Source organism: Tuber melanosporum (genome assembly GCF_000151645.1).
Source record: "Tuber melanosporum whole genome shotgun sequence assembly, scaffold_81, strain Mel28".
NCBI classification, from domain to species: Eukaryota; Fungi; Ascomycota; class Pezizomycetes; order Pezizales; family Tuberaceae; genus Tuber; species Tuber melanosporum.
In genome coordinates, this window is record NW_003299130.1 from 397,341 (window position 1) to 465,699 (window position 68,359).

The 68,359-nt window shown below is 45.1% G+C and overlaps 14 protein-coding genes; 7 read left to right on the top strand and 7 right to left on the bottom strand.

Moving 5' to 3' along the window:
- Positions 1-15,521: 15,521 nt before the first annotated feature.
- On the bottom strand, positions 15,522-20,609 carry GSTUM_00011283001 (uncharacterized protein; the record flags this gene model as incomplete). The annotated part of the gene is made up of 2 exons (XM_002841823.1): positions 15,522-20,282; positions 20,358-20,609. The coding sequence occupies 2 exons, from the start codon at positions 20,607-20,609 to the stop codon at positions 15,522-15,524; spliced, it is 5,013 nt and encodes a 1,670-aa protein (XP_002841869.1).
- Positions 20,610-21,253: 644 nt separating this feature from the next.
- GSTUM_00011284001 (uncharacterized protein) lies at positions 21,254-22,848 on the bottom strand. XM_002841824.2 has 4 exons: positions 22,783-22,848; positions 22,616-22,729; positions 21,854-22,568; positions 21,254-21,802 (listed from the first exon to the last, which is right to left on the bottom strand). The coding sequence occupies exons 1-4, from the start codon at positions 22,789-22,791 to the stop codon at positions 21,375-21,377; spliced, it is 1,266 nt and encodes a 421-aa protein (XP_002841870.1). The 5' UTR covers positions 22,792-22,848; the 3' UTR covers positions 21,254-21,374.
- Positions 22,849-23,039: 191 nt separating this feature from the next.
- Positions 23,040-24,002, top strand: GSTUM_00011285001 (40S ribosomal protein S11). XM_002841825.2 has 3 exons: positions 23,040-23,340; positions 23,459-23,697; positions 23,762-24,002. Exons 1-3 carry the CDS (start codon positions 23,163-23,165, stop codon positions 23,828-23,830), a joined length of 486 nt encoding a protein of 161 aa, XP_002841871.1. The 5' UTR covers positions 23,040-23,162; the 3' UTR covers positions 23,831-24,002.
- Positions 24,003-26,258: 2,256 nt separating this feature from the next.
- Positions 26,259-26,784, bottom strand: GSTUM_00011287001 (uncharacterized protein; the record flags this gene model as incomplete). XM_002841826.2 has 1 exon in its annotated part: positions 26,259-26,784. One exon carries the CDS (start codon positions 26,782-26,784, stop codon positions 26,530-26,532), a length of 255 nt encoding a protein of 84 aa, XP_002841872.1. The 3' UTR covers positions 26,259-26,529.
- Positions 26,785-26,786: 2 nt separating this feature from the next.
- Positions 26,787-28,353, bottom strand: GSTUM_00011288001 (uncharacterized protein; the record flags this gene model as incomplete). XM_002841827.2 has 4 exons in its annotated part: positions 26,787-27,209; positions 27,281-27,436; positions 27,500-27,915; positions 27,987-28,353. 4 exons carry the CDS (start codon positions 28,351-28,353, stop codon positions 27,180-27,182), a joined length of 969 nt encoding a protein of 322 aa, XP_002841873.1. The 3' UTR covers positions 26,787-27,179.
- A 48-nt stretch (positions 28,354-28,401) lies between these two features.
- Positions 28,402-30,492, bottom strand: GSTUM_00011290001 (uncharacterized protein). XM_002841828.2 has 3 exons: positions 30,263-30,492; positions 28,616-29,583; positions 28,402-28,587 (listed from the first exon to the last, which is right to left on the bottom strand). Exons 2-3 carry the CDS (start codon positions 29,017-29,019, stop codon positions 28,470-28,472), a joined length of 522 nt encoding a protein of 173 aa, XP_002841874.1. The 5' UTR covers positions 29,020-29,583; positions 30,263-30,492; the 3' UTR covers positions 28,402-28,469.
- A 2,930-nt stretch (positions 30,493-33,422) lies between these two features.
- On the top strand, positions 33,423-34,519 carry GSTUM_00011291001 (uncharacterized protein). XM_002841829.2 has 2 exons: positions 33,423-33,834; positions 33,968-34,519. Exons 1-2 carry the CDS (start codon positions 33,724-33,726, stop codon positions 34,214-34,216), a joined length of 360 nt encoding a protein of 119 aa, XP_002841875.1. The 5' UTR covers positions 33,423-33,723; the 3' UTR covers positions 34,217-34,519.
- Positions 34,520-35,269: 750 nt separating this feature from the next.
- GSTUM_00011292001 (uncharacterized protein) lies at positions 35,270-38,676 on the top strand. XM_002841830.2 has 6 exons: positions 35,270-35,583; positions 35,666-36,429; positions 36,616-36,649; positions 36,713-36,996; positions 37,059-37,371; positions 37,427-38,676. The coding sequence occupies exons 2-6, from the start codon at positions 36,312-36,314 to the stop codon at positions 37,887-37,889; spliced, it is 1,212 nt and encodes a 403-aa protein (XP_002841876.1). The 5' UTR covers positions 35,270-35,583; positions 35,666-36,311; the 3' UTR covers positions 37,890-38,676.
- Positions 38,676-41,400, bottom strand: GSTUM_00011293001 (uncharacterized protein; the record flags this gene model as incomplete). XM_002841831.2 has 3 exons in its annotated part: positions 40,871-41,400; positions 39,641-40,807; positions 38,676-38,710 (listed from the first exon to the last, which is right to left on the bottom strand). Exons 1-3 carry the CDS (start codon positions 41,139-41,141, stop codon positions 38,676-38,678), a joined length of 1,473 nt encoding a protein of 490 aa, XP_002841877.1. The 5' UTR covers positions 41,142-41,400.
- A 474-nt stretch (positions 41,401-41,874) lies between these two features.
- On the top strand, positions 41,875-42,589 carry GSTUM_00011294001 (uncharacterized protein; the record flags this gene model as incomplete). XM_002841832.2 has 4 exons in its annotated part: positions 41,875-42,176; positions 42,310-42,343; positions 42,413-42,537; positions 42,566-42,589. Exons 1-4 carry the CDS (start codon positions 42,045-42,047, stop codon positions 42,587-42,589), a joined length of 315 nt encoding a protein of 104 aa, XP_002841878.1. The 5' UTR covers positions 41,875-42,044.
- A 20-nt stretch (positions 42,590-42,609) lies between these two features.
- On the top strand, positions 42,610-43,638 carry GSTUM_00011295001 (uncharacterized protein; the record flags this gene model as incomplete). XM_002841833.2 has 3 exons in its annotated part: positions 42,610-42,729; positions 42,789-43,145; positions 43,208-43,638. 3 exons carry the CDS (start codon positions 42,610-42,612, stop codon positions 43,523-43,525), a joined length of 795 nt encoding a protein of 264 aa, XP_002841879.1. The 3' UTR covers positions 43,526-43,638.
- A 172-nt stretch (positions 43,639-43,810) lies between these two features.
- GSTUM_00011296001 (uncharacterized protein) lies at positions 43,811-44,531 on the bottom strand (the record flags this gene model as incomplete). XM_002841834.2 has 1 exon in its annotated part: positions 43,811-44,531. The coding sequence occupies exon 1, from the start codon at positions 44,330-44,332 to the stop codon at positions 43,811-43,813; it is 522 nt and encodes a 173-aa protein (XP_002841880.1). The 5' UTR covers positions 44,333-44,531.
- A 7,344-nt stretch (positions 44,532-51,875) lies between these two features.
- On the top strand, positions 51,876-53,659 carry GSTUM_00011297001 (uncharacterized protein). XM_002841835.2 has 3 exons: positions 51,876-52,409; positions 52,487-52,918; positions 52,990-53,659. Exons 1-3 carry the CDS (start codon positions 52,272-52,274, stop codon positions 53,380-53,382), a joined length of 963 nt encoding a protein of 320 aa, XP_002841881.1. The 5' UTR covers positions 51,876-52,271; the 3' UTR covers positions 53,383-53,659.
- Positions 53,660-55,011: 1,352 nt separating this feature from the next.
- Positions 55,012-68,359, top strand: part of GSTUM_00011298001 (uncharacterized protein) — a gene marked incomplete at its 3' end in the record, with an annotated part of 33,378 nt that continues 20,030 nt past the window's right edge. The window contains exons 1-5 of the mRNA XM_002841836.2: positions 55,012-55,627; positions 55,687-55,768; positions 55,830-55,974; positions 56,028-56,230; positions 56,288-56,573. Of these exons, the coding sequence (XP_002841882.1) occupies positions 55,435-55,627; positions 55,687-55,768; positions 55,830-55,974; positions 56,028-56,230; positions 56,288-56,573 (909 nt within the window). The 5' untranslated portion in view covers positions 55,012-55,434.

The window sequence follows — 68,359 nt, forward strand, 5'->3', positions numbered from 1 at the left end:
AGGCCTGACCCACTCCCCCAGGACAAGCCAGCTTGCTGCACATGTGTTCTTGAGAAAAATGTTCTCTGAAGCAGAATCGGCACCGAGGGGGGCGGCTACATGTTGCTTTGAAGTGGCCAGTTTCCAGGCACCTACCACATACCTTAAGGGGGCAATGCTCTTCAAAGACTCTGACATTGCAGGCACCTCCTCGTAACCAAATCTTTCCCTCTGCCAGTCTTTCCTTGATGGCCTCATCATTCTCCACCACAAAGCGGATGCCGCAACTTGCAGCATTGGCCTACCTCATGGCGTGTATGGACCCTATGATATTGGGCCGGGACACCGTAACTACACCAGTATTGGATTGCTCCAAGTCAGTGCAAAGGCCATCAAAGGCCGCGCTTCCAGTCCATCCTTCCACCCTCCAAATCAATCCTCGTCCTGTGTCAGCAAGCGGAACACCAGAAACAAAAATCTTCACCTTTTTCTAGTTCCTCTAGAATTCAAACTCCAGGAGTGACAATTCCCTAAGCAGATCGAGCCTGGCCTTGTCCAACCTGTTGCCTAGCTCTGTCACAGAGTGTGCCACCAAGGTCAGGAAGATGCATCCGATTTCCGGCCGGACATGTCCTGCGCGAATATAAGGAGCATTTCCCCGAATCTTTCCCTAATAGGAAAAGGTTGTATTTATCCGATTTCGGATTGCCTCAATATTGACACCCTCTGGCAGGGCCACCTTCTTTCGAGTGGCGAAGCGCATGGTGATGTGCCTCCCTCTAGCATCCGGGGTTGGCGACGAGTGCGGTGGTGGTGGTACCGAGTTTAGTGGATCTGGAGGTCCCATTGGTACCCGTCGGTATTCCTGTCATGTCTGAGCTACACCTACTTTAACGCTGGCTAAGGCTGCTGGTCCGGACTGAGCCGCCGAAGTAACAGGTGTATCAAACCTCCGGAGCCGATTCCTGTTTATCACCTTTCTCCTGAGCCTTGGCCGGGGTCGCTGCTTCCCTTTCATCACCAGATCCTCTGGCAGCCTTTCTTCTCCTTCTAGCAGCACCACTCAGGCATTTGCCAAGTTTCCTTCATTCTTTCTTTTTATCTTTCTCCTCCCCCTCCTCCTCTTCTCAGTGAACAGACTTGCCTTCACCTCCACATGCTACTCGCAAGACTACCCCCCCTTCACTGGAGGAGCTGCCGCTGCTGTTAGACTAGAGGGATGAGGCGGCTGATGCTGGCCGGGCAGGACGTTCTTGTGGGCCAGCGGGGGGCTTGGGCACATATGCCATCCATTTTACTACCTCCGTAAAAGAGGCTTTAGCAGTAGGAGCCCTCGCTGGCGCCTCCTTTCTCTTAGGGTTATGGGATGGTAGGGCTGGCTCCGAAGAGACAACGGGGGTGCTGTGAGGTACAGCAGTAGGGCGGCGGCGGCAGGGCGACAACTTTACTTGAAGGGCTTCAATCTCCTCCCCTTGCCTGCCAACAATGTCAGTTAGTGCTCTGACTGCCCGTTCTAAGACATGAACTCGACTCTAATAGTTTATCCCGTTCTTCGGACCTTCGTCCTCAAAGGTGGGGCCACTGTTTATCCAAGTTCATACATCCTGTACTGTGTCGTCTTTAATCGACCCGGACTCCGAGGAGAGGAGAGGCTGAGTATTGCCGTACTGGATATCCTCCAGGCCTTCCAACATGGACCCAATTATACTACCTGAGTGGGGTCCAGGAGAAGGAGTCCTCTCAGCATCCAGCATCTCACAGACGCCTGATATGATCGAGTCTGCCTGGGCCACTATTGTGTCGGCGTCCTCCAGTTGGGTTTCTGGAAGCTGAACTTCTAATAGGGTCGAGTCGCCACTGGGGGTTTCTGAGGGACCCTCTAGTTGGCCTCCGGGAGGTAACACCCATCGTCCAATAGTAGATGGAGGTGATGAGCCCATAGCTGGTGAAGGGGCGTGCAAGCTGTCACCCAAACCAGTCGCTTCCGAGTTGCGCCCATCATCCAGTTCCATAGGAGTGTCCCTGGTCAGCACCTCAGAGGTAGGTAGGACATACTCGGTCATTAGTGGGGATGGGGAATGGGGTGTGGCCTCGATTGTTGATAGGAGCACAACAGGTGGAGGGATGGCCAGGTGTCCCTGGTGAACGCCTAGGGGCAGGCCAGGAAGAGCGGGGACAATCTGTTTTTTCCGTCCCTCATCGACGTTGATAGCCCTCAAAAATTGGCGACCAAGGAGAGGTGCAGTAGATCGCTTAACAGGAGATGCCAACCGTGTCCGGCGGCGTGTTCCAGAGGCAGGAGAGTTATAGTCCTCGTCATCAGGATCGTCCAGCTTGAACTTCGGGGTTTCATAAAGAGCCCTTTCGCCTGAAGATATTCCTGCCAGAAAGGAGGGAGTCGAGGAGCCGGTCCCTGCATTGTGGGTCTGGCGGAAGAAGCTGGGCATCTTGCTTTGGACAGCCCTAGCGAGGGGAGGAGTAATGGACCAAGAGCTGGCCTCAACCATGGTGGTGGTCGAGTTGTCCTTGGTGGGGGGGATGGAGGATTCAGGAACTATAGCCTGGGAATCTCTAGGAGGGGAAGGTCCGGGAGCTGGAGAATATTCCAAGCCATGGTCTGAGTTGAACCAAACAAAGAGCCCTGTAGTAGTGTCTTTGTTCAAGCCACATGTGGCTGAACAGCCTCTCCCAATCAGGAAACCTCTCACCAAAACCTCCACTTCTTTCATCGTAGCAACGGTCGTGTCAGCGACCGTTTGCCGAACCAAATCATTAAACTGTGTGTTCACCGCATTCCAACACCCGTGACAGCGGTGAAACTGTAAGAAATTAAAGTTTCCTCTGGGTGCAACATATGACCGTGTAGTTGTGGGGATGAGGCCACGGTCAGCCTCACTAGTAGGCGCAAGAGACAAGGCCGCACGGGCTGTCTCAAGGGAGGAGGAAGGGTTGGAGCCGAACCGAACAGGGGACGACATCCTCGAAGGGGGGGGAGAATCCATGGAGGAGGAGGCTGTCGAAGACGCTATCCTCACCCAAACTATACTCAGTAATTACCGGGACCAGGCCACGGATATCTCACACTGAAGTATCTTCTAAGCGAGAACAACAACTTCTAACCGACCACCCTAAACGAAAAACACAAACAAGTAACAGCAGATGAAGTATTTATCGCGAGCGAAATAAGGTAAAGTATTGGTTATACTCACTTCCAACACGGAGTGCAAGAAGTAGGAAAAGTACTTAGAACAAAGCGTGAAGAACCTATCCTCCTCAGCCGCATCAGCCTCCTTATATTGTGTTCTTCCTGCCCGTAGTCATGTGACCCAAAGTGGTCACATGTGCAAAATCAAATCATAACAAACTAGTCATGTGACCAAGGTTGTCACATGCTCAAAACCCATGACCTCATAACGAGGTCATGTGTAAAACTCATAAACCAATCATAATGCAATAAACAAATCATATGACTCGACTGAGTCATATGCGTGAAATCCATGACCTCATAATGAGGTCATGTGCGAAACATAAATCATATGCACTGGGCCTTCCTGCAAGGCACACTAGCAAGGCATACTTACCAGGCGCACTCCCATGACTCATATATAAGCCATTTGTGAAAGCATCACAAATCCCACACATAACAAATCATATGACTCAAATGAGTCATATGTGTGAAACCATAACATACCTGTGACTCATAACCATGTGTCACGTGAAACCCTTTTCCTCGCCAAGCTATATTTGTGACACTGTTGAAGAGAAACTATACCCCTTGTCAGGAACTATCAAGAAGGAAGAGGGGAGGGTAGATGGCCCAAAATAGTTGACCGTAATATTGTCAAACTATATGAGAAAAGTATGAGTAACGAAGCGTGCTGTACAGGAAGTGCTTGTTTTTTTTTTACTATCTTATGTATTTCTCTAGTTTTACATACAGTAAGGCCGGGAGTCATATCAGCTTCCACTATGTAGACCCGTACCTCCACCATGCCTTATTCTACAGTGGCCAGAAGAAAAAACTGTGACCCTAGAAAGGCTACCACCAGCAGCCAGGTGCCCAATCCTCAGATTTCACTCCTTGAACACAGAAGGATCTCACTTAGAGCCACCAACACCCAACCAGTCCATAGTTTAAAAAGCTTCCCTACCAGTTTCCCATACCACTATCTACAAACAGTAAAAACAGAAAGTCCAAAAACCCATTCTTTAAAGTGAAGAAAATCCCCCATCTGGACAGTACACCTGTTAGGCGGAGCCAACCTGATAGACTTCCGAGTTGTCTAGGCCAACTAAGATTCACTTCTGTAGATAGAAATTGTCTAGAAAGGCTCAAACTTCACTCATTTCATTTATGACTACTAAGAGCGCAGTAAAGTAGGTAAAGTAAAACAGTATTTTGAAGACAATATTATATTGTTACGATTTCTTCTCCATTGCTTAATAATATCCAAAAGCTTGAGAGGTACTTCGATATTTATATTCCGCATTTGAGTATTTGTGGACTACATTTATCTATTATACAACTATATATCTCTTCTGATTATAACTTGCTAAGTCTGGAATTCTTCATGGTGCGAATACCGAGAGATCCTGAAAATCGCCATACTCTCTTCTGTAATTGCAATTTAGCTAACTGGGAATCATACTGTTCCCAATAGTAATTATCTGATTGTCAGAGTCTTTAGACTTATGACCTAGTTCTCAAGTCGAACTGAGTTGGCCCCAATTGTCTCTATTATTAATTCAATGATTAGTATCATCTGCAAGTTATATCTGCGATGGTAGTCATAATTGCAATGTTCCTAAATGGTATGACCTCAGACCTCCATAACTCCATATTCAACTGACAAATATCTTCTAAAAGACTTCCTACTAATTTGCAGGAAGCTATTCCACTGGATTGATAGATAATCCCTCGGTCAGCAATCTTTAGTTGCTTTAGATAATTCTATGAAGTTGTGTATGCAACCTTCTAGGTCGCCAACTTCAAAGCTCAATATCTCCTGATCCAACTAATAGATTCTTATCCAGTAACTTTCCTCATATAGAGGAGAAGCACTTCTATAGGATAGAATCATAACCCTTCCATCGAGGGTCCTCAGTTGTTATGTAGGGAGCCTTACAGTTGTAAGTAGTATTCGTAGGAAATCACTCAATACAAGAAATAACTTTGAAGACAACAGGAGTTGAACACATAATCTTCAGTGAAGAGTCATGTGATATTCCAATTGAGCTATATAACTGAGATTAATATGTATGATGATGTGCAGGCCCTATAAGGGGGTTAGAGGGAGGTGTTGGAGACCAGAGATTCCAATTCTGAGTAGAGTTACGCTACTTAGAGTGATTCCTATGTATCGGATCCCAGTATTCCTAACAACACCCCCTACTGAACAGAAGAAAACCCAAACCAAACAAACTCCAAACCAAAGGCCGAAGCTAACTCCTCTCCTACAATAACCAGATTTCCAGCTAGATCAGTTCAGATCAAGCCACATCTTGAAAAGTCACAATAGTGAATAGATGTCTAGTATAGTTGATATAATTGTATGTCTTATGTATATAGCCCACAATGGCAAGCAAGAGAAAGAATAAGGAAAAAGCACCCACTGTAAGCAGAAGGTATTGGCAAAACAAGAGCCCCAAACCGTCCATTCAGGAGAGCCAAAGGGGCTGCCCGAGGCAGCAAAAGAGGGTGAGGTAGTAGAGTATCAGCCAATAGTAATAGGGTACCAGCTAACATAACTGAAGAGAAAATGGAAGCAAGGACCTAAGTCCCAGTGCTGACCTGACTATTACCAAACCTTAGCTGTATTACCATATCTCTCATGTAATCTCTTGTTCTCCAAGAGATAGTATCAGTTAGTGGAAAGGATCCTACTAGTATTAGGGAGTCAGAAGGGTGAGGGTAGGAAGGTGACAGTAGCTTGAACTGAGCGACTAGACAGGTATGGTCGAATTTCTCAGTAAGAGAGACCCTAAATTTACTAGCCAAGATGTTCCCCAATGGGAATTGTACAAGTGGGGAGAAAGACATCCACTACTGCCAGTACTGATCAGAAACAAAGAGAGAAACTTAAAGCCAACCATGCCAAAGCTAAGCGAGTCCCCATTAGCGAGATAGGACTACTGAACAAGCTCAGATAACTCCCCAATAAAGAGGACAAGAGACAAGTAAGGCAAAGGCGAGAGAGTGTAGAAGAGTTGTCTGTACCCCCAGGCAGAAACTATCTAGGGAGCAGAAGGGAGTAAGAGAAGCCCACGATAGTTGACATGGTGTTGCCAAACTATGTGGGAGAAAAATAGGAGTGACAGAGCATATAAATAGAAGCAACAGAGGCTACACAGGATGTTCTTTTTGTTTTTGTTTTTGTTTATAATTATTTAATTATTTGTTTAAGGTCCAAGAATAATATATGTAGCATAAGCTATGACATTAAGAAAACACCTCCACCCTGGACTAAGGGAAAATCCATACCTCTAAGACCCTCTAGTATGGACCCAACCGTACACACTCTAAGAGCAATCAACTCAGGTGCCCAGTCCATAGGCCTCACAACTTGAATATAAAAGTGTCTCACCTAGAAGCCAACTAAAATGTCTAAGAAGATTTCTCGCCTGAAAGAAAACCCACCCACTAACTACATGTAGCCAACAGGAGGGAAAGCAAATAAGCTAGGCAGGAAGGCATAAGGAAAAATTCTACCCGTAAACTATAAGCTCTGTAAGGGCCATAAAATAAAATATCAACTATCCACTGTACCACCAGATTTGCCATTTTTAAAGAACCACCCCTAAAGTAGGCAGCCAGTGAAGAGCTCTAAAGATAAATGCCTCCAACCAGCTTTGCTATAGATGTAGTACAATACCATGACCTGCTAATCGAGAACAGAGGCTGTGGTGCCAGGCTGAAGTGGATAGTTGGCAGAGGAGATGCCACCTAGTAGAAGGATACCAGCCAATGATCAACAACAGGAATGCAGCAGGTCAAAACCCCAGAATACTACACGGTGGAGTGAGGAGGTAGTAGGGTACCAGCCAAATGAGGAGAGGTAGTAGGATGCGAGCCAATACAAATGAAGGAGAGAGGCGGAGGGGGGGCCCAAGACCTAAGAGCAGATCTGACTGTAGAAACCAAACTGTTGCCATATTTCCATGTCTCTTCTGTAGTCCTTTATTCTGGGAGAGATAGCATCTCTTAGTGGATCAAATCTCACAGGTGGAAAAGAATTGGAAGAATGAGAGTAGGAAGGTGAACACAACTTGGACTGAATGATTAAGTGGGTATGATCAAATCTCACCATGAGACAGACCCCAAAGTTACTAGCCTAGACGTTTCCCAACAGGTATCGTACAAGCGGAGAGAAAGACTTCCACCACTGCTAGTATCAACTAGAAATGAAGAGAGGAAGCTGACTATGCTAAAGCTAAGTGAGCCCCTAAGCAAGACAGGACTACTGGGTGAGGCCCAGATAACTCCCCCATCAAGCGAACAGAGAACAAGCAAGGTAAAAGCAGGAGAGTATCACAAATGTGGCCCAGCAAGGAAAAGGTTTTCATGTGACTCATGATCATGAGTCATGGGTATGTTATTGTTTCACGCATATGACTCATTCAAGTCATATGACTTATTATGTTATGATTTGTTTCGCACATGACTTGATTATGAGTCATGAAATGTGCACCTGGCAAATGTGCCTTGCGAGTGTGCCTTGCAGGTATGCCTTGCACATATGATTTATGTTTTACACATGACCTTGTTATGAGGTCATGGGTTTCGCACATGTGACCATTTAGGATCATATGACTTGTTTATTGCGTTATGGTTGGTTTATGAGTTTTCGCACATGACCTTGCTATGAGGTCATAGGTTTTGAGCAAGTGACCACTTTGGTCATATGACTAGTTGTTATGATTTGGTTTCACACATGTGACCACTTTGGGTCACATGACTATGGGCGGAAATAACACTATATAAGAAGGTCGATGCAGCCAAGGAAGATAGGTTCTTCACGCTTTGTTCTAAGTACTTTTCCTACCAATTACTTTAACGAATATAAAACACCTTTACGATCTTTATCTTTATTGTAACATTATCGTTACACCAAGGAAAGTTCTTCACAAAAAAGAGTTAGAGAAAGCTTATGATAGGCGTTCTCGATAGAAGACAAAGGTCTTGTACTATCTGTAATGTAGGTAGAGGCCTAGTGCTATTGTAAGACTAAGGAAAGAAACAGAAGAAGAAGAGAAGTACCTTTCCCCGTCGCCATGAACTAACTATCCAAGGAGGGATCATTACAGAGAGGCTATTGAAGAGAAACCATACCCCTAGGCAGGAACCATCAAGGGGGTAGAGGGGAGGGTGGATGGTCCACAATTGTTGACTGTGATGTTGACAAACTATATGGAAGGAAAATAGGAACGACGAAGTGTCAATACACAGGATGTCACTAGAGCTGCCTATCTATACAAACACCTTATCCAACCCTAACCCTACTGACTCATACCTTCACATTACCCAATTCTATGACTCGTAACTACAAGTTATATGAGATCCTCAGCTGACTCCTATGGGTCAACTTTGCAACATACTAAAACCAATCACAACTATTATAATAAGTTATATGCGCTAAGTACATCACATTTGTGAAACTCATGACCCATAAGTATGAGTGATATGTGAATGTCATAACATCATATGACTTACAACTGTGAGTTATAGTATAACAATAAATGCCTATGACTCATAAGTATAAGTTATATGAAAGCCTTATTTCTCCGCTACAATCTGCCTTATTACAACCCAGTTTGTAACAACTTAAAACAAAATATAAAACAAAACCAAGTATTTATTAGGTGGAGACAACCTGATAGACTTCGGAGTTGTCTAGGCCAACCAAGATTCATTTCTATAGACAGAGATTGTCTAGGAAGACTCAGATTATACTCATTTTCTTTATGACTACTAAGAGCTAAGTAAAGTAGGTAAAGTAGAATAGTATTGTAGAGATAATATTATATTGTTAAGGTCTTCTCTCTATTGCTTGATGGTGTTTAAAAGCTTATGAGATACTTTGATATTTATATTTCATGTCTGAATATTCGCAGACTACATCTATCTATTATACAACTAAGTAACTCTCTGATTATAACTCACAATGTCAGGTATTCCTCAAAGATGCAAACACCTAGAGACCTTTATAATCACCACACCCTTTTCAGTAATTATAATATTGCTAATTAGGAACCATGCTGTTTCCAATAATAATTATCGGATCATCAGAGTCTTTAGACTTATGGCGTAATTTTTAAGTCAAACTGAGTTGGCCCCAATTGTCTCTATCATTGATGAAATGATCAGTTTTATCTGTGAGATGTATCTCCAGAGGTAGTCGTAATTGCAACCTTCCTAGGTTGTATGACTTCACACCTTCATAACTCCCTATCCAACTAATAGATATCTTCTAGAAGACTTCCTACAAATTCACAGCAAGCTATTCTACTAAATTGACAGATATTCCCTTGGTCAGCAATCCTCAGTTACCCTGTACCACTCTGTGAAGTCGTATATACAACCTTCTTACATCGCACACTTAGAAGCTCAATATATCCTAATCCAACTAATAGATTTCTATATAGAAACTTCCCTTGTATAGAGGAAAAGTGATTCTATAGGATAGAATCATAATCCCTCAGTTGGAGGTTCTCAGTTGTCATGCAGAGGGCCTTGCAGTTACAAGAAGTATTAGTAGAAAATACCTCAATATCATACCAGAAATAACTTTGATGACAACAGGAGTTGAACATATAGCCTCCAGAGAGGAATCACATGATATTCTAATTGAGCTGTGTAACTGAGATTAATAAGTATGATAATGTGTGGGCCCAGTAAGGAGGGCAGAGAGGAATGTTGAAGACGAGAAATTCTGATTCCGAGTAGGATTACCCTACTTAGGATAGTTCCTAGGTATCGGATCCCGATATTCCTAACAGTATTAAGCCTTACTCTAAATAAATTAAGTATCAAAGAGATATTTAAAACAAAACATAAAACAAATCCTTAACCGAGTACTCAAACTAGTTACATACATTATTACATATATCAAAATCAGTTACATCCAGTGACTATAGTATCTGTTAGGCGGAAACAACCTGTATGGACTCAAAGTTGACTAGGCCAATTGAGATTTGTTCTGTAGATAGAGAACTGTCTTGGAAGGCTCAATGTAACTTGTTTTGTTTATAACTAAGAGTAAAGTAGTAAAGTAGAATAGAATTGTGTAATCAATATTATATTATTAAAGTTTCTTCTCCCTTGTATGACAAGGTCTAAAGGCTTGGAAGATACTTTAATATTTATATCTCATGTCTGCGTGTTCACAGATATAACGTGTTCGCAAGGTGCTAGTCATGTTATCGGTAAAGATACGATAGTTGGCAGGTGGCCTGTTCTACTAGAAAGGAGGCAAGAGCTGAGAACTAAAGGAGATTTCGATGGCATACTGAGGAACAAAAAAGTAACCATTCAATCAAGTATATTGAAATAATGTCTATCGAAGTCTGTCTTTTCTATCGTAGAAGCAGGCGGTCTTTAAATACACAAATCTGTTCATGTCTAGCATGAACGAAACTAATCAAAGGTATTAATCGATACACTTTGGTAAAACTAATTAAGTATCAAAGCAATACTTAAAATAAAACATAAAACAAAATCAAGTATCAAAGCAATACTTAAAACAAAATATAAAACAAAACCAAGTATCAAACAATACTTAAAACAAACCAAGTATCAAAGCAATACTTAAAACAAAACATAAAACAAAACCAAGTATCAAACAATACTTAAAACAAACCAAGTATCAAAGCAATACTTAAAACAAAATATAAAACAAAACCAAGTATCAAAGCGATACTTAAAACAAAACATAAAACAAAACCAATAACCAAGTACCTGTACCGGTTACAGCAGACTACATCTATTTCTCATATAAATTATATACCTCTCATATATAACTCACAATATCTGACAGTCTCCAAAAGTATAGATACCAAGAGACCCTGAAAAATATTACATTCTCTTTGGTAATTACGATTTTGTTTCATAGAAAGCTTTATAGTTTTCAATAGTAATTACTCAATTATTAGAGTTCTCAAACTTTTATTCTAGTTCTCCAGTTGAACTGAGTTGTCTCCAATTGTCTTCCCTGTTAATGAAATGCTCAGTTTTATCTTGGGGCTGAGTCTGCGAGAGTAGTCATATATGTAACCTTTCTAGGTCACCTACTTTAAACCTCTATAATTTCTAACTTAACCTGCGGATTTCTTCCAGATAACTTCCTACTGATTTGCTAGAAGTTATTCTACTGGATTGGTAAATAATCTCTTAGTTGGCAACTCTTGGCTATCCTAGATTGTAAGGCTTTGGCCATTGTAGAGTATTGGTGACAATTCCTACAATTATGATGTATCCCTCAACTTAGTTGTAACACTCTATGAAGTCTATTGGCTTCTGTATAGTATTTCCTAGGAGTTCTCAACTTTTCTAATTCTTATGAGGTAGACATGAATATATTGGCTTTTTGTATAGATTTTCTAACATTCAATATCATATCTTTGTGTGAAAATATCCTATTACCTATGGCTCATACCAAAGATAACCTATCTTTAAAGTCTTGTAACTCTCTGAGTAGTTGACAGATTTACTCTATTTCACTTCCCAGACCTTGCCAATGGTCCCCTCTCCTATGTCCTGCAAAGAGGATTCAGTTAGACAGACAGCAGCAATATATACAGTGTTATTCTGACACCTTCAATTCTGTATCATTATACCCATATGACGCAACTGAGATAGATATATGTGGTAATATGCAGGCCCCATAAGGGAGCCAGAGGAAAGTATTGAAAATCAGAGATTCTGATTCTAGGAGAGGTTAACCTACTTTAAGTGGTTCCTAAGTATCAGATCCTGGTACTCCTAACAGTATTACGGTACTGAAGGTGTTTGAATAATATTATATACATGGTCACCATCCAGTCGACCATATCCTGTTCGTAGAATATCCTGTTCGCAGAATATATAAGAGAAAGTCTTTGGCAAGATCTGAGAAGTGAAACAGGTTAAATTTGTCAACTACTCAGAAGGTTACTGTGCTTCAAAGATGGGGCATCTTTGGTATAGGCCATAAGTAACGGAATATTTTTCATACAATAATATAATATTGAATATTGAAAAATCTAATATACAGAGCTAACATATTCACATCCACTCATCAATAATTAGAAGAGTTTAGAACTCTTGGGAGATACTGCCAGAGAAATCAAAGGTTATCACAGAGGGTTACAACTATGTAGGGGATGCCTCATGGTTGCGAGAATTCTTACTAATACTAAACAATGACTAAAAGCCATGCTACCTTAAACAACCAGACATTGCTAACAGAGGGATTATCTGTCAATCTAGTAGAGTTGCTTCCTGTAAACTAGTAGGAAGTTATCTGGAGAATATCTGTCAGTTGGATCAGGAGTTATAGAAGTTTAAAATTGGCAACCTAAGAAGGTTGCATTTATGACTACTTCTGCAGACACAACTTATGAATGAAACTGATCATTTCATCAATAAGAAAAACAGTTGGAGCCAACACAGTTTGACTTGAGTGTAACGGGGGCTCCCTCTAGAAAGATGGATCCCAAGGTTGCGACCGTACTGAAATGAATTCTTCCGCAAAGTGAACAAATATAATAAATATCAAAAGTCTCAACAGTAGAGTTTGAAGAAACAAACAGTAAAACTTAATATCGTTAAGCCACAGCTTCTACTCAATTAAGTCCTGATCTCGAGAGGTAGTTGATTGCCAGAGTAGAGGAGAACTTACATATACTTAAGTAGGTTTCATATACTGTCAGTTGGCTCTCCATTACTACTCTGTATTCACGAGCACCCAACTCCCCTGGACTGCCTAGCTAACCTCCACGGGTCAGACCACAGATCTCCTATAGCGAACTAGACTACTCTTGTGGTTTTCTAACATCCACCCGATAGAAGTATTTTAGCCGCTGCATCTACAATGCAACCGCAGGAGTAAAAACTCTTCATATCACGAACATGTCAGTGGCAAGCTGTCATGCCCGAGTAGATGCGATACCAACTATAGAACTCTCTACCCATATACACTTAGTCTTCTACAAGCATCCGCAGCCTCTAAACATCTATTCGGTTCTACTCTATTCTATATCATTCCAAATGATAGCCACGTAGCGCCCCCAATAGACCCTTTCGGATGTTGACTACCAATAGGTGCTACCCACAGTCAACCCTCCTAGAAGCAGGTCTTATCATGACCTTAGACTAGTGTCTCAGAGTTCCTAACAATTCTCTAATACTATTACACTTTCATGGCAACAGACTTCGGTTACCTCGTCTACTAGCTTTTAGTAATCTCACATACTACCTTAGACTTCAAAGTAGTATTACTCCATCGGTTCTGGTCCATTTTACACAAAACCACCTGGAGACCATTCTCCAGGTTCACCTCTACGCCCTCATATATCCTGCGGACAGCTTCCAGTCAGACAGACGGTGGGAACATATACAGTGTTACAGGAGCATCTCGACCTGAAGACATTTACTAGGCTTATAGCAACTCTCCAAGCTGTAGCCCATGATGCCAGGGACTTATAGCGGGGCCGGAGGGGGGTGTTAGCCATCACACCTCCAAGTTACAGCTTGTTCAGAGCTCAACTGGTTGTGCGGGAATCATCCGCACAATCTGAGATTTGAACACCCTATGTAGTTTCACGTGACAAACAATCTAGTAACTTCCCCCAAAGTCCTGCGTAACAAGTTACTTTCAAGGTAGGGTAACTTGGCTCCATAACAGGGTAACCCATAGCCCAAGGCAGGGTAACTTTAGTCCAAAGGTAGGGTAACGGCAGGCTGAGTTATTCTATAGAGTAAGGTAACTCTACCCGGAGGTACCATTGAGTAATTCAGGGTAACTCCCAAATTGACTACTTAGGTTACCCTACTGAGTAGGGTAACTACCGCTCCTTACTAGTACCCGTATACTTCTTAGTATGGTATAGTATGTCCAACCAAGGTACTTAACCAACAGTATCTCTAGCTGGTAGACTCTAGTCTACCACCATTCCTACCACGGTAGTCTCTTGATACCGGTATGGGTATAGGTTTGGTTAACTGTAATAGTACTCCGTGGTGTCTCGTTACATTGAGAACTAGGCCATAAGTCTAAGAACTTCAATGATCAGATAATTACTGTTGGAAACAGCACAGTTCCCCAACTGGCAAAATAGTAAATTACTGAAAAAGAATGTGATGGTTTTCAGGGTCTCCTTGTATTCACACTTTTGGAGAATACCCAATATTGTGAGTAATAGTTAGAGATGTATATAATTTGTATGAGAAATAGATTTAGTTCACAAACACTCAGAAGCAGAATATAAATATCGAAATGCCTCCTAAGCTTTTAGACATTATCAAGCAACAGGGAAGAGACCTTAACAATATAATATTATTTTTACGATTATATTCTACTTTACCTTACTCTTAGTGGTCATAAATGAAATGAGTAATCCTTTGAGCCTCCCTAGACAAATCTCTATCTACGAAACAAATTTCACTTAACTTAGACAATTCTAAGTCTATACAGATCATCTCTGCCTAACACATAGTAACAGAAGTTGGAAACTCAAACCAGTTAGTAAATTGCATTACTGCCTACTTTTTTATTTCCTTCTTGTGACAAGAGTTAAAATAATTTGAAGTTCCAAAGTTCTACTACTACTTGCAAGCAATTCCTATAAAACCACATAAAATCTCATAATTATTATTGTACAAATTGTTTGGAAGGAGGACCAAGGCAATTGCATTGTGGAATGCTTTAATTGAGTATGATATAGGATAAATCTTGGTGATGGTAATAGTAATAACTGAAGTTTTACAACTTAATTGTGATATATTATTTCTTGTATCATATTTATTTAATAATTATCTACAATTTCACCTCCTTTACTCCCTTATAATTACCTTCTTCTTTTTTTCTATTCAATTCTCCTCAAAAGTTGTACTGCGTATGATAGTACATATTAGACTAGCTGAGGAGGCATTTCTCCCAGCAACATGTATTTAGCGGGAAGATACGTAGAGCAACCAACATACGATGAATGAAGCACGGGGTGCAATATTACAAGTACCCGAGTAGAATAGCCCACTATTATTTCTTTTAACCCAGGAGTTAATTGAATTAGGATGATCATACACAATCACTCGCATATGCCAAAACACAAACCTTACTCTGAAAAGTAATGGCAAAGAGCATCAACAGAATGATAAAAGTACCATACAACGAAGTGAAATAGATAAAAAGAAAGGAAAAAGATCCCAATAACACTGAACTAATAATGACGAATCCCAAAAAAAGAAAAAGAAAAAAATGCGAATCCAAACCCACCCATGATCATAATAATAAAACACTCCATTAAAACCAACTCAAACATTTTAAGAAAAACCCCTCTGCAGTGCTCTACTGCTTAGTAGGAACTCCCACACCCCCCTTCCTCCTTCCATCAAGGCACCTTCCAACAACCTCCTCAACAACTCCCCTCCAAGCGCCAGCCTTGACCCCACTCTCCACAAACCCACTAACAACGCCCTCGTTCACGCCTCCATACACAACTTTCGCCCTGCCAGAGACTTCAAGATCGCCATCCAGCAATAACACAATCCGGATCTTGGAGCGTATTTCAGGAATGAGAACACTGACCTTGACGACTAGTCCCTCATCACCGCCCTCTAGAGGAGTAATTTCTGTAGGATGCAACCGGCGGACCTGTCTGATTTGTTCCATGACAGTAAGCGCGTTCCGCCAATACTCGTCCGCAATCTTCACGGCAGCCTTTAAACTTCCCGCCCCAGACAACCTCTTTTCCAGCGCTGTGATAAAAAAGGTAGTCTCTACCTCGCCAAGTGGGATTGGATCCGAAGGCTTAGAAACAGCTGGCAGGACATACTTCACCCCCGTAACTGCACGAGCGCATGAATCCCAGAGTATGCGAAGCTGCTTCAAGAAGAGCAATTCCATAGTCCTATCTACCGCCGAGATTATACTCCATCCGTGCTTTCGCTCTAATGCCGTGACTTTTGACTTCCAGATGCTGACCTCCTCCTCCGACCAGCCTCTGTTCATCTCCTTTACGCGTTCAGCCTCTTCGATGCAGGACTGAAGCATTTGCTTGCGAAGTTCGCGCTCTGAAAGCTGAGCGTCGAGTTTTTCAAGGTCTTTCTTTCGCTGGGCAAGTTCGGCCTTTGTTTGCTCAACCTTGGACTGCACTGATTGGAGGCTCTCCCGGGCAATGGCGAGCTGCGCCTTATCGTCTGCCTCTATTCTGCGCTTCATCTCTCGCAAATAGTCTAGTTTCGACTTTGCAGCCTCAAAGCGGGAGATTATTTCTGGGAGGAGTTTCTGGCCAGCTGCGAGGGCTTCTGAGAGCAGAGTTTCGTCGCCTTTGAGGCCCTTGAGGTTTTCTTCCAGTGCTGCACGAACACCCTCGAGGAGTTTCATCCGCCACTCGTACCAGATCCCCTTTGCCAGGAATCGCGCATGAGTTTTGACATTCTTGAATTGGGTGTCCATGATAAGCTTGATGTCAGGCGGAGCCTCCATATATTCCCGGAAGAGCAGGGGGTTTTCCTCCAGTGTGTCGCCTTCGATTGTCTTGACGACCTCACGCCCCTCGCGGATGTACTTTTTTAGCTCGCGGCAAGAATGTTGGAAGAGGTCGAGCATGGGAACGGTGCAAGCGCCGGCGATAATGCAGTCTGCTAGGCAAGCTTCGGCTTCATCATCCATGCTTCCTCGACTCTTCTTAAGGCCTGGGAATCCAGTTTGACGGCGCTTGGTTGTAGTAAGGCCGTCAAGGAAAGTGATGCTGGTCATATTTAGGAATTCTTGAAGACTGATTTTTGGTTCTTCCTCTTCCTCTTCTAGCGCCTGATCTAGCATCGCTTCCTCTGGAGACTGCCCTCCCGGCTGGCCGGATGTAGGGCCAGCAGACTCGATGATAACCGGTGTTTCCGGTGCAATAACAACTAACCGTTTTCTTGGAGTCTGCCTTCGGCCAGAGCCAGGTGTAGGTAAGGTAGGGCGTTCGATTCTCGGAGTCTTCGCCTGTGGGGTTGTAGAACCATGGTTATCGCCAACAGCAATAGGCCCATCCACACTCTTCCTCCGCTTTCCACCTCCCAGAACCGCCGATGCTTCATCACTCCTCTCCCTTTTGCCCGCGCCTGCCAACAGTGCACCGTAAGCCAGACTCTTACGAGAGGCCTTCCTTGGTGTCAACATGTCGATCCTACTTCTCAGGTCAAGACTCATCCTCCTCTCTGTCTCCCTCTCTTTCTCTCTGCGCTCCTCCTCTGCATCGGCCAAATCGTCTTCTCTAGACACCTTGACCAAATCCCTGGGCACCATAATCGGAGAGAACGAGGGCATCTCCTCTCCAATAGACTTTCGCTCAGAAAGCTTCGCTGCGATACGCGGAGATCCCAAGCCGGGTTTGTCGATACCCATTCCCTTAGTAATCATGGGGGAACCGAAAGCCATTGGCGTAGCATGTTTGACTGGAGTTTTCTGCTTCATTGGCGAAGGTGAAGTCGGGAAGCCAATTCTCTTTTTAGAGCCCATCGAGTAACCCCCATTGATACAACCCGCACGCAGTGGGGTCTCAATTATTGGGGCCTTCTTGCTCGGAGTCTTTGGTTTAGTTGCCGGCACTGCTGGGGTGAGTTGCTCAGGAGGTGTGCATGGCTGAGGAGTTGATAGCTTTTTCTGAGGGGTTACAAAGATGAAGTCTTCCTTGCGCTTTTCCACTGTAAGTAGTATGGGCTCTTTAACGGGAGTAGACTTTGTAACTGAAGGAGGTCTTGTAGCCGGGGTAATCCTTGTAACGGGAGTAGAGTTCGGCACGGATTTGGGCGTGGCTTGGGGGGTGGCTTGGGGGTTTTCCTGTTTCCGTTGTGGAGTCCCCGACTGTGCAGCAATTGGTGCAGGGGCAGGAACTGGAGACTGGGGATGTGCGTTCTCCACGCTCTTGCGAGCGGCAGTGCTATTCCCCCTAGTAACCCTCTTCTCACTTCCCGTAGCTGATACAGCACTCAACCTCTTGCTAGTTCTTCTCTTTGCTGGGGTCGGGCTTCCCTGATCCGTAACAGTCCCCATCTCTCTCTGTAGCTCAGCAATCGACGGCGCAACAGGTGTTGGCACTGCTTCATTTGCAATTTGTTGATGCTCGCCCAGTTTTCCTTTTCGGGCTGACGAAGGTCTAGAATTTGGCATGATGCTTCCGATAGCGGTAGAGATATCCATAGTAACACCCTCCATGCTGAGATCCCCGTCCTCCTCCCCCGTGTCATCTGCATCCCGAGTCCCCCGCAGAGCCGGAACTTTAGGATAAAGCGAAGCAGATTCCTTTACCGCTCGCTCGTTCACCTTTGTAGTCGAAGGCAAGATTCCGCCAATTGCAACGGTCATGTCCATAGCTGACTCCCCCTCATCCTCTTCTGCAAGACTAGCAAGTCGCTCCTGATCCTTATTCCACTCAACCCCACTTAACAAACCCCCCCTTCGTGGTTCCACATTCCCATCAGTGTCGTTAGGTTTGTCGGACCCAATAATACCTCCAAGGACGCTTGTAAACTCCATGGTCATCTCCTCATTCTCTTCGGCATCAGGTGAGGTCGGGGAGGGAGGGCATGGTTGAGGAGCAGATATTATGCCGCCCAATGGCCGAGTAATATCCATCGTCTGATCCTCCAAATCGATGGCCGGTGTCTGTGCCGAAACCTTGGACAAGATTCCACCAATTGGTCGAGTAACATCCATATCCATGGTCTGGTCTTCGTCTACAAATCCAGGTGATTCGTTGACTGCAGCATTCGAAAGTATACCGCCGACAGGTCGAGTAAAATCCATATCCATGGTCTGGTTTTCGGCCTCGAAAGTAGGTGCTTCGCTGGAAGGGCAGCTAGAAAATGCGCCACCCAGTGGCCGTGTCATGTCCATATCCATATCTTCATCCTCTCCAGCTTCATTATCGTATTGGACCAAAGGTTGGGGATGTAGTCCAAGAGACCTGCGCTTTTCCCTCTCTAGGGCCTTTGCGGCATTCCCCAGAATACCACCGACGGGGCGCGTGATATCCATATCCACAGCCATATCCTCGGTGGTGGTTGCCGCAAGACTGTTGGGGGAGGCGAGAAGGCCGCCCACAGGTCTGGTTATGTCCATAGCTGTTTCGCCGTCATCGTCGTCAGGCCCTGATCGAGCAGTCACAAGCTGAGGGGCGGATGGCAAAAGCCCGCCGACTGGTCGAGTCATTTCCATAGTCATATCCTCGCTAAGGCTCTCAGCCTCATCATCCGTTTCCGAGTGGTTTGACTGCTCGCCGGTTTCTGTAGCCCCTTCAAGTTTCCATGCAGTGCGTTTACCAAACGCCTTAAAAGCTCCAGTGACTTCGTCATCCGCAATTTCCATATCTACACTCATATCCCCCACAGTAGTGTCGCCCGCCACCGAAACAAATGTCCGCCCGCCAGCAGTGTCATCGCCGAAATCATTCAAGCTATCGTCATCACTACTGGCCTCCGCTTCGGGCATTCCGGCAAAGGGACTCTGAGCACCCTCAGTTCCTGATGAGAAAGGGGAAGAAAAGTCGTCTTCGGGATTATTAAAGTTCATAGGTGGCGTTGGAGCTGAGAGATTATTTCCCTTATTGTGTACACTCGGGGGAGTTTCTGGAAGCCTTGGATCGGGGGGCGCAGCAGGGGTAGGAGTCGCCTGAACACCGCCGAAATCGCCTGTTCGGTTTGAAGATGCAGTGGCAGGTGTAGATGCTTTACTACCCCCGGTAGAGCTAGGTGTTGATGATCCATCGTCACCGCGGTAGTACTCCACGACGTCCCAAGTATGAAGAGTAGCCTCCGGAGCGAAAGAGACACGGCGGTTACCAAGAGATTGCCGACGTGCAGCTCTCGCAGCTAAAATCTCTGCCCGTTTCTGTTGCTCCTCTTCAGTGCGTACAGGAACTGTGGTCGGCACTGCATTGGAAGGAAAGGGGGGCGGTTGAAAATTGAGTAAAGTGCTTGCAGAGGATGACTGCAATGACGGTTGGGATACCGAAGATGATTGCTTATTACCCCCTCGAGACCTATGGGCGGGGATCGCCTGGATTGGCGAAAGCGGTAAGGTGGGTTTTAAGATAGACTTTACTTGAGCCTGCGGTATGATCTAAGTTCACAAAAAAGTGGTTTCTCAGTCAGTTTCGTTGAGAATACATAATAGGGGCGAGTTGTGGCTACGAACCGAAGATACTCTCCTCCCATTACCGTTCGCATCTTTCAGCCCCCGGCCATTAGATGTACCATTCAGCGCATCGAGACCACCCGGTCCCAATGATTTCGATCGAGATTTGCGAGTAGGTTTTGCTATTGTTGACTCTGTCGATGATGAGTTTTCTTTGCTTATTTGAGTTGAAGCAACAGAGCTACTCGGCATCACGGCAATCGACTTGCGAGAGCGCCGCGGTTTTGGCAGCTGCTGTTGATCTGAAGACATTGTGCAGAGTTATGTGTAAAGGGGAGAGGTGTTTGAGTGTCTTTCTCAGTGAGCAAAGGTCGTGCCCCTTATCGATGGTATAAGCGGGGGCAAGGGCAAGGGTGAAGGTGGAAATATTACTGGGTATGATAAGAAAAGTCGTGGATTGTTTTGGTTGTGGCGGTTTGTTATGATCTGCAGTTTCTTGGTTGCATCTTGCGTCGCGACTTTGTCACTGACACCCCCTTAATCATCTAATCTTGAAAGATCTCTTGGCACATACACTATATACTCGAGTAGGTACTCAAGACTGCCTCCGTATGATAGTCTACATTCAATTATTTCGGCACCAAGCTCGTCAGTACGATACAAATAGTTTACAGACGGTGTACATTAGTTACAAAACTCAAACGTACCACGACTAAACATAAAAAAATGAAAACACCCTCACGGTGGGTGTCATAAAACTCTCTATAATAATATTATGTGAAACAATCTCTTCGCTCCCCACTCTACGCTTCATCCGATCTCGGACATGCATCATAAAGCATCACTCGATTGTACACTTGAATATCCCGTTATCTACAAGCTTCCGTAAAGATGCGGTAACTTACAAAATTTAATGTCTACAAAAACTTCATGCCCAGGACTATTAGTTTTGTAAATAAACACAAAGCCCTATAATTCTCAAACCCATCTAAAATCATAAAACTCCAGAAAAGAATTTTACCACTGCCTCTCTTTAAATTCCCACCCCGCAGTACACAGTGCAAGCGAAAACCAGTGCTAATCCAAACCCCTTAGTATCTCCTGATACCTCCCTTTCCTCATCGGGTCAATCGAGACTAATTTCGCCAGCCACACCCTCCTATCTACCCGCCTCTTTTCCTCGTCATCTGCAGTCCATTCTTCTTCCTCCTCAACATCCTCCGGGTCTCTTGGATCCTCTCTGACCCGTTGTAATAGGCCTACGTACTCGACTAGAGCTTTGAGAATATACTTGCATTCTGCATGCGCTTCAAGTAGATCCTGAAGAGTATCTATCTCGGCAGCTAGCATGAGCAATTTTGTTCCGCGGGACATAAAAGGTGAGATAGCATTTGGTGTATCGCGATCCGGGGTGATAGTATTGGAGTATATTAGCCAGCGGTGATAGAACCAAAGCGACTGATCGTGGGGGTTCGTAGATATATTGCGTTTTAGTAATTCTAATTCTATGACCGTTTATTAGCGTTTTTCGGTGAGAATGAGGAGTGAAAGGAGACCATCTTCCAAAAAATCCATCCTCTCCTGCCTTCCACACTTTCTCTCAGACAGTAGCCTCGGGATAAGTTTACTTCTGTTGTGCCATGCCGAGTAATTACTCATGCCGCCAACCCCTTGAACCATCTTAGTTGTATATGCGAACTCCTGTTCCACAAGCGATGTATCCCTCGATGAAGAGTTTTCAACCTCATCGCCAGAAAGACTTTTCCGTCTCGGAAACTCGATGTTGGAAATGACAAACCGCCGATACATCCATCCATGAAAATTCCTAACATCCCTACGTAGCATGAGACCCACAAGGCCTAACTCTTCTTGCCAGAAGTTGCCTGCTTTATCGGCGGGTAGAATTTCCGTTGCACGTTGGAGGGTCCACAGACGGTGATTCCAAATCCAGTAGCATTTCGGGAATGAGGAGAGCAGTGGTAGTAAGAAAGCGAGTTCCTCCTTTAGGTGGAGGGTTGCCCTAGAAGTGTATGCCGCATGCACAGACGTGGCAACCTCTTCTGGGTCCTGGTTCGCTTCATTATCCTCGAGACAGGTTCGAGTGGAAGCTGAAGTAGGAGAAAGGGCGATCCCAGGAGGTGAGTGTTTAGCCAAAAGCGTCTGTTGAAGGATTTCGCGCCGGTAGTTCCATATGGTGTAGTACTCCGGATTAAGCCTCAGTAGACGGGTAGTTCCCTCGAGCGCCTCAAGATTGTGCTCTGTCGCTAGCCTCTATTATCCGTCAGCTTTTCCCCAGCTGCATGGGGGAGGACAAATACCTGCTCTTGAACTGTGCTGGCAAGTTGGTTGTATTCCTCAATCTTTTTAAGTTCTTTCGCCCGGCGATGCTCGTCTCGGGACTGCGTAGCGTATTCGCTTCTAGAAATACCGTGCTATGTAGAGCTTAGCTGTGGTATCTCAAAGGAATAAGGAGCAAACTCCTTACACTCGCCATCTCGGAATGCTATCGGTGTAATCACCAGTTGCATAAAACAAAGCAAAAATCAATCCCACCACCATTGACGTTGTCTCCTCAGACAAGGGCCATACCCGACATCTTGATTCCAAACGATCTAATCAATCTTGCCCATCTAATCAAATCAATCTAATCAAGGGCAGAACCCTCGCAACACCACAGTCACCCACAAAACACAATCGGGTAACCATGCAGCCCCTGTCAAACCTCGCTGCCGCCGAAAGTGAATTAAACCCACCCAACGACAAGGACAACGAAAAAAAAAAAAGCCAACACCCGGCCGTCTCCCCCACGCCCCGCCATCAACACCCCGTCAACAACAAGAACAAACTCAGCAAACTGACGACAATATGGCTACCGAATTGACAGTCCAGTCTGAGCGCGCGTTTCAGAAGCAGCCCCATATCTTCCTTGCTAGTAAGACCCGCCCAGCAAAGAGGAGAGTGGGAAAAGGTGGGAGAAGATGGTATAAGGATGTTGGATTGGGGTTCAAGACCCCCAAGACTGCTATCGAGGGAACATATATTGGTTTGTTCCCTATTCTGGAAAATTATGGAAGGAATGGATTTTTGAGATTCGGAAGATACGCAACAAGGGATGGGGAGAAAGAAAGGCTAATGGATTTGGTTAATTCAACAACAAACAGACAAGAAATGCCCCTTCACCGGCCTCGTATCCATTCGTGGTCGTATCCTTACTGGAACTGTTATCTCAACAAAGATGCACAGAACCCTCGTCATTCGCCGTGATTACCTGCACTACATCCCTAAGTACCAACGTTACGAGAAGCGCCATAAGAACATCTCGGCACACGTTTCCCCAGCTTTCCGTGTCGAGGAGGGTGATCAGGTTACCGTCGGTCAATGCAGGCCCTTGTCGAAAACTGTACCCCTCCCTGCCTTCCCCCATTATCAATTTCTACGGAGCTGACTAAAGGTTCTTGTGAAAGGTTCGCTTCAACGTCCTCCGCGTCCTCCCTCGCACTGGCAAGGGCGTGAAGGCTTTCCAGAAATTCTAAACAAACAATAAAAACGGGGCCTTTTCTTTTTTTCTTGTTATTTGCTCTTTATTTTTTTTCTGCAGGGATACGGTAATACAATGTCGGCATGCGGCTAATGATATGGGCTACCATGAAGGGTGATTGTATTTCTGTGTTACAAAAACAAAAATGTGAATGAGCTTCAAAAAAAGAGGCGCCTCGTCTTCCCCTGCTTCTCATGCGGCCTCAGTAGTGGGGTTAATTATGGCTGACTGGTGCTGGGAGCCAGGATTTGCTATGGTGACATGGGCGGTTCCTGGATGGGCAAACGAATAGCCAGCTAGAGGGACGGAAATATATATGGGCCCCACAATGGAAGGGGGGGGAGGACAACAGAAGGAGGGGGAAGACTAGGGGAATCCTGCAAAACCCAAAAAAACAAGTACTTGGGGTACAATATCCCATTAACGAGAGCACTGCTGGTGCGGCGGATCATCGGTCTCGCCCCGTAATCCACCACCGTAGACTGAATCTCCACAGCCATCTATACATCCATCTGTCCACCCACCCCCAACTTCCCAGCTACCATGCGACATAATAGCCTCAGAAATAAATAAATGCCCCCCCCAACCGCAAGCAAAATACCATACCATAGAGCTCCTCCCTCCCTTCATAATACGAGTACCGTACCGCAAAACCTGAAGCGGTTGACCGTAATCATACTCGTGCCAAGGGCATGACTGGATGTCGCAACCCCCAAATTCTAGCTTGCTCGCAACCGGGGGCGAGTGCCCCATAATTAGCTACGTTTAACTTTGCTGTTCGGCATAGCTCTATAGCCCAATGTAAGTTATGATGGCAAACTTATTGCTTAACATGACATTCAGAGACTACAAGTACTTGTACCAGTATCATACCACACATAATATTCTATGGTTCCAGATGTTTATAGTGCCAGTGTTCACCAAATAATTTACGTCAGTAGTTGTCTTTGCACAAAGTTTCCTGTGAAAAAGCCAAGTCTATGTTCACATCAGGATTACAGTCTGGCTATTACCACTATTATTATTATTATTATTATTATTATTATTTGGGTGTAGTTATGCGAAAAAGGTACAACTTTGAAAATGCAACAAATATAATTGAATTCATATAAAACTCCTCTAGCATGTAGAGTATCCTTTGATAGACCTAAAAAATATTTCACTGTAAGCCAATAAAGTCAATATTTTGAAACATCTGTTTTGTTTTTTTGTTATATATAATAATAATATTATTATTATTATTATTATTATGAATTCAATTATATTTTAGTTTTATTGAGTTCGTTTGAAGGCCAAGTTAGAATTGATTGGTGATGCGAGTAAACCGCATACCGATACTGCAATATTCTCCATCCATACTTGTATCATAATAATTAAAATAAAGTATGGGATGAATGAGAATTGAACCTAGTCGTAACGTTTTAACAGTAAACTTTTATACAAAGGTGTCTACCGATGCAAATTATTTGGTGAAGGCAGTGGACACCCAGAATCACAGGGCTCATGTATGGTATGCTAGTCTTCGAATGTCATGTTGAGCCACAAAGCTACCTGAGGTTGTCATAGAAAGTTAGGTTGAACTGCAAAGTTATGATGCGCTGAACAGTTCGGTCAGTTGAGGTGACCCAGGTTGCAAGCAAGCAAGCATTCTGGGCGCCTAACCACGCACACTCTTGGCACCCCTGGCACGCGCAATATCTCTTACGCAGTGATGCATAATAGTCTAACATCTGTACTGTACTGTACTTGCATCTCTACAACAACCACTCCCAGTCCGTTCTAATATTGTAAAAACTCTTTAAATCCACCATCTCCATTAGTCCTGTGATCTTCAGCTTCTGAGTTAAAAGTTCTTAAGAAGTATTAGTGATTTCCTGACGTGGTAAAGCCTGAGTCATTTGGCTGTGTTGGATCTCATTAACTTTCTTTCACAATTTTGTTCTGGGCTGTCGCAATTTACATGGACATTCGTCACAGGATGAAGATGGTGGATCAAGAGTTTTTACGGTACGCCTGCGGATCTACCACCTACCGTAAGAACTCGAATAACTGGTCCTTATGCTAGGATGTTGAACTTGCCTCTCCTAGTAAGGTCCGGTGTTTTTTGTTGTGTTCTTTGACTTTTTTCCAGGGGAGGAAATTTTGGACTACATAGTACTCGTACAAGGACCATTTATTCGAGTTCTTGCGGTATTAAATGATACAACGCCACAATTTAGGCCAATCATCGGGAACACCCAAATGGGCAGGCTGAAACCTTACCAAAGCACACCTCGGTATCAACCTCACTGCCCTGACCCTAACAAACCGTCCGACCCTGACCCAAACGATCGAGTGACATATTATGACTGCATACAGTAAGAGCAAGTAAGCAAGCATCACAGTCTCAAGAAACTTCGAAAAGAGGAAGAGGAAAAAAAAAGAATATTTATCACATCGTATGGTAGCTAGCCAGTTAGGTTTCTTACAAAAAAAAAAAACACTCATCCATCCAGAATGGCCGACCCATCCGCAAATAGTAAAGCAACGCAGACTAAAAGCAATTCAACGCCCCCGTCTAGTCTTCCTCCACCCGCCCGAATGAGCCAAGTCAGACAAGACGAGACAAGAGGGATGGGGAGAGAGCAAACGTAATGCAGTCCATCCCTATCCCCCAAATGAAGCAGAGAAAACTTTGGAACCGAAAGCAGAAACTTATTGTGTGGAATCAAGAACAGGCAAAGGGGAAAAAAAAACCTCCCATAAATTAAGAAATGGTGACAAGACAAGAAAGAACCAACACCAGAAGCCAGAGCCTAGATGAGAATACGAGTACGAATAGGAATGAATATGAATATAGAGGGGGAAGAGGAAAAAAGAAAAAAATACAGGAGACGAGGAAAAAGAAAAAGAAAAGAAACAAAGATGCCAACTCCTCGTGTGCCCCCTATTATCTTCAACCTGGCCCATCGTCAAAATACATATTGTACGTATTTTTGCTTATTTTCCGTATTGATACACAATGGCGTACCTTGCTTCTGCCCACCGACGATAACGCTTGAGAAAGAAAAGAAAGGAAAAGTAAAAGGAAAGTAGAAAGCAAAAAGTAAAAAGAGTTGAGAAAAAGAGAAAGAAGAAAAAAATGGAAAGACAAAATTCACCCCCACCGGTTTGCGAGCACACTTCACTTCTCTTCCAACCCACCCTCATAAACTGCCCCCTCTGCGTTTCCAGAAAATCATGTAAATTCGTCAAGGACCTCTTCTCCCGCCTCGGGAACCCAGGTGATTCATGGCATGCTACAGTCATAATCGTCCAGACACCGAACAAAAGCTAGGGAAAAATAGAAGACACGGTCGTCAAGTTTAGACGCTTTGGGCAGCCATACTTGCAGGCTGTAATTCTCCGGCGAATATAATCAGTACCTATCGCATGTGATGGATTCTGAGACTGGAGCTCAACTCACCGGACTCTGGTACATCAACGATGCTCTCTTGCCCCTGCCTTTCTTCATCTGCTGCTTCAACGCTGCAGAGTCTAGGGGCTTGAGTAACTCAAAGCTACACAAGAGTTCGCCCGAAACGGACATCACAGCCCCCCAATTATCGAATTCTCCGCAATACTTCATAAACCCGCTCTGTCAGTTCTCTAGCGACTCTAAATACTAGCTAAGAGTTCAACTTACGTTCGGCGCCGAAAAGACTGTCACTAGGGTCCTATCATTGAAGAACTCATATCCATCCTCCACAACCATATGCGCCCGGCATACTAGATCAAAGTCATGCCGCGCCAAAAATTCCAAGATAACCTTCTTGCCAAAGCAGTAACTAACCCCTCGCTCATTCTCTTCCCAATCCGTTTGCATATCAGCCGGGTCACTCCATAGGAGATCGCTGAGCAATCCGTAGTCGGGAACATCCGTTGGGCGTGCAATTTGCCGGATATCGTCCATATGTGAAAGAGATGGAGATAATCCACCGTGAACACAGAAGATCTTACCCGCAACAATTGAGGCAATTGGAAGACAGTTAAAAGTATCGATAAAGGTTTTCCAAATCTTGATGGTGCACCGACGCTTACACTCATCATAGAATCCATACACTACGGATGATCACAATCAGTAGCCCCCCGTAACATGAATATTATAATTCAACCGGGACGTGACAACATACCTCGTGTAACATTGGCACATTCATGATTCCCCCTTAGTAAAAAGAAATTCTCCGGAAACTTGAGTTTGTAACATAGAAGCAAAAGAATAGTCTCAAGACTCTGTTTGCCCCGGTCCACATAATCGCCCAGAAACAGGTAATTTGCATTGGGTGGAAACCCACACATTTCGAACATGCGAATTAAATCTGTGTATTGGCCATGCACATCCCCCACAATTTTTACTGGGGGGCTCAGCTCCACCAATGCAGATTGCGATAAGAAGACTTCTCGGGCTGCATGACAAATGGCCGTAATTTCGGCATTCTTGAGGCAGACAGCCTTCGTAACCTTTCCAGCATACCCAGCATCGAGAAGCCGCGTGATCATATCGTCGAGGTCTATGGACTTGAGTGCGGACATTTGCATATTGTCTGCTCCAGGCGAACCACCCTCTGTGGACCCATTTCCGATGGTGACAGGGTTCGGAGCGCCCGGCCGCTTTATCAAAATCGATTCCTTGGGCGCTTGCAAATGGGGAGGTTGCATGGAACCAGATCCAGCAGGCACATCAGAGACATGGTCCACCTCCTTATTCTTTCCACCCTCCACCGCAGAGTGGCCCTTTCCAACATATCCGTGAACCGGCGACGGTGGGGGAACCAGAGAGTTGGTAGAACCGTAAGGGGTATTCGTTGACGTGGAAGGTTCGGAGTTCGGTACGGACCGAGAGAGAGAGGAGGTTAAAGATGGAGGAAGATTAGGGTTAGAACTTCTGGACTCTCGTCGTGATCGTGCACTGGTCGAGGACCGAACGGAAGCTGCATCAGACTTGTCTGTAGCACTAGGAAGAGCAGCGAGAGAGGTCGAAGGACTATCCTTGTTGGTCGAGGCTGCAATCTTATTACGAATCGATCCGCGAATAGATCTTGTAGAGCCTTGAGTGTCCGACTTTGTTATCGGTAAGGTGTTTCCATCTACGCCGAGCGATGTCGTGGAGGAGCTTGCCGGCGCGCTACCCTTTTCGCCTGGTCTCTTGGAAGGCTGCTGACCCATTCTCTGTTTGTCTAGCCAAGGTATGGGTGTTTAGTAACGAAGCAGTTGTCTCTAGCAAATATAAAGCAAAGTCGGGTAGTGAGAGAGTATGGAGGTAGTATGAGGAAGGAATAGAAGATTGGTAATATGATAGAGAAATCTGGCTGATTATCCCTGGTGGCGAAGCTTGGAGGAGGGGGGTGGGCCGCAGCCAAGAATTCTCGATCAGACGAGGCTGAATGGAGGATGATGCGACGGGAAAAAGGGAGGTAGAGGAGGAGGAGAAAGGTTATGGAGGTTCAAAGAGCGAATTTAAGAAAAGGAGGAACTGGCTCTCGAGGAACGGCGTCGTCTTGAATGGCACTCCGTGGTGACCCAGAATTATGCAACAATACCGGAGAGGGGGGGTAAATGGACAATCGTGGTCCGCTTTGCCCGTTTGAGAGGCCGTGTTGGCAGGCTGCTATGAGAGCAGGAAAGCAGGGTAGCGGGGGAAGGGGGTGGGGGATTCAGAGCGTGTCTGGAATGTTTGGAGACAATTCGACCATAAAATAGCTTCGAAAGGGAGTTTGTTGTAGCTAGATACTATATGAGTTGTTAGTATCCGAAAGAGACTTTCTCGGCAGACAGGGGATTGGATATGAGCGAGGGACGGAGAGGGGTGTGGAAGGGGGTGCGTGTCGGAATACCGGTACCGGTAGTGGAAAAGGAGGGGGTTGATGGAAGGAATGAAGGATAGATGGTAAGTGTGGCGGTAACAGAGATCAAGCAGGAACAGCAGATCAAAGAGCAGAGCGGCTGCAGTTGCAGAAATGCAAGCAGTAGGATGAAGCAGGGAGAAGAGGAGCACGGCACTGTAGAGGTCCGGGAGATAACCTCCCCGGCCCCATTCCCTCTCTCTCCGACAATCTGTGACAGATACACGGGGGGTGGATATGTGAGAGTCGCTAGAGAGCCTCCTCCAATTGTATTAATGTGGGGGGAAGCAAGCAAGCATCAAGCAACTTTCTTTGAAATCCTCCCCTCTTTTTTCTTCTTCTTCCTATTCTTCCTCCACTTCCTCCCTGATCCATCCTCTGCTCACCTTGTCTGCCTAACTGCTTGATTGACTGGTGCTACTCTGTCCTACTATCGTATTCATTGACCCAATCTACCGCCCCTCTCACACATACCCAACCAAGTACCATCCAACCATACCTTTCCCGCAGGGAAAGCAAGAGGCCAGTTATCCGGATCCTCTGTCTGGGAAAGCACTCAAACTCACCTTAGGTGATGACGGGTCAAGCTTCCTTGTCCAACTTTTCCTCCACAGATTGCTCCCAAGTCCGCTGCTGGGGAAGATGAAAATCTGACGGTAAGTCTACGTTGAAGCACAAAGCTTGCGCGGAGATGGGAAGGATTTTTTTCCCGGGAAATCCCAATTGCGTGAATGGCGAAGAATGTGGGGAGGAGGAAGAAGAAAAAAAATTGGTGGGAGAGGAGTTGGTTATGAAGATGCGCGGCGGCACACAGAGTGAGAAAAAATGAAGAGGGGGGAGACAGGGTTTGTGGTTTCAGTTCAGTCCCGCTTCTTATATAATATCATACCGCTAATACCGGTAGGATGTCGAACGAGTTGCGACGGAGCTGATCGTGATTATTAAAAAATGCCCGGAGAAACTTTATCTCCAGCAACACCCGACAGAGAGGTATCATAGATGACTTTAACCGCCACAAGCAGAGGGGGGGGGTAAACAATAATAATAAAAGTTCAGCACGCGCGCTCGGGAATAGGTTACATAGAGCTTAGAAATATTCCTCGAGCTCCCCCTTTCTCTCCCTCGGTGTATGACTCTCTGAGGTGATGATATTGTAAGGGTAATCCCACTACTCGTAGATAGACCGTGATAACATCTCTCAAATAGTAGGTAGACTATCATAATCCCCAGGGCAGGTCAATCGAACCCGCTCATTCGGTCGACGGAACCAAGAGGCATCGGGATTTTATGACGAATGGTGCCCCCATAAAAAAAAAAAGAGGGAGAGAACCGAAGGTGTTCTACAGTAACTTACTCGTATTACCTTCAGCAAGCCACGGCACTGCACCATGCAATTGCCACACACCCAGCTAACCAGCCCACCCCAGCCGACAACCAGGAAGCAAGAAATTTCATCACCGACCACAATCCAGCTATGGTACCGCACTCGAGCAGAGCACTCATCCCAGGAAAGGAGTACCCAAACATTGAGGATAATTTTGCTCGCGCGCATAGATACCCACGGATGACTGGACATACTGAGTATATTTTTTATTCGGACACTTCTTGCCTGGGACGAATACCTGTGCAGCACTCACTCGTACAGTGCCGGTACGGTGCTCACAGTTTCAGTACCCGGTATCATAACAGAGTGGGATTTGAACAAGTTTTTTTTTTTTCCTGCACCCTCTTTTTTATTCTTTTCCCTTTTTTTTTTGCAGGAATTCGGATGAATCAATTCCCTTGCCCTTGTTCCCTCACACAAATCAGCTATCCTCGGGAGAAGAAGGAACCGTACGGATACCGGTTCTCTCTACGATAATCACCTCCAACAAACAACCATGCGGTATGGTATGGCAGGCAGGGTCCACAATCATAACCTCAAGAAGTTTTCTCAACCTCTGTTACACCATGCGAATGAACAACCTCTGGAAAAAAAAAAAAAAAAAAAAACCTTACATGCGGCGCCGTACAGTACATCAGGCCCCAACATCAAAAAGATCCCACCTCCAAAGAAGGGAAAAAGGAGAATGGGAAAAAAAGTGAAGAAAAAAAAGTGAGAACGAAGCAAAGGGTAGGAGGAAATTTTTCGAATAAAAACTCCACACCATACTGGTATGAGTACTGTACCGGTACTGGGCAAGCAAGATGCGCCCGGTGGGCACAACCTCCCCCTCTCTCAAATCAGCCTTGAGAAAGGGAAAAAGCATGTGTTATCACTGTCTCTAGCCAGTGCGTTCTTTAAGAAGTATCATACGGCACAGTATGAATTCTGCTTCCAAGAACCCTATTGACACCCCCCCAGACGGCGATATGCCCGTCAACCCGCCAAGCAGCCAAGAAAACCGAGGAAAAAATTAAAGTGGGTTTGGCTTGGTTTGACTTCCAGTTGAAGCTACTGCTCAGAGGTTAGACTAAAGTGCGGTACCGGTACAAGTGTAAGAACAAAGCACTGGTATTTTGTACTATCCACGTGGGATAGGTTACATCTGCATCAGTGCAAGGTACCGCACGAGTGAGGTACCATCTACGAGTACAACAAAGTACGATATTCGTTCTCGCAATTGTGTAAATCGTATCCTATCTCGGAAGGCTTCTAGAATGTGGCGATTATGGTTGGTGGAAGGGGTAAATTGAGGCATAATTTCCCTTCTATCAATCTCCTCCCCAATAGGCTGAAGTCGAGTCCGACGTCAGTCCATGGTGAGTTTCACATTATCAATTATCAATCACCACTTTGACGTTGGGATATGCACGCCGACATTACCCTTCTCGCCTCCCGGTTTACTCGAGTAGGTGAATAGCTCACGGTAGCTTTGCAAGAGCCATACGAGTAGACTACCGGTGCAGTGCTCGCATGTTGTGTGTGCGGAACTATCATCACCTGACAACCCTCAGAAGTTCTCGATTCTCCTCCCCTCCACGATTCCGCATGCTCCCGCAGTACTCGTAGGCGCGTGACGCTCTTCCCTGAACCTGTGAAATGCCCCATTTATCCACACGGGTGCCGTATCCACCACAATACCAGTAGCAGGGCCCTTTTGTCGTATCGATAACCATTTACCCTTCCGGAGGTAGAATGAAGAAACGGACGGGACATGACAGGACGGAGCAAAATGGTGGACTGAGCACCGGTAGGTCTAAAGGGTTGAATCCGGCGAATTGATTTCTTCCGTGCTCCGGGATGGATAATCATGCCGAGAGATACCGGGATTAACACGGGATTGCATTTCAACTGTGCCATGTTCCGATCACCGATGACACCAGTTTCCCCGGAATCTGCACACCGCCATTGCGTGTACAAAATATACTGTACTATACCGGTGGTATTGCACACATGCTTCTCGCAGACACATTACGGTAGCTGCGTTTCCAAGTATGATACAGGCCAGATTCTACGGCAAAAGGAAAAGGCCCCAACCTGCGGTCAGCAGAATTTGTGGTAAACAACTCTCTATCCATACGGCGCTCGTACTGTAAATTACTAGTACAAGTACAGCACTTGGTGGTGCACAATTCCACGCACAATGTTTTCACCAAGCCTGTGTGTGATTGGCGGCGACCATCCCGTCGATTATGAGGCGAAATTAACTCCCTGCTCCCGTGCCGCCCGCCCCATAAAACGCGTCGGATGAGCAATCACAAAAAAGCGAAATCCCACCAAAACATTTCGTTTCCGCCTTCTCTGTCACTTTATGGAAGAAAAGGAGGCGGACGCTAAAACCATCTTGGCAACTTGGTCCGTGCATACAGAGTCCTTCCCATGTCATTGCCATGCCCTGCTTCATCCACACACACACACCAGCGACACCTTCACCCGCACACAGCTTGATCAGTCAATTCGGGTCGAAACTACCGCACGGCGCGAAACAACCCTTTTTTCTTTTTTCTTTTTTCCCTTAACCTGGTAGGGTACCGGTACAATATCACAATGTCCCATTCACCGCCATCGATTCTAAATTTTTTCAACCTGCGCCGGAGAAAAAACATGACTACCGATACATTATCGCCGGTCCTTCAAGAGTTCATCAACAAGACGATGCGCATCACCACGACCGATACAAGGGTTTTCGTGGGCGAGCTGAAGTGCACTGATAAAGTACCCTAACCCATCCCCCTCCACCCGGCCACCGGCACCAGCGTCGTCGGCGCCGTCACTATCACGACCCAGCAAAGAGATCCATTCTTTGTTTTCAATATATCGGGGGACATTATGCTGATAGGGGGGCCAGGATAAAAACCTCATACTCGCACAAACACATGAATATCGGTATCCGACTGGGAATGGACTACGAGCGGAGGTGGAGAGTGGGGAGGGGGTTGTCGAGGAGGGGAAAGTGAAGTTAACTCTTAAGAGCCGCTACATTGGATTGGTAGTTGTGCCGGGGGAGTTCATTGTCAAAATTGAGGTTGAGGAAGGGCAGGGGACTATGGGAAGTGCTAGGGGTAGTATGACGGTCAGTGTTGATCGGGAGAGTTGATGCCGGTACAGGGCCGTAGGTAGAGAGAGATTACGGTAGTGGCCACGGGGAATGCTTTGCAATCATGGAGCGGAGGATTCGCGGAGTTTATGGTGCGGAGTTTATGCGGCAGCTTTATATCTTGCTGGTGATTTCCGTGATTTTTCCGTGTCAGCGCAAATCCTCGGAAGGGGAGTTAAGCCTGATCCGGTGTATTCATACTCGTACAAGAAGATATCGCTATTATAATTGTCTCTCGGCGCTTGGTACTTGTACTGTACGATATCATATCCGCGCACACAAGCACCGTATCACCCGATTAAACCCGATATTGCGCTAATGCCGCTTGGGTCAAAAATGGTGAAAAAGGCGGATCCGCCACCGTGTGACGCTGAAGATCAATCAATGATCGAGGCTGAGGCTGAGAATTCTTAATCTCAACTACTCGAGTCTCCCTGACCTGTTGGGCAGGGAAGCGGACCAGATAGAAATGCGCCAAAAAAAAAAAAAAAAATTAAAAAAAAAATTATCAATTGAGGCCCAACGCTGGGGGTGTAGGAGGTATTCCTAGTGCCGTAGCACATGGAGTTAGATTTGCCCTTCTTTGAGTTGGATTCGGAGATTTGGCTTTGTCAAAACTCTGCGGTGAGGATTTGAGCAAAATTCACTTACGAAGCGATTCACTTCTGCGTCTGGCCCACTTCTCTCTCCAATACACCGAATCTACAAAGTCCAAATGAGAGCCATCATGGGCAATCACTTGTCGCCTCCAGGCCTCCTATCACCACCCCACACTCTGCTCGAGTATTCACCCCCTCACCGCACCAATACTTGGCGCGATTTCGGGTCTTATCGAATTGTGCGTTGCGTTATCATTGGATACAGGTAACATATCGTGAGGGACACCTGTAGCCAGGTATTCACCCTGGCTCGGCAGTAGTATGTTAATCCACCGAGCATGGCGTTAATACTGGTTAATACCCTGACAAACATCAATTAACTGTCTCTGCCAAGGAAGTTTGCAGTACTTAACATGTCTTGGACATTCCATGGCTCACACGAAAAGTGAAACCTGCTTTTAAACTCCAAAAACCTAAGATATTTCTTATTGGAGTGGTTGCTGAAAATACTTTGGGGATTGAGGCTGGGAAATATTTCTCGGCCAAGTATTCCGGCTGCAAAAGACTCTCACCATACTCGTACTCGTACAGTAATGATGGAGCACAGTACCGTACAACACTCGTACTCGTACAGTGCGGCGCGCCACGATCGATCGGACCAGGAGTCGAATTGTCTCAGGGCTCGCTACTCGGGGGTGAAGGAAGTGGGATCCATCCAGACCCCCCCACTCAAGCCTTAAATGCCTCCAAGATTCCCAACAGGTACCGGTAAGTTGAGTAACATGTTTCTCCCTTATCCCCTCTCCCCAACATCTCTCGCCATGAACATTGATGACATAATTCCATTCAGTTGGGATTTCACAGCTAGAGCTCAATACTGCTAGTTCTCTAACCGTGCGTACTCGTACAAGCGCGATTTCCCCCACCGCCTTAGGTCCTTATGACGGGAGTGGGACGTTTGCAGGGAAAAAAGGATCGCCTGGTGCATCATTCCCACGACAGTTAGTCTCAGCACGGCTCCGTTGGTTCTCCGGTACTCATTCTTCACCCAGGCTTCGCTCACACTCACTCACTCACTTTCTGAACGAAATTTGGTGACATCATGGCAACGGTGGTCTGCGTCATTGCTGGGTGGAGGGAGAGGGAGGGAGGGAAACGAACAAACTTCCTCCTCCACATTCCAACCGCTCTTCCCCTCTCTTCACTCTGCCATTACTTCTCCAGGCAATGCATATTAGCAGCTGATTCCCTTTCATCTACTCGAGTATCAGTCCTTCTTCCTTCCTCGCTTCCTATCGTTTGATCGTACTTTGTGCGTTAATCCCTTCTCCGGTGATACCATACTGGTATCAATCCTCGTTCCCGTTGAACCAGGCCATCCTTGCACTTCTCATCCGGGCACCCCCACATCTGTTGATCAACCACCTCACCTCTTTACCATCACCCCCATCATCCTTTTATTCCTGCGAGAACGAACATCATCAATTGTAGTAGTCATGCATCGAACTTATTCAATGCGCCAGTCGCGCGCACCAACCCAATCACAGATTGAGAAACCACCTCCACCACCTAGTAGCACCAAGGTTGGCAGGTTGTTTGGTGGGGGAAATTTTGGTTGGTCTCTCATCCCCTCTCTCGCTGTATCCCATATCAATAGCCATGCGCACTTCTCGGGCTTTCTAATTGTTTCGTTTGATACTCTTTTGTTACTGCTTTGCCGATTTGTTTGACATGCGGTAGCGGGAGAGATCGCGGAATGATCCAAAGTCGCTAACATGATGCTGATTGGAGGTGCTGCAGGTCATAACCTTCGTAAATCTATGGCCGGCGCATAGTACGCTCACCTCCTCTGGTTTTGTTGTTTTATCGGGCTAACCGGTTATACCTGCCGCTCTAGTGGACCGGAATTGGCAAAAAAGCTCTCGCAACTCGTGAAGATGGAGAAGAATCTTATGAGGTCTATGGAGCTCGTTGGCCGTGAGCGCCGTGATGTTGCTCGGCAGCTTTCTATTTGGGGAGAAGAATGTGATGAGGACGTTTCAGATATCACCGACAAGTTGGGCGTGCTCATATTCGAGATCGGAGAGCTTGAGGATCAGTTCATTGATCGCTACGATCAGTATAGGGTTACCATCAAGAGTATCAGGAATATTGAAGCTAGCGTGCAGCCTAGCCGGGATCGTAAGTGCTTGCGATAAAGAGCCAGGACCCGGAAATGTGCTAATTGAACCGGCGTCTGATAGGCAAACAGAAGATCACGGATCAAATTGCCCAGTTGAAATACAAGGATCCGAATTCTCCCAAGATCGTTGTCCTTGAACAGGAATTGGTTCGTGCGGAGGCCGAGTCACTTGTTGCTGAGGCTCAGCTGTCAAATATCACCCGCGAGAAGATCAAGTCTGCGTTCACCTATCAGTTTGATGCGCTCCGCGAACACTCGGAGAAATTGGCATTGATCGCGGGGTACGGGAAACACCTATTGGAACTTATCGATGACACGGCAGTTACTCCCGGTGAAACTCGAGAAGCTTATGACGGCTACGAAGCGAGCAAAAGGTGTGTTTTATGAGTTCACATGATGGGATTGTAGGTTATGCTAATGTCTTGATAGCATCATTCAAGATTGTGAGGATGCTCTCACCAGCTGGGTCGAATCAAAAGCGGCTGTTAAACCACGTTTGTCTGTGCGTGGTTCTCGCCAACGTCGTACTCACGGTCGTGGAACTCGCAGTGGAAATATTGGTGAGCCAGTCTCTTTGACCGACCAGGATAGACCGATGCGTGGTTCAGGCGTATGGGTTCCTGCAGATGAGCATGAACGCCACCGCACCCATGGAGCTCCGGCCCTTAATCGTGCCGATGACGATGACCAGTACGAAGACATTACCGATGATGAAGTAGATCGCGGACACCATCGCGGCAGCCGGAGGCATGAGCGTGACCACGAACATGACCATGGCGCCGACAGGCGCCAATCTCCCCGCAATCGTGATGGTAAGAACGCTGATGGCCTCAACGGCGACGCCCACTCCCGTGACCGTGAGGATGAACGTGGCGCGGTCCCTCAGGATTGACAGACGTCGACTGGGGACGTCGGGAAGGAGACGACGTCCGGGGATATGAACACGGCGACGACGATAGCAACGACACAACCGGTGGTTTTTCCTACAGGATATAATAACAGCATTCATAATACTACATCTTCCATTCTTACACCAGGTAATTACCCTCCAGGAACCTATCCTACTGCACCTGCTACTAGTACCACTACCACCGCGGGCGACTGCAAGGACAACAAGCCAACTGCACCAATAACAACCCCAACTTCATCCACCCAACCCACTAGTATTATGCTCCCCCCAGCCCCAACCCCACCCCGCAACACCACCAACCCCCTCGCAGAAGAACAACAGTCGGGACAGGAATACCGAAGACCAATGCGGACAACCATGCGGGACGACCCCAAATACCAAGAGCAAAAAGAAGATGGCGGCAGAGCACTTCGGGGCGAAGCGGAGAGAGAGCGGGACTTGAGATCTACTGTTGATAAGCAGCACGATAGTGATAGTGCCGGGGGGGATGTTGTGGACGAGAAGGGAGAGAATGCCGGTCTTTTCGGAAGGGTAGCAGAGAAGCTTGGGCATGCTTTGGGGGTTGAGACTTGATTAATGAATAATTGTTATTTTTGCTTTCTTGTTCTCTTGTTTGGTTGTTGTGGTTGGTTAGTTAGGGGTTCTTGGGGTGGTGGGTGGATGGCTGGGGATAATAATGTGGATGTGAAAGTGTATGATGTTCCGACACTCTTTTTTTCACTCTTTTAACACGAACACAATGTGTCCTCCATAATTGAATGTATAACTCTAGTCTTGTTCAAGAGAGCGCGCGCGCACACACTCTCTAAGTTTTGGCGCGATGATTGGGAGCGAGTGATGGAACGTGATCAGCCCCTAACCAACCGTTCTAGCACTTGTACTTCTAGCAAATAATACGATACTACGGCAGATATCCAGCCTTTTTGTAAACCTAACCTACCGGGCAAAAATGCAAACCACTCTTTCAACCGCTCAAGCAATCAATTAAGTTCAATTTATTAACCACCCACCGATCCCACCTAGCTCGATGTAGTAGCATAACGTAGCTGGGTGAAATGTTCACACAATGGAAAGAGAAGAGAAGGGAAAAGAGAAGGCAACTTTTTAAGATATATATATATATATATATATAGACCACCCACACTGTCCACTCACCCACCGGTACAGTATAGCAATAGCCAGACAGATCAACTACGAGCAGATAGAAATACGTGGCTCAGCCACGCTGCACAGAGCTATAAGAATAATAGTGATAATAATACAATCGGTACACACACCATGACAAACAACGTAGGTAAGTGAGTAGGAGGGGTCGCCAGGATAGCGAATGAGGTAAAAAGACAGAAAAGGGAGAGAAGAAGAAGAAAAAAAAGGGGGGGGGCGAATTAAAAGAAAGATAACTACACCCACAGACAAGAAGAACCTGGCTATTAAAAAATCAACAAAAAAGGAAAGGAAAGGAAATCGATCAAGGCACGGTAACCACAGCCAGACAGTCAGTCCGTTACAAACGAGGTAGTAATATCAGTAGTGGTGGTGGTAGCAGTGGTAGGAATATCAGAAGTTTCACCAAATCCCCAGGTCCGGATTTCCGTGATGATGGAAATGATTATGATGAAGCACGTACTCCACCTCCTCGGCATAATCATCATCTTCATCCAACTCCTCTTCATCATCCAAATCCGCTTCATCATCAATGTCAAACTCCCCGTGCCACCCAAACTGTGGATAACCAATTCCGAAAATTCCGTCGTCGTCACCATCGCTGTCATAGCTAAGCTGGCTGCAATCCTGGCACCAGTGCGTATCCTCGTGATCGAACTCCGAGTCTACTCCATCCGGGCTCTGTTCGGGGTCTGGGTTGACGGGGGGTTCTGGAATGGTTTCGCTTGGGGATTGCATTATCCACTTTTGCCACTCGCGGACTTGGGACTGGCGGAGGTGGTGCTCGTGCGCTATTTTACCTTCTGAGAGGTACTTTAGTGAGAGGGTGACTAGGACTGGTTTGTTTGTTGAGCGGAGGTGGCGGAAGATGTCTATCCAGGGCGCCGGGTGGGATTCTTGTGGGTCTGAGTTGGTGAAAACGTTGGCGTGCATGAGCATTGAGACACGGTTATGATCGATAATGTCGCATTTGTGTAAAAATATTTGCGAAAGTGTTTGTTTGTGGATTGTTAGAAAGGTTTTGAAGAGCTTGCGGGGAATGAAAGCGTGTTGGAGGAAGAGTTTAGTGAGGTGTTTCCAATGGTGAACCGTTGGAGTTTTTGTTGGCCCTGAGATTATGGGAGTAAAGTGCACCAGAGAATTTAGCCTAGGGTAGGCGATGGTGCTGAGGGTTAGATGCTTAAGATCCTCTGAAGCACGAAGCAGCCGGCCGACGGGGTAGAGCCAACTTGGGGTTGTGCCATCATGAAGGGACTGCGCCATTGTCATGGAGAAGTTGGCTTCTCGGATGGCTCTCATCCCGACTGATGCCTTGTCAAGGAAGTCACCGGAAAGAAAGAGGCAGTCTGCAATGAGACCCTGTATAGAAATAGTGGTGATAGGTTTTAACCCAGCGGTGGACTCGGCACGGAGGGTAAGGCCTTTGAGGAAGGCGCGAAAGACAAGTGGCCCCCAATTGCTACTGCCGCTATGGCTAGTGGTAATGTCCAAGTTGGGCAGTATGTCAGAGAGGGTCTGGGCAGGGTGGACGGTGATGCCAACGGTTTGGAGATTCGGGAAAGATTCGGAGAGAAGCTTTACATGAACCCTCTCAATATCCCCCGAAATTTGGAAGTTCAGGATTCGGGTGAGGCGAGAAATTAGTTGACGGCATGGTTCGGTGTGCGCCGACATGGTTTCCGCATACAATTCTTTGGGTAGGGAAATAACCTTCAAGTAGTCTTTCATGTTGGAGGCTGTTACTCTGTCATTACGCATGTCAAGTGAAATTGAGGTGGGGATGGAAAGGGGTGAAGTACGTGTAATGATAGGAGGCTCGCTGAAGTGGAAAATATACGACTTCAACAAGGGAGCAAGATTTGCGCGTCCGGAAATGTTGGATAGACGATCTAGGGTGCATTCATCGTCGGTGATGCAAAGACTGGCGAATGCGTGTGGCGCAATAATATCACTGAAAGTACGACAGACAAGGCGCAATCTCAAGTAGGATCCCTTGGCCGATGAACCGGTAGCGGGGTGATTCTCCGGCTTGAGGATATTGTGAAGAATTTCTGGCGGGAGGGTATCCATGGTCGGATATTTGTGACGATGAGGCTAGAGGTTTGTTGAACACTCGTGATAATGAACCCGGAGGGCGTGTGGTTGGGTGAGGGAATGGAAGAGAAGGAAGAAGAGAGGGGGAGGGTGAGACGGAAGAAGGGATGGAATGGAAACGGGGAAGATAGAGGGAGAAGAGGAGGAAGAGGAGGGTAGGTTGATGGAAGGGAGGGTTGGTTGCTTGCTACCCTAGCTTCAGTGAGCTAGATCATGACTTGGGGTCAACCGACCGCACTGTAGCAGGGGACCCCCGAAGGGTGAAGCGCAAGCCTTGGGGAGAAGATGGAAGAGGAGAGGGTATGATACCAATATGAGAAGGGGACGATATATCAAAGAGTGGAGTAGAATGAATGATAGGGACAAGAAATAGGCTTGAGAAGGGTATATCTCTCAATGGTGAACGGTACAAGGTCCAGAAAACCTAGTTGCCCGGTTGATAAGACGCGCCAAGTCTCGCTTGCATGAAGGGATTAAGGACTGCCGCCTAATCAGATTGATCTAGGATAACGATTACTCGAGTACCGTACTCGTAGAGGGAATGGAGGAGCAATAAATCTTGTGTGATAATTATCGTAATATTATCATACTGTTATGACTCAGTGGATCGAAAGATTATTTATCATTATCAATGGCTTCGAAAGTGATTACTCGAGTATATTATAACCGCTAATTTAAACGCTCCTCCCCCCATTCCCCTTCCCCAACCCATCTGACCACCTTTAACCAACTCATCTCGCCTATTCGGATTCGTTCCCCAATCCTCCTCGCCGTCCCTCCACCCAAGGGACCTTCTCGACAGAACCCCCACAGGGAAAACCTCGCCCTCCGTTGTTCTTCATCCAGCACGCCAGGAGGCTGTCCGGAACGAAAGAAAAGATGGCCACCGCAAAACGTCTCTGCATAGGAGTGGCTTGTGCTAACCCCATATCTACTCTCCAGTGCCCAACATGTCTGAAACTTGGCAAAGAGTCCTTCTTCTGCTCGCAGGACTGTTTCAAGACCAGCTGGGTAACTCTTTCCTCCTTTCCTTTCGCGTTCGCTTTGGGGGCTCTCCCCGTGTGCCCGTTACTCACCTCTTAACCGAAGGGACGTACGGGATGGGGAATAGCTGAGGACAAGATACCCGCTAACACCTCTAAAGTCTGAGCACAAAATTATTCATAAACAGTCGGCCCGTAAGAATCCTATCCCTCTCCAATCTTTAAAAGACCTAACCAAGCCAACACCTCTCCCGACCGACCCAGAAACCGGAATTTACGACCCATTTCCCAACTTTCCTTATACCGGCGGCATACGTCCTGCATATCCACTCTCCCCGACAAGAAGACTTCCCCCGAGCATCAGGCGTCCGGACTATTCCGAGGATGGAGTTCCCAAGTCTGAGCAGGCCAGGGGAGGTCCTAAAAACATCGCCATCTTGAGTGCAGAGGAGATTGGAGGCATGAGAAAGGTTTGCAGACTGGCTAGGGAGGTTCTCGATATTTGTGCTGCGGCGGTTAGGCCTGGTATTACCACGGATGAGCTGGATGAGATTGCGCATAAGGCTTGCATTGAGCGTGATGTTCTACTCCCCCGTGCCTAAATATTTGGTCCCTTATTAATTTTCCCCTTCCTGCATAGTCGTACCCATCCCCGTTGAACTATGTAAACTTCCCCAAGTCTATATGCACTTCCATCAACGAGGTTATTTGCCACGGCATTCCAGATCAGAGAAAACTGGTAGACGGCGACATCATAAACCTTGACATAACTCTCTATCACGGTGGCTTCCACGGCGATTTGAACGAGACATACTACGTTGGTGACAAGGCAAAAGCAAATCCTGACACCGTACGAGTAGTCGAGACCTCAAGAGACTGTCTAGACGAGGCCATCAAACTCGTTAAGCCCGGCATGCTTTTCCGTGACCCCGGGAACGTCATTGAGAAACTCGCGAAGCAGAGAAATTGCAGCGTCGTTAGAACTTACATTGGTCACGTGCGTGAACTAATTCCTACCACAGTATGCCTGGCGTACCGTACTGACTCCAAAATGACCAGGGTATCAACCAGCTCTTCCATTGCAATCCCAACGTACCCCATTATGCAAAGAATAAGGCCGTAGGTGTAGCAAAGCCAGGCATGTGCTTTACCATCGAGCCGATGATCAACCTGGGCACGTATAAGGATACCACTTGGCCAGACAAGTGGACCAGTACCACCAGCGACGGCAAGATGAGTGCCCAGTTCGAGCATACGCTCTTGGTGACGGAGGGGGGTGTAGAGGTCTTGACTGCCAGATTTCCTGATTCCCCCGGTGGGAGGATGCCCATTCCCGGGATTGATAGGAACGGAGAGGGTGGAAAGAAACAGATATGAGAGGCGAAGAAGGGGGGGGGGGGATTTAGATCATATCCTGAATGCTATCTGGAGATTTATTCGTATCACAGTAAATAGATCTATTCGGCTACGGTACCGTAGTTGGACATGCAGTTTTTATCAGATTCCACGATTCGTGGAAGACCATTCAGCACAGGTAAAAAAAAAAGAGCCGGCAAAAGGCTACACGGCACAGCGATGCTAATGAAAGTGTATGATATCCCTGTCAAGGTATGATATGATAGGGTACCGTACTGGTATTCCACATCGGATGGAAGACCTGTTCTAATCGATATCCTCCTCCCCACTACTGGTACTCCTCCCATCCGACCCTTCCTCTTCCCCCTCCACCAGGTCAAACTCAACAACCAGATAAACCTCCCCACTCGCTCTATTCCTCAACAAGAACCTCAGGGGCTGCCCATCCCAATACTTCAAGATGTCCACCCTGAATCCGGGCAACACGACCCTAAACTCGGCGAGATCCAACCAGGGACCCGAGAATTCCATCTCGTACACTTTCCCCGGCTCAAACACCCACTCTTTCCTCCTACGCTCCGTCAGGAAGTGCTTCCTGCGCGCTTTCGCCGTGAGGCCCATTCCATTATCCTCCACCAACCCGCCGACTTCCTCCCCTCCTCCGCCTCCCTTTTTCTCGGGGCAAGGCGGAGAGCTGGGGGAAGAGGTGGAGATGGCGGACATGGACGCCAGAGCGGGCCCAAATATCCACGGCTCATCCGCATACACGTCCGCGTCGAGACTCGGATCAATCCACCTCGCAGCGGAGAACAGCAGCGGGAAGGCCATTGGCAGCGAGTCACGAATGGGGTGGCTGAAGTGGTTGCCCCACACGAGCGCGTCGCCGGAGATGGGAGTCTTGGGGACGAGGGTTATGCACAGGGCGTAGAGGTCGCTGGCATGGTTCTTGTGGGCAAAGTAGGGGGATGTAGCTGGCGATTGGGGGGATGAGGAGGCGGTGCGGAGGTTCTTTATGTGCAGGGCCAGGTGGACCGTCGCATTTTGCGTCGATACGCTAGTCTTCTCCAGGGTGTTGACGGGGACGGGGGTTAACCTGCCGATGGCCGGACCGGCGGAGGTGCGGAGGCGGTAGGGGTGTGGCATTTATTTATTTATTTATTTATTTATTTATTTTTTGTTGTGTGATGTATTGGCGCCTGCGCAAATGGTGTCGTGGGTGAGTAGGGTAGTAGGTAGGTATGATGTGAATATGAATACTTGTATGTGGGTGAGTACGGTGGGCGAGAGAGAAATACCGGTACTCGAGTATGGTAGGGATAGGAGATGCTACAGTACAGTACAGTACAGTACTTAGAGTATCATAAAAGGTGGTTCGACCTCCCCTGTTGAAAAACGTTGATGCATATTTTTTTCTTTTTCCCCCCCGAATTCTATTTCTCACACAACGTCATACAAGGTAACTATAAATCTGAAACCTGGCGCTCAAAAAGGGGGGGGGGGCTGAATTCCTACAATAGACTAAGTTACCGTACTGTACTGTACATTGTACTCGAGTAGTCTACAGTACTCGAGTATCATACCGGTATGGTGAAAAAAGCTGCGTAATTTCTATAAACAAAGCATGTGCTATCATAGTCAAAAGGTTTTTTTTTTTTACCGCGCTTACGTACTCGCAGTTATCATACTTACCGTTACTATCTATCATACCTATTCCCAAGATACCGCAAGTACCGGTGCGAGTATCATAGAAGCTGTGATATGATATTTCAAGTAAACTATGGCAGATCGTACTGCACGAGTATGATACCGTGAGTTATTCCAGCTCGGTGGTTTCCACTGCAGACTACAAGTACCGTACGTATACTCTACTCTATCTATCCTCTCTCTCGAGAGAGAGAGGGAAAACAAAACGCCCCCATGAGCTCGGAACCTTTCGCCGCCGTTTTTTCTTCCAAGCCGTGACGTCGCTCCGTGATGTCACATCCCCAACCGCTACCGTAGACTAAGACCAACTTGCCCATCTTTGCGCAAGCGTTAGGAGTCGACAAAAGAGTGGGTAATTATCATACCCTATACTCGAGTACGGTAGTCTATCGGTATCACGCAGTGCAGCAACCCAATCCCCTTCAAATTCAAATCCAATAGGAGAGTTTGTCATGACTTGCAAAGCGTGAGTAAATTTGTCTCAATGGGTGGGTGGATAGTATGTTCTTCATAAGATGGTCTATCGTACCCGGGTATAGGAGAAGCCAGGGGGGGGGGAGGGCTCGACTATATATACGAGTACAGTACAAGGACGGTTACTCGTACATTATAAAGACCCACTCACTCACTCCATGTCTCTCGTATCAAGACCACATCCCCCTGGTCGTGATCGATTGATTGGTTGATTGGTTGATTGATTGCGTGGCCACCCATCCACGAGTCCTACAGTACCGGTAGTTGCCCCAATCGAGGGCGGCAGGGTCCGCAGTGTTTTCCAATGTGCGCGGCTAAGTAGGGCTTGCATGAATAGTTACTTGTATAGTAGTACGGTAGTCTAATTGTCGATGGATGGACGGACGTCTATCTTAGAATTTTTATTCGCTGGGGCTAACTTACAGTTTCAACGTTGAAGAACGGTGCCTACCCTTCCCGCTTGCTTCATGCAGCCGCGGCATTACGGCTCGACTTTTGCCCATCTCGGTCCGCACGGCACTGTTACCGCCTCGCTTGAATGGGCATTCTTTGGGGGGGTGGACGTTTCTGGTCACCCCAGAACTGATACCAAATATAATACGTCCCCGGGAAATTGACGTGAATAGTAGGGGAGTCCGGGGAAGGGGGAAAGGGTGAGAGTCTGGATCAATTTAACCGACAGATAAAACACTCCATCTCTCATACTCTGAACCAAAACAAGGTACCGGCAAACCTCATAGGTGGCAGCGGGTTGAATGTGTTGAATTCCTTTTAGTTTTGTTGCTGGTGTGGACGGGGGGAAGTTATGCAAACTCCTCTTCACAAAAGTTCTTGTATCCTACTATACTCGTCCAGCGTTCACCTATGATATAACCACAACTCTATCTCCCCCAAGACTACCATGCAACGGCAACGTATCATAAATATCCCCAACCGGCGAGCGATTAGATAACTCTCATTGATAAGTACTGCGGTCATAGACACAAAAGAATGCACAAGAAAAATCATCGCTCCCCCGGCCAACTTCTTCCACCTTTCCACAGCTCCCTGTTCCCACAAGTCTTTACTTCCCTTCGCTTCCTCGTACCAGGGTATTGGCCTTGACCGACAACACCTTCCCCTATATTGGGAGAACGAAAATCAAACAAGTCCACTATCGCAGCCCGGTCGAAACACCATCCACACCAATACATAAAATAATCTCCATAGCGCTCAAGCGCATTCGGAACTGTAAATCGTCCACTGCCCTTTCCCTTTCTTGGCGCCCTATCAAATCCATGAGAGTGGACTTGCTGTGATCTTCCTAAGCAAACCTTCCTTTGTCCAAAGCACCAATTAACCCCCCCCCCATGGCCAGTATCACTTCCCGTGTAATCCTCTCGCGTGAAACTGCGGTTTGCGTGACTTATTGCGGGCCAATTTAAATCCATCTGACTTCATTGAAGCCGGGTGCTCACTATATAGGGAAACACTGGTATCCCCTGATTGAAACTAAACAAAAAATGTTCTTGAAGCACTGGATAGGAGCGAATTTAGACTTGATAGAGCCTTTGCGCTGGGTGAAGTTATCAAAGCACCACTCGTTCAGCAGGCCATCGTGTGCAATTACTCCCATGGGACAACAAAAACGGATACATAGGATTGTGAGGCATTCTAGACGTGGAGAGGGTGCCGGTAGCCTTGGTGGGAGGTGTGGGCTTTCCAGGAGCCGAGTCTCCCAGAGGTTGAAAGTGAAAACAACCACTGGAAAGAAAAGGGCTAACACGGGATGTGAGTTTAAATGAAGACAAATAAGTTCAATAGAGTAGGGTATCCGTACCTTTGGACCTCCCAGCCAATCCTTGGTATGATGTCATGCAGTGGAAACTTATACCGTGCAGTGATCCCAAGCGGCCAGTCTGGCCATAGTTTTGAAAAGCCTGGGTCAGTCCGGCAGAAATTATTCACAGGTGCCAAAGCCCGGCGGTTCCCAGGCAACTGCGATGCCAAGTCTTGCAGCAACCCAAGTCAAAACCGCCAGGTGCCTAGATAAAGCTGCCAGATGTCCAGGCCAGGCCGAAAAGCCGCTTTCCGGTAAGGTGGTCAGGTGGTCAGGCCGTCCCGGAAATATCCTGGGCCAGTCCATTCGTACCCAAAGCCGGACGGACTGGCCGCTTGGGTTCACTGCTTATAAGTGCTTTCATCAGCAAGCACAAGACCTATACATATGTTAGCCTAATCACTATGCTCCTATAACTCTTCCCGCCTACATTACTATACGGGTAGGTTAATCACATCTAAGCATCCAAATGCCGAAAGATCCCGGACGACCCCCAACGTGGTGTTGGTGATCCCTAAAAGTGGAGCTCATCAGAAAAAGTTGGTGCAGACCGAGCTTGCTGGCAAGGGCTCTGAACCTTCTCGAAGAGAGATCAGCATGAGAGAGGTATCCCCATACTAACACAAATTATCTAAAAAAAATGTATATGTGAAATGATCCGATAGTTAATTCGAAGTTAGATAAGTTGTGCAGAGAATTGGTCCGATCCAGATTGCCTCAGCGAAATGTTCTTTGGGGAAAGGGGAGTGGTGGTTTAACTTGGGGAAACAGCTGTTATATAGGAATTTTCCCCTCCCGCTCCTCTCCCGAAAATTCCAACAAACATGGAGTGGAAGCATACGCAATCCCCTATGTCCAGCATATAGGACGCAACTCCACAACACACCCGCAGGACACAGATCACAGTGAATGAAGGAGACTGAATTTATTTTTATTTTTAGGAAAGAATGGTGAATAAGAAGCATCCACCTCCGCCAGCTAAGGACACAACCTGGGAGATATATATCCCCGCGCAACTCAACTCTCGAGACTCAACGAACCCTAAAGAAACACACCATACTATCATAACAAATCATGATCCTCTGTGATCTCAAGTAATTTAGAATCACCCTGATACTACACGATCCCTAAAGCTTATGCCCTATGCAAACTCAGATATGCCGAATGACATGGCGTGAAAGAAACCTCACGAAACATAATACCCAATACCCGATACCTAACGGTACCGGTAACGGGCATCGACATACCCAAAGACCGCACACCACAAAACCACAAAACAACTCCATCCATAACCGCAAACCACCGAATCACATATCGGCATATCCACATGCACCGTTATCATAGGCAATCCAACATAATAGGGCAGCTAGATGGCTAACACTCGTATTCTGAGACCAAGCTTCATCACTCACCACCAATCATGTTTCCCAAGCCTGATCGGAGAATAGATTCTGTGGTTAGTGGACTGACCCATCCGAGAGCTTGCATCAAGGGCTTGACTCCTAACGGTATGGTAACGTTTTAGATTTTTGCATGCAGAGGTTTACCCCATGTAAGACTCCGGTTGCGAGCACAAATAGCACGGCTGTTGGGCAATCGGCGGGGCTGAAGTAGGCTCCGACTCTCCAGCAAGAAGTGAATTGAGTTGCAAGTGTCAATCTGATCAGACTTCAATTTTCAGCTGGAGTTTCACCCATTCTTTTGCACTTGAAAAACAGGTTTACCCCCACCTGGGCGGAATGGTTCTGGCACTCGCAGGGTGCAATATCATGTGAACCATATAGTCTTCTGCCCAGAGACCACGCCCTCGATACATAATGTATTGAGCCCACTTGGATACAAATGAGGTATTTCGGGTTACTCACCCACCGCAAGAAGCCATGAGGATGAAAGAGAGAGGTAGACGGGACTACAGAACCTTACCCAAGGCAAATTTCCACTCCCGTCCTTACACGGTCCAATTTACTGTTATCGTGCCGGTATTCCATCTGAGGTGGATAAACATTGTCCGGGTGCCATAAGAAAATTGGGAGATGAGTCAGCAAGTTACATATTTGTACAACCTCGCTCAAGTCTAATTTTGAGTGATCACGGTGCTTCCGGTTTGACCTTAATATCATACCATGAATGTTCCGAGACCCCATTATCATTAGGTTAAGGTCTCTAGGCACTGTTTTCGCAGAGACTCCCCCATCCGCGCATTCTTCTCCGAAACTGTTTGTTAATATGTTCCACTATCTTAAAACAAGTTTATAGACGTCGAAGGTGCAGATCCCCGGCAGGTCCATAGGATTTCACCAGATTAGTTGCTTTTGATGCCAAATACCATACCGGTACTGTATCTAGATAAAGCACATGGAGCGCACACTCGCACTCATCGGCAAACGACTACAGCACGATCCTGGAAATCCGGGGTATCAAAGTGAAAAAGGAATTCTTCGTGGATATGCTCAGCCACACTGAGAAGTCTTTGGCATACCGTACTCGTAAGGGCCAGCCACACGGCAACATGCCACCGCATCCTGAGATCTCGTTAAGGCGCGAGAGGACTGGGATGCTCTTAACAAATCCACACCTTTCAGCTTTGAACCATCCTATCTGCGTCCAGGATTGGAGCACAGACGAAGCGGCAGAGAGCTGAGTGTGTTATCATAATAATTTACCCCTCCCGGTCGCATACACCCATAATAAATTAGCTTACCGATACGGCTGAAAAAGGGAAAAAGTTTGGGATGTGACTTTTATCTGACTGAGGGGGGAGTGGATAATCCCGCTTGGCACAATGTGCAAGTAATTGTATGAGATGATGCTGTGCTAGTACCCGTTAGAGTGACTAGTACCAGTACGGGAAAGCAGCTGGTGGCTGGTGGTTCTAGCGATAGCCAGGCTGTGAGATATCGCGTTCCGGTGCCGGAAGCCTAGAACCAACCCCCATGACAACCAAGTCTTCCCAACCTTTCGACCGACGACGACGAGCTATTGTTTTATCTTATCTATTCCTGTATAACGTCCCCAAATAATGTAGAGTGGGGAGCACGTTTACGGGGCAGATTTCATTCTAGAGCGGTGACTCTTGTTGCACCGGTACTGTACTCGGGCAATGGCTCTTGAAGTGGAGGCAAAGTTTGGGGTTGGCAGTTTTGGTTGAGTACGGTACAGTACGAGTACTTGACTGCTACGCCGATCTATTTCCTAAAGCAATAATGTCACCTGCTATATTAGGGATAGTTCACCAACTCTTGATGGCACTGAGAGCCAGGAGCCCGTTTTAGGTGCCTACACCATACAGTACTCGAGTACAGTACTACCGGTACAGTAGTACAAAGCAGCGAACCAACATTTTCCTACCAGAATTCTCCTCGCTGACCGTTTGATGAACCGTGTTGGGCTGGCTGGTGGAGACTACGGTACCCTATCCTACTCGAATTGGAAAGGGGTAATGAGGCGCCGGGCGTGACTGTGGCTGTTACATTTTTCTTGGCGGGCGTTTTCCCATGGATTCCCCGAGACCTTGAAACAGGTAAGTTGCTATTATTGGGTTCGGTAACGCTGCGGTTCTTGTTGATTGACCTCATTCTTGCGGATGAAGTGAGATGTGATACAAGATCCTTACAGCCCTCTCGCTTGGCTCTGTTGACGTTATGCCGGATTGGGGTAAGGGAGGCTGAGTTGGCAGAGACGGGTGGTGATTTGCGGACTTCTCTCTTGCTTCTTGTGTCTTTGTGTCTTCCTCCTGGTGGAGTGGATTCTTCGTGAAGGGGTTTCCTAGTATGGTTTGCATCTGCTACAGTACGTACTTGTAGTAAGCTACCGTACGAGCTCGCACGTTGCTTGTTCATCATGTCAAATGGGGGTCGAGCTTACTTGAGCACACCAGCGATTGTGGTTTCTTGGGAGGATGCTTTACCATCTGCATGTCTTGGATTTTTAGCACTCGAATGGTGCCGCACCTCAAAAGCGGGGAATTAGAGATTTCGGAGGAAAAGAGTCGTTAGACAAATTATTTCATGGAGAGCTCTTCTCGCACTCCTCCTCCCGCCATATAAAATCATGAGATTGTATTACCGGTATCGCCACCGTCATGATTCCCAAGAGGATGACGCTAGCTTCGCCAGACACGGTAGGCTGGAGCCGTGGACTGCGCGGTAATACTATACTAAGAACTCCCTCTCTTACTGCCCCAGCATACTATACAATTTCTCACAGTGCCTTGGTACTCGCACTCGTAGGGACGACAAACCAGGTGCAGTGCCGTGCTCAAGTGATCTGTGCCCAGTCCAATCTTGGCGCCAAAATTTCTAAGGAAACCCACAAAGGATCATCCCTCAAGAGTTCTTTCCAATACGGTAGATCTGATCGTCAGCCCCTCTACCAGAGCAATCATTCACTCACACTATTAAACACACCCACATCTTTAACCACCCCCCCCACCGTCAGCTTTTGGTACTTACTCAGCCTCCTTCCGACCCTGTCTGCCCTGGCTGCCACGCTTCTCAGAACGCGACGCTGTCTATTCTGTACCCTCCAGCTGTGGTCCTTCTTGTCATCCCTCCCGAGCTTTATTACCACCTACTCCTCCCCACCCAACCCTTTCCCACCCCATTCTACATAACCCTTCTTTCTCCCCCTCACCCCCCATACCATCACCCTCCGAGTACTTTTTCTCCCCCTTTTTCCATCCCTATTGATTCGGTTCGCGAGTCTCTCTCCCCATTCACTAAATACCCGATTCACGCTACAAGCGAGAAAGAAAAACACAACCGGTTCATCATGGGGAAAGCAGGACGATTTGCGTGTATTCTCACGCCCATGCTTCTTACGCTTGCATCGCTATGTTGCGTGGTTATCGTGATGATCGGAGGAACAAATAAGAGTTCCAGTCTTATTAGCGGACTTTACTTCCTGAAGGTGGGTTTTCCATCGAACCGCACTTTTTATTTTATTTTTATTTTTAGCCGCAAGCTGACCCCTTTCCCCCGGCATAGATTGATACTCGTTTTATCGATACCCCAGAGAATATGGACTTAATTCCCGGAACGGATTTTGACGATGAGCTCCTAAAGTCGGGTTTCAATGCTACTGCTAGCGACCTTGGACTTGCAGATTTTTACACCTCGTCTTTGTGGAATTACTGCTCCGGACAGTCTTTGGATGATCATTGGGAGGTTACCGAATGTGGAAAGCCATCCGCTGGCTATGCTTTCGACCCTATCCGCATCTTGGATGTTGAGGCGGAAGGAAAGGACGTCGATTTCCCTGACTCTGTCAAAAAGGTTTCAAAGGCTGTAAGCGCTGCTAGCAAGGTTATGATAGCCATGTATGTTCTCGGAGCGGTTGCTACGGTTGTAACTTTCGCTGTTGGATGGTTTGGACTACTCTCAAGATGGGGATCTTGCGTTACTACTATTTTTGCTGATGTATGTTTGCCCTCCCCCTTTATCCCTCCCTCACCCATGCCCTTTACACCACTAAGATGTGTGTCCTTTAGATTGCGTTTTTCTTCCTTCTCACTGCATCCATCATTTCCACCGCCCTCTACGTTTCCATCCGTGAAGCCTTCAACAAAGCCCTCAAGGAGTTCTCCGTCAATGCTCAGATCAACAGGCAAATGTTCATTATCACATGGCTGTCCGTTGCTTTCTCCCTCGGTGCTTGCCTCTTCTGGATGCTTTCCACCTGCTGCTGCTCTGGAAGACGCTCTCGTGTTATGGGTACCGACCACAAGGGCAAAGGAAAGAGTAGCTCTCCCGCAGGCGGTATCAGAGGTGGATATGAGAGAATTGCTGCCCCATACAAGGGAGGTTCGGGATCCGGGATGAAACCCATGTCGGAGGTCGGAAAAAAGCAGGCTGCTGGATACGAGCCGTTTAGACATGCTTAGGTTCGGGATGTTTGCTAGAGGAGATAATGAGTGAACGAAGGTTGGGGATCGGAATGTGGTTACTCGGGTTGGGTCAGGTTGGGGGGGGGGGGCAAAACTGGATAGGATTGGGCTGGTGCGGATTACGTCAAGCGAAAGTTTTATAAAATATCTTTTTTTCATGTCTTTACCCGTCATTTGCTTCCTTATTGCTGGTTCCTCTTACATAGTGGTTTTGGGTTAACGGTGCTTATATATTTTTCTTGACATTCGATATGAATACAGTATTCAAAAATGATGTTGTGTTGGGAGTAATTTTTTGCATTCCGTATACATCTATTTTGCGATCCGGCCACTCGGCCGATTGATGGCACCGGAACACCGATGGAACGGTGTGTGTGTGTGTGATAGGATGAAAGGTGATGACCGGGCACGGAGCTGTTCTATTCCAATTCAAAATTTGGACCCACAGCCAGCCTAGCCAAATAGAATTTCATTCCTGCCGGGATTCATTTTGGTGAATATGGGCGTGCTGGAATGCTGTACGATGCTGGACCATACTTGCTCGTACCTGTACGGGTACTGTAATGCTGAACCCTACGCCCGCTACATGGTGGGTCGAAGGTGTTTTCGACGTGGCGCGGTAGGTTGGATGGCTTCCAGCAGTAGACGTCTTGAACAATTTTTTCTAAATTTCACCTGGCTACTCGAGTAGACAGTACTCGAGTAACCTGCACCACAAATAGACTGCCATTGGAAATTTCAGAAATAAATATTGGTTTCCGTTTATTTCCCCCCCCCCCAAAAAAAAATCATCGGTCAAATTCTTCCGGGGAAAACCCTACGCTTGATAATGATGATTGAAGACTGGAATTTTTCGAAACCTATGCCTAATACAGTACCATATCATACGAGAAGTCATCCATTAGCGCCCAGCATTGGCTTAGGGTTCGCGATTAGGGTTTTTTGGAGCTCGAGATTACGAGTATCGAAGGGTTTTTGACTGTCTGTCGCTGTGCTGCGGGGTGGGGCGGTGGTAGTCTGATAAAAATATACAAACACTGGGATGGTACAAGTACGAGTACCGTAGGGTGATGGACTGTGCCATAGCCCCCCCCATGCCTCCAGAAACAAAAGGTGGTGTAATTTACAATCCCGAGGTCGCGTTTGTGCTACTATACTTGTACCATCGGTAAGTGCAGTAAGTACTAGTACAAGTACCCACGACCGGGTATAGGTTGTGCTCAGGAGATACGGGATCCGAAACATGGCGGAGAGGGGGAGGCGGAGGAGGAAAGGGGGAGGCGGTCATGTTTGTTTTTCTTTTTCTTTCGGGATGGAACTGGGCTGTGGTGATGTTGGTGGGGGTAGGATGGGGTCTAAGTTATCTGTTGCTGGCGAATGGGAGGTTGTTACTGTTCCAGTATGCTATCATAGTGAATTTTCTTGTTTAACATTTAACCGAGTGATTCGGTGTGCTGTAGGTGGCCGTTGAGATTGTCTGCTGGGTCGTTGTGGGAGTTGGTGGGCTGTCCCACCGCCGGTTGTTGCGGGGCTAAGGACTCAGCATGGGGCGAATTCTCGGGTGGGAGTTATCATAAAACTACACCGGTGCTGGTATAATAGTCTACCTATACGAACTTGGGCACTCTACTCGTATGATGATGGTTTAATAATTGTCAGGCGAACCTACCGGTATGATATCGGTCGGATAATACCAATGTTTTGGGAGGATCAATTGCACTTATATATCGGAATCGAGCTGTTGGATCGGGTTCGCGGTGTGCATGTGCAGTTTTTATTGCGGGAAAAGTGCAGGGAATTTTTCATTGTCGCTGGCGGGACACCCGCGCTCGTTTTCGTGGTCCGATCGTGGGATCTCTTCCCGCCCAAGTTGGACTAACTTCCGCTTCCACCCGGATGCCTCTGGAAAAACCACACTGCACAATACTCTGCTTTCAGTAGTTCTGGGTACGTACAGTACACTACGTCTACGCCCCCATTACCTTACCTTACCTTACCTTACCTAAGATTCCTCAAACCTACCCCAACAACCCCCAGACCACACACACCATGTCGGAATCATTCTACGCCCGGGCCACCGAATCAGCGAATCATGTCCGTAACCTCCTCCCGGAGGAATTGAAGAATCCCCATGTGGGCATCGTTTGTGGATCAGGGCTTGGAGGTTTGGCTGGGATGCTGGACCAGGAAGAATTGTTCGAGCTTTCGTATAAGAGCATTCCCCATTTCCCGCATTCGACTGGTTTGTTTTGTCTCCTGCGGAGCTTTCGTGCTGTGCTGATCGGGAGTGGGCCGCATCAGCTGTCGGCCATGCTGGTAAGTTTGTCTTTGGGCTTTTGGGGGAGAAGAAGACTCCTGTGGTGGTTATGGTGGGCAGGGTACAGTATGGCTTTCTTGGTTCCTTTGTTGGAGATTTCAGAGAGGGTTAATTGGGTGGGGCATAGCTACTTTGAAGGTCACTCCATAGAGAAGGTTACCTTTCCTATGAGGGTTATGAAGTTGCTTGGGATTCATACTGTTATTGTTACGAATGCTGCTGGGGGGCTCAATAGTGAATTCTCCGTGGGAGATATTATGGTTTTAAACGATGTACGGTATCCTCCTATTCATTGTGAAGGTGATACTAATGTTTGCTTGTTTAGCATATCAACTTCCCTGGGCTCGCCGGTCAACACCCCCTCCGAGGACCCAACGAGGAGGAATTTGGCACTAGGTTTCCCCGATTGTCCGAAGCCTATGACCTGTCGCTGCGAAAACAAATCCACCTTAGCTACAAGAAACTGCGATTGACATCTGAAAAGCGAAAAATTCACGAAGGTGTCTATGTATTCGTTTCCGGGCCGAGGTAAAGTTCCCGTACTCCTGTTATCCGTGTTTACGTTTCGGCAGTTGATGGGAGTAGTTTCGAGACTCGCGCCGAGTGCCGTTTTTTACGGGCTCTCGGAGCGGATGTCGTGGGAATGTCCACCGTTCCCGAGATTGTCGTTGCGAGGCATTGTGGGATAAGGGTTCTGGCCATGAGTCTTGTTACAAATCGTGCTGTTCTCGAGCCTGGCCCAAGGGGTGACTCTTCGATCATTGAGGATATGGGTGAAGAAGGCTTGAAGGCTATTTCGGAGGCGGGGGCAGCTAATCATGAGGAGGTTCTCGAGGCAGGTGCTGCAGCTGCGAAAGACTTGCAGGGACTCGTGAGTCAGTTTATTGACGACATTGCTCCATAGATCGTACGATACCCTGCTTTGTATTTGATAAAGTCCCGTGTGGGTTTGGTTTGATGTTGCTTGCTTTTTTGTGGTTATTGGTAGAGCATCCCAGGTATGTTGTGCATAATACGAGTACGGTACATGTGCGAGCTTGGCAACAAAAGAAACGTACCCCCCCATTTTACACTTACACGAATAATAAGCAATCACAACTCCATGAAAAACAATAAAGAACTGACAAAATTAATGCCATGATGTAACCGTGCCAAGGTTCCTGCCGAAATTGTGTAACACGGAAGCGGTTCAAATTTCACAACACGTCTACGGAGGTATGGCCCCTAAGTTTTGTATATTCCACTAGCAAGGGTGGAAAAGCTAGCAAGGATATGGGGAGTGAATTGGGTATGGGGTGGCTTGGGGTGCAGTAGGGTAAATGGTGATGATTATATCAAGAAATGACACCAAAGTCTACTCATACTATATGAGCGGAAAAGGTAAATTTAAATAGAAAAACATAAAATAAATGCTTCTCTTATCCTTTCTGCAACATTTTACTAAAATAAGACATGAAATAATTCTCTTCAAATTCCCTATAGGAAAATGAGTTAACTATTCTCATTGGATAGAAATCTTAATCTGTTGCTTTTAAAATTTGACCCAGTACCTACAGTTCCTCCATCAACCTCCACCCCCCTCCACCACCTTACGCTACCTATCCTTCCTCCATCAACACTCCCACCTCAACTACTTCCCACCAAGCAATTCCATAAATCAATCTATCCATCTCGATCCTATTCTAAAATGTGAGAGAGGTCAATGAACTGAGAGACTCAATGAATAGACTAAAAAAAATCCCAGCTTGCCAAGTCATTTTCAGTACTGCATCCACTGAGCCCCCATGTTCATTACCCCCTCCCCCATGTTACCATATCAGTGTAGTTTTATTAGAACTAGCATATGGGCACTCAACCCTCAAAAATTTATTTTAGTATAGCTACCTAGATAGACTATTAGAACATACTTCTAATAGCTCAGAAAATATTCTAGAAGCTTCAATGACCTCTGTAGCGTGTTTTATGTAGAAAAATACTAGATCTCTCTGGCTACATGTAGAACCTTTTTTCAAATCAATTGAGAAATTAGTTCATGTGCTATTTGTTATTAAAGTCAAGATACTTTTTCTGTAAAAATGTGTTGCATGAAGTACCTCTTAAATCCTGATGATGAATAAGCAATATATAAGAGTATAAAACCTATTCCAAATTCCTAGTTTCCACCAATTGGACTAAAGCCTGAAAGACATTATGACAGGTAGAGTAAATATGGTCCCTATGTGCCAGAAGATATTTGTTCTACCTGGTGTCACAAATGTGGCTTGGTGAGGAAAAAGGTTTCCATATGATACATGGTTATGAGTCACAGGTATGTTATTATTTCACACATATGACTCATTCGAGTCATATGATTTATTATGTGTGGGATTTGTGATGCTTTCGCATATGGCTCATGTAACCGGTACGGGTACTCAGTTATTGGTTTTGTTTTATGTTTTGTTTTAAGTATCGCTTTGATACTTGGTTTGTTTTAAGTATTGTTTGATACTTGGTTTTGTTTTATGTTTTGTTTTAAGTATCACTTTGATACTTGGTTTGTTTTAAGTATCGTTTGATACTTGGTTTTGTTTTATGTTTTGTATCACTTTGATACTTAATTAGTTTCACCAAAGTGTATCGATTGATACCTTTGATTAGTTTCGTTCATGCTAGACATGAACAGATTTGTGTATTTAAAAACTGCCTGTTTCTACGATAGAAAAGGCAGACTTCGACAGACAGTATTTCAATATACTTGGTTGAACCGTTACTTCTTTGTTCCTCAGTATACCCTCAAAGCCTCCTTTAGTTTCCAGCTCTCGCCTCCTCTCTGGAAGAGCAGGCCACCTGCCAACTATCGTATCCATTACCGATAACATGATTAGCACCTTGTGAACATGTTACAGCTCAAATATGAGTCATGGGATGTGCATCTGATGAGTATGCCTTACGAGTGTGCCTTGCGGGTATGCCTTGCGCATATGATTTATATTTTACACATGACCTCATTACGAGGTCATGGGTTTCATGCATATGACTCAATCCAGTCATATGACTTGTTTATTGTATTATAATTGGTTGATGAATTTTTGCACATGACCTCGCTATGAGGTCATGGGTTTTGAGCATGTGACCACTTTGGTCACATTACTAGTTTGTTATGATTTGGTTTTGCACATATGACCACTTTGGGTTACATGACTATGGGCGGGAAGAACACTATATAAGGAGGCCGATATGGCTGAGGAGGATAGGTTCTTTACGCTATGTTCTAAGTACTTTTCCTACTTATTACTTTAACGAATCTAAAAATACTTTTACAATCTTTATCTTTATTGCAATGATATTGTTACGCTAAGGAGAGCTCTTCACGCAGAAGAGTTAGAGAAAACTTACGATAGGCATTTCTGATAGAAGATAAAGGTCTTGTACTATCGGTAACGTAGGCAGAGGCCTAGTGCTATCGTAAAACGAAGAAAGAAGGAGAAGAAGAAGAGAAGTATCGTTCCCCGTTGCCAAGAACTAACTATCCGAGGAGGGATCATTACACCTGGATTTATACAGAGTCCATTATGGATACAATTCAACTGGCCAAGGCAGTCAAGGTAGGAAGAACAAAACATAAGACACTTTCTCTAGTAAATGAGAGGCCAATAGCCAGTAGTTCAGATACTACACTTTCTAGTTCACTAACTACAGGTAACAGTAATATGAGACTACGGCAAGAACCTACTCTACAATCAGATGAAAATGATACTTCTATTACTAGTATCAGAGAAGAGGCTGATGCTAGTATAGTTGCTGCAGAACCAGTAGAGCAAGAATTACTAAAACCTAGAAAGCAAGGAAGACCGCCAGGATTAAAGAATAAAAATAGTTGGACAACCATGTAAATAGTATCATTTCACATAATCTTTTTCATAGATTTAAATTGTATATACAAAATAAAATTTCAACTAAGCTACTTTATTTCTAAACATTTTTATTATGGTAGAGTAGTCGATTTACTTGGGAGAAAAAGAAAAACCCATTTATTTTAAAAACATTTTTCTTTAATTACCATACTTTAAACTCATTTTTCCAACAACAATGAAAACTGCCCATATGCTGGTTCTAATAAAACTACATTTATAAGAAGATACAGCGATAGGTGTAGTGATCAATGGAGAGACTTAGAAGTGTTGAGTTTCCTTTACTAATAAACTCATTTTAATATTAATAAAGTTAAGAAATAAAGTTACTAAATAGATATGTGGCCTAGCTAGTACTTTGTAAAGAGACTATTTGTATCAATCACTGCCTGACCTTGTTAGCATAGTTTCAATGAGCATTCTGAACTCATATGGGCCAATATTATTACAGGCTTCCTTTACCGCATTTCGTAAGTGATTATAGGACATATCTTCTGAAAAGTTATCTTGCAGATAATCTTTCATTATATGCCAAAACCATTCTATCGGATTTAAATCTGGCAAGAATATGGGCTACAGGATAACCTGAATTTTCCTTTCTCATAACTCTATTGTGGTATCTCCAGTGGTATGTCTGAGTGCGCTATCTTTCATAAGTTGTAATTAAATTCCCTCCTGACGATACAGTTTAAGATAATTATGAATGACCATTACAGTATGTGTACAGTAGCTTTAGGAGTTAATCGATCCCCAATCCTTTTCTCAAAATATGTCAGAATCTTGCATATTTCTGTGGAAGCAGCCCCCAAACATCTATTCCTGCTTTCATGGATGTTTTTCTACAATAAAAGTAGGCTCTGTTAGAAATACCAGGATCCGATACCTAGGAACCACTCTAAGTAGGGTAACCCAATTCAGAATTGGAATCTCTAGTCTCCAGCACCTTGCTCCAGCCCCTTTATGGGCCCACACATCATTATACGTACTTATCTCAATTGCATCTTGTGACTATAAGGCCACTGAATTTGAGGTATAAGAATAGCACTGAATACATCACTGCTGTTTGTCCGACTGGATTCCGTTTGCAGGATATATGAGAGGGGACCTTCCGCTAAGGCTGTGAAGTAGAATAGAGTAAATCTGTAAACTATTCAGAGAGTTACTAGACTTCAAGGTTGTGACAACTTCAGCAAGGGCTGTAAGTAACAGGACATTTTCATACTAAGGGATGATATCAAATGTGAAAGGATTTTTACAAAAGGTCAACACATTTGCACCCATCCTATGATAATTATAAGAGTCTAGAATTCCGAGAAACACTACTACAGAAGCCAATGGACTTCGTAAAGTGTTACAACTGGGTCCAAGAATGCATTGTGGTTACAGAAATAATTCCGAACACTGGAACAATGACTGAAAACCTGTTACCTAGAGCAATCAAGCGTGGTCAACAGAGGGATTATTGGCCAATCTGATCGAATGGCTTCCTGTGAATTAGTTGAAAGTTATTCAGAAGATATCTCTTGATTGGATCTGATGTTATGGAGGTTAATAGTCAGGTGACCTAGGAAGGTTGAAATTGTAACTACCTCTACAGATACAACCCACAGATGAAACTGATTATTTTATCAATATGGGAGATAATTGGGGCCAACTCAGTTCAAATTGAGAACTAGGCCATAGGTCTAATAATTCTGAAGATTAGATAATTACTATTGGGAATAGTATAGTTCCTAGTTAGTAATATTGTAATTATCAAAGAGGGTATGGTAGTTTTCAGGGTTTCCAGGTGTTCACACCTTTGGAGAATACTGGATATTGTGAGTTATAACCAGAGAGATACATAGTTTGTATAACTGATAGATGTAGTCTGCGAACACTCAGAGGCAGAATATAAATATTGAAGTACATTTCAAGCTTTTAGATATCAACAAGTAACAGAGAACAGACCTTAATAATATAATATTGTTCTTATGATTCTATCCTACTTTACCTACTTCTCTTTACTCTTAGTAGTCATAAAGGAAAGAAGTATATTCCAAGCCTTCCTAGACAATCTCCCTTTCCAGAAGTGAATCTTGGTTGGCCTAGACAACTCTGAGTCTATACAGGTTATCTCTGCCTAACAAAACCATAGAGTAGTCTAGTTCGCTATAGAGGACCTTTGGTCTGACCTGAAGAGGTTAGCTTTACTCCTCAAGGGAGTTGGGTGCTCTCAAATACAGAGTAGTAATGGGGAGCGACTGGCAGTATATGAAATCTACTTAAGTATATATGAGTTCTTCTCTACTCTGGCAATTGACTATCTTTGGAGATCAAGACTTAATTAAGTGAAGCTGTGGCTTAATAATATTAAGTTTTACTGCTTTGTTTCTTCAAACTCTACTGCTGAGATATTGAAATTTTATGTTACGAATGTGGCTTGGCATAAAAAAGGTTTCACGTGACACATGGTTATGAGTCACAGGTATGTTATTGTTTCACACATATGACTCATTCGAGTCATATGATTTGTTATATGTGGGATTAGTGATGCTTTCGCATATGGCTCAAATATGAATCATTGGATGTGCGCCTGATGAGTATGCCTTGCGAGTGTGCCTTGCAGGTAAGCCTTGTGCATATGATTTATGTTTCGCACATGACCTTGTTATGAGGTCATGGGTTTCACGCATATGACTCAGTCGAGTCATATGACTTGTTTATTGCGTTATGATTGGTTTATGAGTTTTTGCACATGACCTCGCTATGAGGTCATGGGTTTTGAACATGTGACCACTTTGGTCACATGACTAGTTTGTTATGATTTGGTTTTGCACATGTGACCACTTTGGGTCACATGACTACGGGCGGGAAGAATACTATATAAGGAGGCTGATGCGGCCAAGGAGGATAGGTTCTTCACGCTTTATTCTAAGTACTTTTCCAACTTATTACATTAACCAATATAAAATACCTTTACGATCTTTATCTTTAGTGCAACGTTATCGTTACGCCAAGGAAAGTTCTTCATGAAGGAGAGTTAGAGAAAGCTTACGATAGGCGTTTCCGATAGAAGACAGAGGTCTTTTACTATTGGTAACGTAGACAGAGGCCTAGTGCTATCGTAAGACAAAGAAAAAAGAAGAAAAAGAAGAGAAGTATCATTCCCTGTCGCCAAGAACTAACCATACAAGGAGGGATCATTACATTTTATTATATTTATTCACAAAAGAATTCATTTCAGTACAGTTACCACCTCAGAATCTATCTTCCCAGAGGGAGCCTCCATTACACTACCAATATTGAGTTCTTGACCAATATTTGTCCAATTCTATCTAGCCATATCATGAAGAGTAATAATCTTTATCTTCTCATCATGTATAGTTTTCTGATAGTGTACTCCTTGGGGATTTTACTTGTAAGTGCCTTTTCGCTGCATAATTTGAGAAGTTTGCATATGATAAGATGTGAAGGATAGAGGTGATATATTGTGCTGTGGGAGAGATACAAGTAAAGGGGGTCTTCTTAACCAGCATAGAAGCTCTTGTATTACTATGTCCCAAATAACCTTGCACCTGAGTACATAGTCTGCTTACTGTAAAAGCCAGAATAATTGAGAGTTGAACTAAGAAGTTAAAATAAGGTATATCACAGGAAAATCAGGGGAAATGCGAGTGACTCTATGTTTGAGACAAGTACACAGACCCATAGTTTCAACCTCCACTCATCAAATCATGAGAATGAGTTAAGTAGTATGAGTAAAATGAAAGAATAAAACAAATTGTTAATCACATATTAGGAATACCAGGATCCGATACCTAGAAACCATCCTAAGTAGGGTAACCCCACTCAGAATCGGTATCTCTGGTCTCCAACACCCCTCTCTGTCCTCCTACAGGGCACATACATTATCATATATATCTATCTTAGTTGTGTCCTGTGACTATATAGCCACAGAATTGAAGGTGATAGAATAACACCATATTCATCACTGCTATTAGTCTGACCTGATTCTATTCATAGGATATATGGGAGGGGACCTTCGGCTAGGTCTGGGAAGTGGAAAGGAGTAAATCCGTCAACTACTCAGGGAGTTACTTGGCTTCAAAGATATAATATCTTTGGTCTGAGCTGTAAGTAACGGGACCTTTTTGTACAAAAATATGGTATTGAATGTTAAAAGATCACAACAAGAAACCAATACATTCACATCTACCCTACATTAATTGGAAAGAATGTAGAACCCTGAGGAACACTATCATGAAAGTCAATGGACTTCACAGAGTGTTACAACTGGGTACAAGTATATGTTGTAGTTGTGGGAATAGCTCTCAATACTAGAACTGCAAGTGAAACCCTATTACCTGGAGCCACTAAGGATTACCAACTGAGGGATTATCTGTCAGTCTGGTAGAATAGCTTTTCGCGACTTAGTAGTAAGTCATCCAAAAGATATTTATCAGTTGGATTCGGAGTTGTGAGCATTTAAAGTCAGGCAATCTTTGAAGATTACAATTACGACTACCTCCGCAGATATAACCAGTAGATAAAACTGATCATTTCATTAATAATGGAGACAATTGGGGCCAACTCGATTCAACTTGAGAACTGGGCTATAAGTCTAAAGACTCTGAAGATTGGATAATTTCTGTTGGGAACAGTATAGTTCCTAGGTTAGCAAAATAATAATTATCGAAGAGGATGTGGTGGTTCCCTGAGTTTCTAGGTGTTTGTACTTTTGAAGAATACTTAATATTGCAAGTTATAACTAGAGAGGTATATAAGTTGTATAATATATAGATGTAGTCCGCGAATACTCAGACATGGAATATAAATATTGAAGTGTCTCCCAAGTCATTAGACATCATCAATCAATGGAGAAAAGACTTTAACAATATAATATTGTTTTTAAGATTCTATTCTACTTTACCTACTTCACTCATAGTAGACATAAATGAAACAAGTGTAATTTGAGCCTTTTTACACAATCTCCGTCTACAGAAATGAATCTTGAATGAGCTAGACAACTCTGAAATCTATCAGGTTATTTCTGCCTAACATTACTAGAAGTAGATGCAAATTAAAAAAGTAGAAAACAATAGAGAAAGAAGAGAAGAGGCCATGAAGCTAAGGACAAAATGCCATAAAAACTAGCAGGAAGAATAAAAGTACAACCAGCTTCAGAACCACTTTCGGCTGAGGGACTTTACGCTACAGTAAAGAAAAAGACAGGCCCAGTATTCCAATACCTTTTAGCTAAACTTTGGTCTCTACTAAAACCAGTTGAGAACCTCTATAAATCCTACAAGATCATCTACAAGCTTTGAATACTCTCATATTGGAAGACGCTATCAATAATGACTGATCCTATCTAGGATCGTATGCCAACCCACTCCAAGGTAGGACTGAGGTTTAAAATCTTAGGGCCAAATCTCTTTTGATGGAGGAAGGAGACAGAGGTCAGGAATAATGACTAACTAAAGAGTAGTCAGTATTGAGTTAGTGGTAGAAGAAGAAAAAGAAAAAGGGTAAAGATGGAGCGGGAGCTGTATAATCAGTTACGAAGGGCAGGTGGAGGAATTGTTAGAAGAGGCTAGTTTCATCAGGTTAGCAAAGAGGTTTTTCAATTAACATATCCTGAAGGACAACTTACTAGCTTTCACTTCTCCAATGGCTAGTTTTGCGGATTCCTGTGGTGGCACAGGATATTTCTCTGTTTTGTAACTAATCAATTGAGTTAGTTTCCAACCAATTTCAGTGAAGCCATTCTGAATTGCCTATGGTTCAACTGGTGAAATTCACAACTGCAACCAGATGCTAACTGAGAATTCGGAGACATGTCTGCAGATGTTAGCCATTATTGCTTGGCCCACATCTGTAATATGGATCAAACACTACTGCCCTTTGAGTATCTCAAAAAGGACAAACATATAATAATATAGGCAATCGAACTATATGGGTACAAGGAAGTCAGACAGGCTGGAATAAAAGACAGGGTACCATTCAACTTACTGTATTCGCTGATGTGATACTAAAAGTTAAGTCTATAATTTTGTTTTTGTGGGTAGGGAGTCGACCTTAGTGTAGTAAAGGAAAATAAAAAGTATGACCTACAAGTGGTTGTAAAGTTTAACTTAAAGCCATAGGTTAATGAGGAGAACTTCCTCTAGTGGATTAACAAACAATTCGTTTCTACTCTTAAGAGTTAGCCTATACTCCTTGTACTTGATCTTTTTGCTGCTTACAAAACACAAGAGGTACTTGATAACTTCCTCACAAATGATATTTTGATTAGCTTAATACCTGGTGGCTATACCTCCTTGGTACAGCCCTTATACTAGGCACTTTAGTTCCTGGCCATTCCTAGATTCTGGCTACCCAACTATGATAGGGTCAGTTTCATGAATTTCATCTTTCTACAATAGCGAGAATTATGCAAAAATACATTAGATGACTTAGAATTATTAAACCTGCCATTCTGATATAAACTGTTACATATCTGCTGCTACGAGCACAGCTGTGATTTTTCTTGCCTATTCCTGAGGCTTTCTAGCTTGTATCTGAGCCTCCTACACACCTGCTTCTTTCATAGCTTGTTTAATGCTTTCTATATTTAAAAATTGAAGATTAGGGTCCACTGTAATCTTTTTTTTTTCCTTTTCTTATCTTCTAACTCTTTTAATCATCGTTGTAAATGTTGATTCAAGACTCAAATAAAGGTATGCTGAGTTATGAGATGGCTGAAGGCTTTACTTGTCTTATTTAAGACAGTTCGAACATTTCTGGTCATCTCCCCAGTTGCTTCCAAGCATTTGATATTGTCAAGGAGGTCACAGGGATGAATAGGGTTATGATGGATATTTGGTAGTTCATAGTATGTGCTATGGGTTGTATGTGGTTACTTGAGAGTGTGTGGTTACTTAGGTTTCGAGTGTTGGTTTGAGCTTGGTAGATTGGAATGAACTTCTGATGAGTTTAATGCCTTTTCTGGATTCCAAGGAAAGATCCCAACTGCTTTCCAGCATACAAGTAGGTAGCAGGAAGTGAAGACTTCTTTTTGTGCATTTTGATAGCAGGATACAAAATACCGCCTTTTTACAGGTGCAGCATCATCATACTAAGCAAGTTCTATGATAGACTTGTAATAGTAGGATTTGAGTGGTGCAAAGATACCAAGATCCAAGGGCTGATAGATATAGCTGGAGTGTGAGGGGAGGAAGAAAAGTTTCACATTCGCTTGACAACATTTCAAAAGAAAATTCAACTAGGCATGACTTCCATACCCATTAAGAATCAACATCTGCCAATGGGGTATACTACAGTAATTAACAGAACTGGGAACTATTTCTCGTAGAAAAACCTTGTAGAGCTATTGTATCGTAATTTCGTTTATATCTATCCTTTCCCTGATGTAGCAATCAACTAATTTGGCAGATTCTCTTCCTTAAACTAAGAGGTTTGAACATTCTGACCTTTAAAAATAATAACTGGCTGAATGTGCTTACCTGTAGCACTGATGGTTTCAATAGTAGAAACACATTCTTGAGTTTCTGGTGATTACACTTAAGTGGACTTTTTTCAAATTTGCCAATAACACAAGTATTAACACATACACCTAATGCAATTTCATGCTTATCAATATTTTATACATCCTCCTGCTAGATATCATAACAGGAGTGTATGGTATCAAACTGATCAAAAAAAGTACTTTATGAGCTCAGGCTGAGTTTCTGAAATTTGCTTTGAATTAATTAGTTCTCCTAAAAGGATAGCAATATGTGGATGTCGGGTCAAAAAGCATGGTACTCAACTCTTTCTGATCACACATCTACTTCTACAAGCCTCTATAATATTTTCTGCCATCTCATGAACCTGAGTATCCAAAGGTGCAAAACTGTGCTTTTCTTACTCTAAGATCCAAGAAACCAGAGTATCCTCACAGTCAGTTGTTAAATATTGCATGAAGGTATGACTTTTATGAGGAGTTGAGGCTCTGGCTTGATGACCTTGGATTGTACCATGGCTGATATTCAATTTGAAATATGCTTTTCTCTTACCCATATTAAGCTTGATAGCTTCGAGTACTTGCAGTATTACATATTTGTAGGGATCTGTCATTATGTCTTATTAGAGTAGTGCCAATAAAACTATGTCGATATAGTGGTTAATCAATACACTTTGCCGTAATCTAGGGGTGGCCAGGAACTGTGATGCCAACTTTAGATGTTAGTATCAACTAATCATCTAAAGATATATTGAAGGTAGGATAAAACTTACCATAGTATAAAATCTCAGGTTGAATAAACTCGCTTGGTGTCACGAATGTAGCTTAGCACTGAAAGGGTTTTCTCATAATGCATAATTATGAGTCATAGGTAGGTTATTATTTTACGCATATAATACATTTGGGTCATATGATATCATAGTTTGATAGGTTTCATACAGAACTCGAATGTAAGTCATGGGACGTGCACCTGGTGAGTATGCCTGGTAAGTATGCCTTGCGAGTGTGCCTTGTGGGTATGCCTTGTGCATATGATTTATATTTAGCATATGACCTCATTGTGAGGTCATGGGTTTTGTGCATGTAACTCATTCGAGTCCTATGACTTGTTTATTGTTTTACGATTGCTTTATGAGTTTTTGCACATGACCTTACTACGAGGTCATAGATTTTGAGCATGTGACCACTTTGGTCATATGACTAGTTTGTTATGATTTGGTTTTGGGCATGTGACCACTTTGGGTCACATGACTATGGGTAGGAAGAACACTATATAAGGAG

What these genes read in the sequence shown, in the direction of transcription:
- GSTUM_00011284001 (XM_002841824.2), bottom strand. An exon ending in CCAGCACAGTTCAAGAGCAG is followed by an intron (nt 22,569 to 22,615) that starts GTATTTGTCCTC and finishes GACGGATAATAG; the next exon opens with AGGCTAGCGACAGAGCACAA. An exon ending in GATGGATTTTTTGGAAGATG is followed by an intron (nt 21,803 to 21,853) that starts GTCTCCTTTCAC and finishes AAACGGTCATAG; the next exon opens with AATTAGAATTACTAAAACGC.
- GSTUM_00011285001 (XM_002841825.2), top strand. Translation starts at nt 23,163, where the DNA reads ATGGCTACCGAATTGACAGTCCAGTCTGAGCGCGCGTTTCAGAAGCAG. An exon ending in TATCGAGGGAACATATATTG is followed by an intron (nt 23,341 to 23,458) that starts GTTTGTTCCCTA and finishes AACAACAAACAG; the next exon opens with ACAAGAAATGCCCCTTCACC. An exon ending in GCAGGCCCTTGTCGAAAACT is followed by an intron (nt 23,698 to 23,761) that starts GTACCCCTCCCT and finishes TTCTTGTGAAAG; the next exon opens with GTTCGCTTCAACGTCCTCCG.
- GSTUM_00011290001 (XM_002841828.2), bottom strand. Translation starts at nt 29,019, where the DNA reads ATGGGTCAGCAGCCTTCCAAGAGACCAGGCGAAAAGGGTAGCGCGCCG. An exon ending in AACTCTCTGGTTCCCCCACC is followed by an intron (nt 28,588 to 28,615) that starts GTCGCCGGTTCA and finishes TATGTTGGAAAG; the next exon opens with GGCCACTCTGCGGTGGAGGG.
- GSTUM_00011291001 (XM_002841829.2), top strand. Translation starts at nt 33,724, where the DNA reads ATGACTACCGATACATTATCGCCGGTCCTTCAAGAGTTCATCAACAAG. An exon ending in AGCTGAAGTGCACTGATAAA is followed by an intron (nt 33,835 to 33,967) that starts GTACCCTAACCC and finishes TAGGGGGGCCAG; the next exon opens with GATAAAAACCTCATACTCGC.
- GSTUM_00011292001 (XM_002841830.2), top strand. Translation starts at nt 36,312, where the DNA reads ATGCATCGAACTTATTCAATGCGCCAGTCGCGCGCACCAACCCAATCA. An exon ending in AAATCTATGGCCGGCGCATA is followed by an intron (nt 36,650 to 36,712) that starts GTACGCTCACCT and finishes CTGCCGCTCTAG; the next exon opens with TGGACCGGAATTGGCAAAAA. An exon ending in GGCTACGAAGCGAGCAAAAG is followed by an intron (nt 37,372 to 37,426) that starts GTGTGTTTTATG and finishes ATGTCTTGATAG; the next exon opens with CATCATTCAAGATTGTGAGG.
- GSTUM_00011297001 (XM_002841835.2), top strand. Translation starts at nt 52,272, where the DNA reads ATGGGGAAAGCAGGACGATTTGCGTGTATTCTCACGCCCATGCTTCTT. An exon ending in GCGGACTTTACTTCCTGAAG is followed by an intron (nt 52,410 to 52,486) that starts GTGGGTTTTCCA and finishes CCCCCGGCATAG; the next exon opens with ATTGATACTCGTTTTATCGA. An exon ending in TTACTACTATTTTTGCTGAT is followed by an intron (nt 52,919 to 52,989) that starts GTATGTTTGCCC and finishes TGTGTCCTTTAG; the next exon opens with ATTGCGTTTTTCTTCCTTCT.